This window comes from Propithecus coquereli, unplaced genomic scaffold (genome assembly GCF_000956105.1).
Source record: "Propithecus coquereli isolate 6110/MARCELLA unplaced genomic scaffold, Pcoq_1.0 Scaffold80, whole genome shotgun sequence".
NCBI classification, from domain to species: Eukaryota; Metazoa; Chordata; class Mammalia; order Primates; family Indriidae; genus Propithecus; species Propithecus coquereli.
Genome location: NW_012154174.1, coordinates 685,758 through 756,815, shown reverse-complemented (window position 1 = coordinate 756,815; position 71,058 = coordinate 685,758). Strand labels below are relative to the sequence as shown.

Sequence of the window (71,058 nt, the reverse complement as noted above, 5' to 3'; positions counted from 1 at the left end):
AGGCGGGTGGATTGCTCAAGGTCAGGAGTTCGAGACCAGCCTGAGCAAGAGCAAGACCCTGTCTCTAACTAAAAAATAGAAAGAAATGATCTGGACAACTAAAAATATATATATATAGAAAAAATTAGCCTGGCATGGTGGCACATGCCTGTAGTCCCAGCTACTTAAGAGGCTGAGGCAGAAGGATTGCTTGAGCCCAGGAGTTTGAGGTTCCTGTGAGCTAGGCTGACGCCACGGCACTCACTCTAGCCCGGGCAACAAAGCAAGACTCTGTCTCAAAAAAAAAACACAAACTATATATCATCTATAGATTTTGCAATTTAAAATTAACCTAAAATCTTATGCCTTCACTATTGTCATCTGTTCCTAACTGTAAATTATGAGTGTGGGCTTAAATTTCCACAAATATGGCTAATTAGGTAGAGCAGAGACTACTGACTACAATATTTGGTACATAAATGGGAAGCCTTCAATAAATCTTATAAATTGAATTATTCACCAGATATTTAGAAGCTCAAGCATACAAAAATAGGCACTATCCTTAATTCCTTACTCTCTTATTTCTTCAATAAATCCATGCCTTTACCTCCAAAACATATCCTGTATCTGCCTCCTTTTCTCCATCCTGCCTACTGCAGCCCTAGTCTCTTTACCCTGGCTTACATAGGGCTGCCTAGACCATGGCCCTTGTGTATTCTCTGACTTCATCAAATATCACTTTCATTCTAGTTCACTCCACATTATTCTTTTTATATTCCAAATATACCAAGCTCACTCCCACCTTAAGGATCCCCATGTGTTTGGCTCCTTGTAATTCAGGTCTGGTATGAGTCACTTCCTCAGAAAGACCTTCCCTTTCTAAAGTAGCTCCATCATCCTGCATTTTATTATCCTATTTTTTACTTACAGCATTTATATCACTACCTGATATTTTCTCAAGCAGTTATATGTTTACTTATTGTCTGTCATCCCTTACTATATAGAATGCTTATCTGTCTTGCTCATGGATATCTTGTTCATGGATGTACTTGTAAGGGTGTGAATTCATACGTGGGGAACTCACTAGGAGCTCATGGAGTGGGCTGAGAAAGATTTCTCACACAAAGATTAGGATGGAAAGTAGTAAAAAGGTTATTTTGCTTTCTCAAGAAGGAAAGAGAGAGAGAAAGAAAGAAAGAAGGAAAATGGCACAGCACTACAAGAAGGAAGGTGGAAAGTGCTGGCAGCTGAGGAAAAGCTGTTTGTGCTTTTAAAGGATAAAAATGTTTTTTTTTTCCTTTTGCTACAGACTAATAACAGGAGTGGCTAAAGCAGCTGTGTCTGATTTTTCCTTTTTTTTTTTTTTTTTTTCCTTTTCTCTGTGAGGCTGGCTTTATCAGAGTCCTTGGAATCTGGTTTTGGCAAGAGCTGGGAGGGAGCTCAAATCCCTGCTGTCTACTTAGGGGTCTTCAAGGCTGTGAAAATGAATTCTTAGAGATAACGAGAGTCCCAGGTGTTTAATCAAGCAAAACAAAGGGGAGAGTTGTGCTATCAATTTTCTCTTTAAAGGGGAGCTATGAGTTTATTTCTCTTACTTTCTGTGTGATAGTTTATCTTTCCCTGTTAGCTAGTTTATTAGCAAGGCCACCTTTCAGTACTCCCTACACCTAGAATAATACCTGGGATACAGTAGTGCTTTAGGAAAACTCTCAAACCATGCTTTCCTCTAAACTCCACAACAACCAACACAGAAGAAGACTTCTGTGACCACATGTGGGAGTTTTCCCCATACACCAAGCAGGGGACACAGCTGGGCGTCCTCTAATTCAATTCTGACAATCTACCTGGAGATAGGGTCCAGTCCCACAGGTTGAGGCTCAGTCACAAGACTGACCCCTTCCTCCCACTAGTCATGAGTCTGGACCTCCAGAACTTCTGACCAACTGGCTTAAAATTGGGGTTCCCATGACCCCCTCCCTCTTCGAGATTGATTAATTTGCTAGAGCAACTCACAAAACTCAGGGAAACACTTGGGTTTACCAGTTTATTATATAGGCTATTACAAAGGATGTAGATGAAGAGATGCATAGGGTCAGGTATGGGGAAAGGGGTGTGGAATGTCCATGCCCTTCCTGGGCACACCACCCCCCAGAAACCTCCACATGTTCAGCTATCTGGAAACTCTCCAAACCCAATCCTCTTGGAATTTTATGTAGGCTTCACAACATAGGCATGAATGACAACTGGGTAGAAACGTGATTGAACAAGAAGTGCATGATCTAAATCTAGCGAGGCCTGTCTATTCAGATTCTTCCTGGCCTCTCTGTGCAGTATTCCTTCCCCCAGGGTATGGGGCAAGACCCTCTCTGGAATGAGGGTGTTTTGACCCATAATCAGATTAGAGTCCTGCCTTTGGCAGGTGACAGGGACAGGGAAAAATCAGAAAGAGAGATTCTGTTTCCTGAGGCCTAAAGCACCCAACATTATAACAAGGACTATGAGAGTTATGAGCCACGAACCATGGATGAAAACCAATATATATATCATAACACCACAAGCAGGCACTCAATAAATATATGATCAATAAATGAATGAATGAATGAACATATTGATATATCTGAACAAGACATAGGATCCTAAGTCAATAAATGTCCACCTTTTATAGTAAACTCAGAGGACACTCATGTCATCAATCCATTGTGTTCTGTAACACAATGGATTCCTTAGACTTGACATATATTTCACCCTCTTCCATGTTAAAAGGGTGATGATAGAAGTAATGTCAACTGTTCATGTACTGGGTATGCACAGAAAAATTAGCAAGCACTCAGCTGTCCTTTCCAAGTCCTCTCACTCTGCCAGATGTGCCTTTTTTAACAGGCCCTCCTTGTACTCTGCCCTAGGTCTGTACTTTCCAACCTCCCTGATCCTGACAGCCAGACTAGTGATTTTTTCATTGATCTGAGCTCTATATGAATTATAGGCCTCTCCTCTTCGCTCCACAGAACTATAGAATTTTATTGCCGATATGAATCTTAGGAGAGAGAAAGAAATGTGTAGTAGTTAAGAACACAGGCTCTGAAGTCATACTGCCTGGATTTGAATCTTGGCTCTGTCATTTACTAGCTGGGTAGAAACTAAATACTACTAGCTAGAAATTAAATTCAGAAACTGCCCAAATGTTTTAAAAATAAGGATAGGCCAAGTGCAGTGGCTCACACTTGTAGTCCCAGCACTTTAGGAGGCCGAGGTGGGAGGATTGCTTGAAGCCAGGAGTTCAAAACCAGCCTGGGCAATATAGTGAGACTCTGTCTCTACAAAAAAAAATTTTAAACAAGAGTTCTCTGTTCTGGTTTTGAGGGCTGCCTGATCCACAAATCATTCTTTGGTCACTTAAACTCTGTTAATTTTTTTTTTAATTATTTTAATTAGCCAGGAATGGTGGTACTCAGGAGGCTGTGGCAGGAGGATCATTTGAACCCAGGAGTTCGAGGTTGCAGTGAGCTATGATCGTGTCATTGCACTCTAGCCTGGGCAACAGAGTGAGACCCTGCCTCTAAAAAAAATTAAATTAAATTAAAATAAGGATAAAACTATAGTTGTCCCTCAGTATCCATGGGGGCGGGGGTTGGTTTCAGGATCCTCCATAGTTACCAAAATCTATGGATGCTCAAGTCCCAAACATAAAATGGTAGAGTGTTTGCATATAACCTCCACACATCTTCCTGTACCCTTTTTTTTTAATCAAAAAATGTGGAACACTTCACAAATTTACATGTCCTCCTTATGCAGGAGGCATACTGATCTTCTCTGTGTCATTCCAATTTTAGTATATGTCCTGCTGAATCAAGCACCATTTACAGTTGACCCTTGAACAATTCAGAAGTTAGGAACATCCATACCTGCATAGTCAAAAATCCTAGTGTAGCTTTTGACTCCCCAAAAACTTATCTGCTAATAGCCTACTGTTGACTAAATGTCTTGCCAAGAATATACAGTCAATTAAAGACTTAAATCTAAGACCTGAAACTATGAAACTACTAAAAGAAAACATTGGAGAAACACTTTAGGACATAGTCTGGGCAAGGACTTTTTCAGTAATACTTCCAAAACAAAATTGGACAAATAGGATCGATCACATCAAGCTAAAAAGCTTATGCACAGCAAAGGAAACAATCAGCAAAGTGAAGAGACAACCCACAGAATGGGAGAAAATATTTGCAAACTACCTATCTGACAAGGGGTTAATAACTAGAATATATAAGGAGCTCCAACAACTCATTAGGGAAAAAAAATCAAATAATCTGATTTAAAAATGGGTAAAAGATCTGAATAGACATTTCTCAAAAGAAGACATACAAATACCAACAGGTGTATGAAAAAATGCTCATCATTAGTAGTCAAAGAAATGCAAATCAAAACTACAATGAGACATCTCACCCCAGTTAAAATAGCTTTCTATCAAAAAGGCAATAATGAATACTGGTTAGGGTGCAGAGAATGTTGATAGGAATGTTAAGTTAGAGCAGCCACTATAGAGAACAGTATGGAGGTTCCTCAAAAAACTAAAAGTAGAATTACCATGTGACACAGCAATCCTACTGCTGGGTAGATATCCAAAAGAGGGGAATTCAGTATATCAAAAAGATACGTGCACTCCTTGGCCGGGCGCGGTGGCTCACGCCTGTAATCCTAGCACTCTGGGAGGCCGAGGCGGGTGGATCGCTCAAGGTCAGGAGTTCGAGACCAGCCTGAGCAAGAGCAAGACCCCGTCTGTACTAAAAATAGAAAGAAATTATTTGGACAACTAAAAATCTATATAGAAAAAATTAGCCAGGCATGGTGGCACATGTCTGTAGTCCCAGCTACTCGGGAGGCTGAGGCAGTAGGATTGCTTGAGCCCAGGAGTTTGAGGTTGCTGTGAGCTAGGCTGACGCCACAGCATTCTACTCCAGGCAACAGAGTGAGACTCTGTCTCAAAAAAAAAAAAAAAAAAAAGATACGTGCACTCCCATGTTTAATTTTTGCAGCACTATTCACAATAGGCAAGATTTGGAATCAACCGAAGTGTCCATCAGTGGATGAATGGATAAAGAAATTGTGGTACATATGCACGATGGAATATTACATAGCCACAAAAAAGAATGAAATCCTGCCATTTACAACAACATGTATGGAACTAGAGAACATTAGGTTAAGTGAAATAAGCCAAGCACAGAAAGACAAATCTCAGATGTTCTCATTCATATGTGGGAGCTAAATATGAAAAACAATTGATCTCATGGAGACAGAGAGTAGAATGATGGTGACCAGAAGCTGGGAAGGACAGTGGGGAAGGGGAGATAAAGTGGAGATGGTTAACGGGTTCAAAAATATAGTTAGATAGAATGAACGATATTTAATAGCACAACAAAGTGACTATATTCAATAAGTTATGGTATATTATAAAATAATTAAAAGAGTGGAATTGGAATGTTCCTAACACAAAGAAATGTTAAATGCCTGAGGTGATGAATACCCCAATTACTCTGATTTGATTAATTCACATTGTATGCCTGTATCAAAACATTGTATGTACCCTATAAAGCTGTACAACCAGTATATACCCATAAAAATTAAAAATTTTAAGAAACAATGGTTGATTAACACATAGACTAGTATCTACATATATTTTATGCATTCATTACATACCTTTTTCTTAATTTTTTCGATCTTTCTAGGCTATGTGGTTTGTCTGAATTTTTTTTTTTTTTTTTTGAGACAGAATCTTGCTCTGTCGCCCGGGCTAGAGTGAGTGCCATGGCGTCAGCCTAGCTCACAGCAACCTCAAACTCCTGGGCTCAAGCAATCCTTCTGCCTCAGCCTCTTAACTAGCTGGGACTACAGGCATGTGCCACCATGCCCAGCTAATTTTTTCTACATATATTTTTAGTTGTACAGATAATTTCTTTCTATATTTAGTAGAGACGGGGGGTCTCACTCTTGTTCAGGCTGGTCTCGAACTCCTGACCTTGAGCAATCCTCCCGCCTCGGCCTCCCAGAGTGCTAGGATTACAGGCATGAGCCACCACACCCGGCTGTCTGTGAATTTTTCAAATTGTTGTAAAAAATTTTCCAATATATTTATTGAAAAAAATCTGCATATAAGTGAACCTACACCGTTGAAGCCCATGTTGCTTAAGGGTCAACTGTACTTAAAAATAATCTCTAAATTACTTATAATACCTAATACAATGTAAATGTTACATAAATAGTTATGCCGTAGTTTTTATTTGTAATGTTTTTATTGTTGTATTATTACTTTTTATTGTTTTTGTTTTTTCTGAATATTTTTGATGTGTGGTTGGTCGAGTCTGCGGAACCGGAAAATATAGAGGGCCAACTGTACACACTTCATATGGTTATTGTGAGGATAAATCTACATAGCACTTAACTTTTTGCCTGTCATGTGGTGAACATTTAGTAAATGTCAGCTGCTTCCATGATAAAGTTGAATGTAAACAAAATTTAATGTGGCTCAAACATCTATTCAGCCAACAGCACAGATAGATACTGTGCTGAGCACAGGGTTCCACTCTCAAGAAGCTCATGGTCTAAAGGGGAAGAAAGATAAGTATACAAGCAGTTCCAGTTTGGTGTGATAACTGCTAATTAGATATAAGGAGAACTAGAAGCTTAAAGAGGAGCCTCTGACCCATACTAGGGGCAGGGTAAGAGTGGGGCAGGGGTAGAGACAGGAGTACCTTTTGTGTGGCTCCTGCTCTCAGTCTTCAGCTGTCTTCATTTTTTCCCAAAAGGTTAGGACCTTCACAAATTGTCACCTTTTAGAGGCCCTGGCAATGTCTCTTCCTTGGCTGTTTCAGAGCTTACAAACCAGTCTTTAGACATAATTTAGCACCGAATTTCCCAAACAGCACTGGAAGATAACTCTATACTGCAATATGTTGATGGTTCTGTGAGTTTAAAAAAAAAAAAGTCTTCCACAGTCCAGGTAAGTTTGAAAAATGCCAGTTACACAGAATTTCTTCCTGCAGCACTATTCCTGCCAAGTTTTTGATATGCTAGTGTGTATTTTTAATCTCCCAGAAGAGGGATATAGTTCCCAAACTCGATTTACCCCAAAATATCTTTTAATAACTAACAGAGTTAATGTTCTTCTGAACAATTTGAGAGATCCAGGCAGCTGGCAACTGCAGATTTACTGTATTAGAGCATGATCCAATTCCTTCAGAGTAAAAATGCCAAACTTCATTGAGGCTATTTCTTTAGTTCGGTATGGCCCGTGCCAGAATGATAAGTCTCAGGTAATAAAGAAGCGTCCTTGGTGAACTCTGACCATTCAAAGAAAGAACGTTTCTCCATGAAATATTGTGTGCTTCCACTATAGGTTGTCTCTTCTATTTAGCACTTAAGACTGGTTCTGTTGCTCATTCGTACACATACTGGCCATAAAATTAGATATATTGCCTCTCAAGGGCTGTCTGATTGATTTAAGTAGCTTGCTGAAGATGGTAATGGAAAATTGAACACAGCTCCTTTCCCAATGGCTTCCTATGATGAAGAAGTTAAAAATTATTTGAACAGGAGCTCTAGAATGAGCTACAGCCTATATAATTCAGAGTATTCCTATTTCTGCCAGGAGAATAAAAGGTTTCCAGTACAATAAAGCTCCATTGTGAAGCACCTCAGGATATTATAGATTTGGTAAACTTGTGGGTCCAATTATGTCTCCCATTTCTTAATACTTTGAACTATATAATATAGGAAAATAATCACACAAATACACAGTCCATGGTCTTTACCCTTCATGCCCCAGCACAATTCAACTTAGGTTGAAAATTATAATTTATTAATAGTTGGTCTAATTCTTTATAGTCATTCCATATACACAGTTTACTTTATTGTCTGACAAAACAAGAAAATAAATAGTAAAATCTGTGATATATCTCCTACAGGATGCTCTCTGCAATCCCAGATGCTTTTTCTGCAATATCAGTCTCATCATCAAATCTTTTGTCTCTGAAGTGATATTGATGGCATGGATGACCTCTAAGAACCTTTGTGACTTTCAGGTTCTTTGAGTCTAACAATTTGACTGAGTAAAGGAGCCTCAGTCTTTTGGCATTTAGGACCCTACTAGGTTGTTGGGGGAGTCAGAAATTAACCAATGGAATAAAAAATTTCTAGCACACAACAAACTCATATTCTGAACAACCATCTCTGACAGGCAAGCTGCCACCCGCTCCTGAGCCCTAAGAATCTTGTAGCATTACCCTTCTGAGGACTGTGAGGCCATCACACATCTGGAACACTGATAGCAACTATCATTTCATAGTAGCTTCTATATGCCATGCACAACGCTAAGTGCTTTATGTACATTATCTCTCTTAATCCTTAAAACCTGAAAGGTAGGTGGTATTATTCCTGTTTTATGGATGAGGAAATATAAAATTAAGCAGGCTTTTCCCCTGGTTACCCCGTTTAAGCAGTGGTAGAGCCAGGATTCAAGCTCAGGTCTCTCTAATCCTAAAGTCTATTCTTTCCACACCATCACGTTGCCTCTCAGTATATTCCAGATTCCTGTTGGAGCCTGAAAATCTTTACTGAAGCACAATCCAGGAAGCAATGCAGGTTCACGATTTTGAACCACGTTTCTCAGTAGCTTAGGGAAGACAGACTCTAGGCTATTTCCTCCCAGTTGCCTTTGGCTAAGAGTTGACCATTCTGAGGGTGAAAATAAAGTCCTTTTGGTAAACTATGATGTTTTGGAGATAGCGCCCTTTTCTTGAATATGAAATATGACATTTTTCCCCTATAGTTGTCTGTTCTGTTCAGGAGCAGGTTCTACAGCTCAGATACACTGTGGCATCGGTAGTATGTACTTATAGTAACAGACTCTTAAAGTTATCTAATCCAGCTTCTTAGCCCACATGGGAACATCTTAGTAGACACATCTCTGTTCTTCACTTTTTGAATCATATTACATTTCAGTGAAGAAACCAATACACAAAAGCAGAACAGAAAAAACTAAGCTTTGTCCATTTCTCAACATGGAAATACAGAATACAGGTGTATCTTCTAATGACGAAGATGTTCTTCACCGCCTCCACTCATTGGTGTGTCAAAGCTTCACTGTACTTGTAGATACTATAATATCATCTAGCATTTATTGAGAATTAACTGTATGCAAAAAATTGTTCTAAGCATAAATTTTGGTTTTAAACTCAAACCTGAGGTTGAGTCCCTGCTACTCACTAGTTTTATGACCTTGAACAAATTCCTTAAGTTCTCAAAGCCTCAGTTTCCTGGTCTATAAAATGGTGATAATAGAATACTTGTTTCAGGATTATTGGGAATTAAAAGAGATGATACTATATTAATATATTAGATTGACATTACAGCTGTACCCAGCTGCGTGTTCTGGTTTTCAACTCCTAGGTGCTGAATTTCTTCTGCCTCCTTATCTTATTAAGGGGCTGATAGACTGGAAGCAACATATCCTAATATGGCAACATCATAAAAAGTTATTTTTTAAAAAAAAGATCACCTTTAAAAGGAGAAGGGGACAAGATGAGGCTTACTTTTATTCTCTGAGGAAGTAATATCTACTACTTTTTTTAGTCACTTTGAGATTTTTATTAGCTTAGAAGTTCTAAGTTTTTTGTAGTTCTCTAATGAGTACTGAAGCTTTTAGTTTCTCCTAAGTTTCATAATTCATCCAAAAATTCTTGGGGTCATTGCCTTCAGGAAACCTTTCTTATTTAAGTTCTCTGTTCCTAGGAATATCTAACCCCTATTGATATCCCTAGTATCCTCAGTATTCAAGGGGAATTTTCTACAAGCCTGTAAATTCTCAAAGACATGAACCATGTTTTCCATGTCTTTCTGTCCTACTCAGAGCCTAGAACAATTCTTTATATAAGCAGATGTTCAGTTAATGTTGAATAAGTCAGTAAACTAATTCTAAACCTGGCCAGATCCTGCAAGGGATGGTGAAATACTCTAATTAAAGAGCCTAGGGTAAAGGGGAGAATGCTAGGACTGTAGTCTCTTCCCATGTCATTAATTTCCTTTGATACCTTGAGCAGGTCAACTTCTCTGACCCTCTGATTGGAGTTATATTAAATATCTCTAAGGGTTCTTGCAGATTTAAAATTCTATGACTATAATTAAATCATCTTTTTACTGAATGTAGTAATGTTTTAAGGGACATGTTATAGCCTAAAGTTATATCTCAATCTATGGCCAGAGACTGTCATCCCAACCTGTCTATGTGAAATCTATGTAATTCCCAAAAGAAGGGTGGCAGTTTTAATTTATTTTCTTGTTAAGAAATTTAAAACTTAATTAGACCTTGGCTAGTACCTCTATAAGATCTAATTTTTGGAGTTTGGTATAGTTGTTGCAGAAGAGTAACAGTTCTGTAAAATGCACCTAAAAAATGAGTGAAGCTATATATAAAATATGATTTGAAGAACCCCAAAAGGGCATTCCCAATCATAAATACCTTCCTTATTGGCCAGCTCTGTTGGCTTTCTATTGCTGCATAACAAATAACTACAAATTTAGCCACTTAAAACAACACCTATATATTACCTCAGTTTCTGTAAGTCAGAGTCTGGGTACAGCATAGCTGGGTTCCCTGCTCAGGATCTTAACAAGGATGAAATCAAGCCATCAGTGGGAGATGGGGACCTGCATGTTCTTGCAGAGTTCAGGGTCCTCTTCCAAGTTCATTCAGGTCATTGGCAAATTCAGTTCCTTTCAGTTGTAAGACCAAGGTCCCCTTTTTCTTGGGGCTGTTGGCCAGACATTGCTCTCAGCAGGCCACAGCAGCTCCTTGCCACGTGGCCCTCTCACAATATGGCAGCTGTCTTCTTCAAAGCCAACGGGAGAATCTCTCCCTCAGTCTGCTAAGATAGACTCTTATATAACGTAGTCATGGGAGTGACTATCTCATCACCTTTTCAATATACAGTCACTTCATCACGGGAGTGATATTCTATCATATTCACAGGTTCTGCCCCTGCTTGATGAGAGGGGATTACATGGGGCATGTGGACCACAGGGTGGGAATATTGGGGGTACCACATCAGAATTCTGCCCACCACACCAGCCATTATTCCAGAAATCTTCACCTTTAGTATAATTCTTTGAGGGCTTCTGAAGATATTGACATTTTAACTGATTTAACCCATTATGTCATCTTAAAAAAAAAATGACAGTCACAAAATTTTAGGGCTGGAAGGCAGCTTAAAAATCATTTTGTTTAAACCTTTATTGTTTTTAACCTACATGAAGGAAAATGACTTGTTTAAATCACAGCTAGTATGACACAAAACTGAGAGCACAAATTCAGGTTCAGTGACTTCCCAGTGTTCTCTTTAGTACACTGGCACCTACTGCTGCTAGAAGGACCTAAAAAATTGCTTTTATGTGATGGCAGAAATAGAAGAAAATTCACAGCAAGAATGTAGGGGAGAGCATCCCCCAGACAGCCAAGACATAGCATGAAGGCAGGAGGCAGGAATGTCGCAAAGATGTATGAGGAAGAGATTATGAAGGGGAAAAGCTATTTTATAAATTCTTTTAAAATTTGTGGGAGGCAAACCCCTGCATTTCAGTTCATCATTGCATTTTGTAAAAACATTTATATGTGAAGAGGAGTGTTGGACAGGATTCCATTCATTTAAGACATTAATTTTTAAAGTAAAATTATTCATGATGTGGGCAAAGAAGCTCAAAATCTGAAATAAATGTTTGCTTTATGAGGCATTTTCTCTGCAGAGACCTGGTTTAGTTTCCCAAATTTAAAGTCACTTAGCAATTCTAAAGATTGGTTCTTTAGCTTAACTACATCCTTTGAATATATTATGATTTAGTAAAATTATATAAGCATCCCAAGGAGGAGGAGACCTGTGGGGATTCATGATTACACTGGGAGAGAGAGGAGGGTGAGGGTAGGATAAACTGCCAAAACATTCACCTAAATAGATAATTAAGGACAAAATCAGCCAACATTACATCCCACTGAGAAAAAGATCAGAAAATGACAGTGACAAGAATTACACCAATACTGGGAAAGTATAGAGATTAGTATTTATTAGAAGCACTGCTTCTTTGGAAGCTTCAAGGTTTACTACCTTTAAAAGCCTCTGAAGTCTAATAAGACACTTGTAAAGGTGAGTATTTAGTCTTTCATACAATTTCAACAAATTGAATTTAAATACATCAGTTGCTCTCACTTTAACCATCAGAGATTCAGGCTCTTTGAAGCTGACAACGTAGACTACCAAGGAAGTAATTTTATAAAGAGGAAAAAACAATGCTTTTCCAGATTGAAATTAGAATAAATGAGAAACTGGTTAGGTAAAGAAATTACGGTACATCCTATCAGTGGAATACTATGCAGATGTTAAAGGAAGCTGTTCATGTACTGATGGGGAATTATTTCTAAGATATGTTGTTAAATGAATAAAAACTAGTACACTACCAATTTTGTGGGGAAAGGGAAGAGGTAAAGAATAAGTATTTGATTTTATATCTATAAAATATTTCTGGAGAAACTGGCGATATTTGTTGCCTTTGGATGACTGGGTGACGGGATAAAGTTTGGAGGGAGATGTCAACCTTTTTGTACCATTTGAATTTTGAAACACGTGAATGTATTAATGAAAACTAGTTTTTAAAATAAAGTTAAGATACCAGCCTGAGCAAAAGTGAGACCCCGTCTCTACAAAAAGTAGAAAAATTAGCCAGGCATGGTGGCACGTGCCATAGTCCCAGCTGCTTGGGAGGCTAAGGCAGGATAGCTCAAGCCTAGAGTTTCAGGTCGCAGTGAACTATGATGCCAGTGCACTCTAGCCAGGGAGACAAAGCAACACCCTGTCTCTAAATAAATAAATAAAGTTAAGAGAATGGATGTTTAAAGAGTGGGAGAGGGAAAAGCAAGTTAATATGGTAAATCTCTCTCCAAATAAGACCTGGCCTTGTTCTAAAGGTTTTCTTTGCAAGGAGACTTGACTGGCCCTCTGTAAAATCTCTCCTGATGCACTCATCCCCCTCTGCACCTTCTGTTCTAACTCTCTGGTCAGGCTTTAGCACCCCTTCCTGCTTTCAGTAGTATTCAAGCTGACACCCCCACCTCACATCACCCACTACCATACGTGCACAAATCTGGGACAGTCTGTCTCTTTTCTCCTTTAGAATCCAGATCCAAAATGTACCTCTTACCAAATACACAGTATTCCATTATAACCCATATGTGTGTGTTATCTTTCTGATATTTTTCTATGTATTTCTCCATCTTAATGATAAGTGTAGTCTCTTCCACTATAGTGTGGTTGCCCCCTGGGTGCATCAGCTGAAATCATTGACTACATAATGGTGCTTGTAGAAATGCTTGCTTTTGTGGACAAGGTGTGATGAAGATTTTTAAGAAACCTAGATAAAATACTGGATAATGGCAATAAATCTTACTGCCAGATCAGTTCATACCAAAGTAAGCATGTAAGCCCATTGAAACAGTCATCTGGGATGATGCTCTGAGGCTCAGAAAACCTGACTACTGTCCAGGTTTTCTCTGTGGTATATACTGGAAATTAGGAGCCATCACCTCTGACAGGCAGGCTCAGCCTGCCTACGGCTGAAAAGCACCTGCAGAAAAGGAATTGTTATCATTTTCATTATGGGTATACTGCATTGCTCTTGGCTCCTTAAATTGCTAGTTCTCCTAAATGTTGTCCTTTCCCCTCCCCCAACCCTAGAATCAGGTTGAAATGTGTGTGTTGCATTAGCAGAAGTATCTTGGAAGAAGATACAAAAGACCAGACAAATGCTCTTTAAGCAAATATCCTTCCCCTTGTTCCACCCAAAATTATCTAGGGATGGACTCAAGAAAACAAGACATCGCATCACAAGCCTTTCCTGGGCTGAAGCAGAACTGTCTCCCCTCACTTAACCTTGGCAGTCGCAAGCCAACTTCCGATTTTCCCCACTGCAGGATTTTCTCCAGTAAGGCAGGAATAATCACATGACCACACGGCTAGAGACTGTCAGCCCAACTTGTCGTGTCACCTTTCCAAACACCTTTGCATTAGGAAGAGACAGGCAGCTCCTAACTGGGTCGTGCTACCCAAAGCTGTATCTATGCATCAGCGGCAGCTGTGGAGAAAACTCCCAGGCCACCTTTTTACATGTGCTTCTCATTGGATTACTGTTGAATACACTTTTTAAGTTGTCCCTAAAATTGTCAGTATGAGTTCCTAGGGAATGGTCAAAGTCTTCCACTGTATAGGGCAGTCGGGCCCATGGTCAAGCTATAATGATGGCTCCTCACAACTCTCCACTGTTCAGTTATTCATCCCCGAGTATTCCCCAATTTGGCTCTTCTTTTATCTGAACTCTTTCGAGTGGAGGAATTGATATTGTCTATGTAAGGAAGGGATCAAAGGAGATCCAGTATGTATAGGAAAGAGCACTGGGCTAAATTCTAGACCTGGCTCTGTTACCATCTAGCTTTGTGACCCTGGGCAAGTTATGTAAGTTCTCTAGATTTCGTACTTCCTCTGAGGTTTCTTCCAGTTCTAAGCTTCTCTGATTCTAAGCAGACATTTGGGCTCCTATCACTCCAGAACTCTTTTGTTCATTTTTCGTGGTGAATAGTTTTATGTAATGTAGCTTCTGATATTATATCACACCAACTCAGTGTGTTTTTGCTACTTTTGAAATGTCCAGTCATAGACAATGCCAGAGAGTAAATTGGACACCTGACGCAACTCAGATTCTGCCTAGACTTTTCAAAAAGCCAGATGGTACGAGATTTTTAAGTGCCAATTAAGCCTGCCTCGAATTCTCTGCCACCCCAATCTAATAGAAATCATCCAATCACATGTCAAGCAATTGTTCAGGCAGCTGGGCCAGATTTGTACAAAAGGAATACGTAGGCCTTGGAAACTAGGCCTTCTCTGTGGTGCCTTTGCGGTCCATGTAGACATCCTTCAGATCAGGAACTGGAATCCCAACCATCAATCAGTTAGCATCATCAAATAGGGGAGGCCAAAATTCCAGTACCAACAACGGGTCTGCTTAGAAAAGTCAAGATCTGAGGGGGGAAAATGTTCTGCTTGCTATCGTTTAATTATGACTTTGTGATTCAGAGATATTGGAAGCAAATATGAATGAGCCAACTCTCAGGACCAGCTGTCAAGTGCTTGGCTTATAATCTGCTGTCATCCCATCCCAAGTGCTCCCGGTTTGACAGCTCACCAGCTAGTTAAATGTTTGTTTCCTCCACTGCTCTGACTCATCCTTGGGCTGTGAAAGGGCATCACAGCTAGGCTATTTGCAGGCTGGTAACATCCCAGTGGTTTGAGTTATGATGACTTAGCAGCCCTGGTTTTCCTCCTATAGGACAAAGGACACCACAGCCCTCTCCTTGTGAGATGGAACATATAATCTAAAACTGTTCTGTGAAGAGATAGCATTTGTAATGAGGCATTCTTGCTGGTGGCCTCCAGAAGTCTGTATTCTGCAACCACTTAATACCACTTTAATGAGCTTCTCACTAGAAATTGTCAAGAGCTCTCACTGACATCCTTGAAAATTATTGAGTTAATGGTTTATTTAGAGGAAAGGGCAACATCTTCATGGGGAGAAGGCTGAGTACTTGGAATATCAAGACAGCTGGCAATAGGCACACTGCCCTGAGAGAATGAAGAACTGGGAGAGAGAAGAGGAAGATAGTTATCAGTTATATTAGTAGCAGTTAGAAGTATGAGATTAATGTAAAATGCAGAAAAAAGGAACGGTTAACAAAAAGTATTTGTGTTTATCTAATGCAGAACAGATTCTGGTCCCTTTCTCAGGACACATTTCTGTGGCAGTGAAGAGTAATTCAGTAGGCAACCGCAGTTTGGGAGCATCCAGTTTCTTCTGTTCTCATTCTGTTTTCCCTGAGCAATCTTCTGAGGTTAATTGAGTCTCCTTAGTAGATTTTCCTACTGAGAAGTAAAATGACCAGCTGTCATCATTTTAGTTCCCTTAACAGTTACTATTCTCATTGTAAACTGGCCTGATCTCTGTTCCTTTTCTGGGCAGTTTAGTTAGCAGAGTAAGTTTTTCCTGGGCCAAATCAAGTATTTAGACCTGCGAGGCTGTAGTTCTGAACCTTAGAACTCTACAGTCTGGTAGATTTCCCAGAAAACATCTCATGAATATCCACCACAATATCTTCTGCTTAAGTCTTTTAGTTCCAAGGAATGTTGATTCCTCTTTCACCCTCACTCAAATCCTGGGAGGAAAGGTGGTATGAGCAGTAACCCAAAGCTGCAGGAAGAGGAAACTGGCTCTTCCTGCCCTCCTGAGCAGCCTCGTCCCCCTCAAACCAGAGGCGTAGCCCCGCTTGTGGCCAATATACCTTTCCTCTACCCTTTGCCGCACAGAAATAGCTACACCCTCGGCTATTTATGTATACTTCCACCCCACCCTCACCCCAGATTCTAGAAAACACCAATAAACCCTTCTCTGTGCTACTAAGCCACTTCAGCAGTTATCTTATGGCATCCCTCATTTGAATATGCGAAAAATCTAAAGAGATCATGTGACTCCATCAGTGTCACAGCAGGTTGGTGGTGGAGCCAGGACTAGAGCCCAGGTCTTGTGACTCCAAGCACAGCTTTCCACTGCATTGCCTCGCCTCACTGCACTGCTCTGGTGTTTGTATCTGCTGACCTTGGGGGCACTGAGGTGAATAGATGGAGGCAACAGAGGTGAAGTGCAAGATCAAATGCAGAAAAAAATGACAAGGCAGGCTGCCAACAGGAACCGAAATTACAGGAATGAAATGAGCAAAGAAGGCACACTGACTCTACGTTCACATTGATTCATAAATGGAAATTAATCCCTTTCTTTCCTCCACATTTTACCTCATTTAAGAGTGTGTCTGTAAGCAATAACATGACTTATAGGTGTCACCTGACCAGGTTTGAGGATAAATGAGAGAGAAGGCAGTGGAAATTGCCTAGTCCTTCCCAGCTTGTCTTTCATGAGAACCCAATTCTCACATGATTGCTAGTGTTTAACGGTAAATGTCAGACAAAGAGGAAATGGGAAGAGAGAAGAGATTTTCTGCTGAGGCTAAAAAATATATATATTTTTTTAAAAAGCGATGCATACTGATCTAGTAAGACAGAGGCCACTGCTTATCCCAATGGGCACAGTTGGAAGAAAACAAAGTGGTGCAAAACCACTAGGGAGGAGGGACATAGCAGGGCCCAGGGCAAGGAGCTCACCGCGCCAGGGCAAGGAGCTCACCGCGCCGGTACTTAGCTGTCAGTCAGTAACTGAAGCGCGAAGCCTCCGTATACACACACCACAGACGAGCCTCCTGGTTCCCCACCTCCCATTCCTTTTGCTGCCTGGTTATTTCCTTGACTTTTTCCAGAGGGAGGGAAATGCCAAGGAGACCATAGTAATGCCAGGCAGTCTTTTTCTTTTTTTTTTAAGGAACGCTTCTGGTAATAATTTATTAGAAAAGTTGCCACTCTATGCTCAAGGCTACTATAATCACATCTTTAAATATTATGTGGATTTTCACTTTTTAAAAAAATTATGTTGTGGTAAAATATATATAACATAAAATATGCCATTTTAACCATTTTTAAATATACAAGTCAGTGGCATTAATTACATTCACAATTTTGTACAATCATCACCACTATCTATTTCCAAAAATTTTCCATCACCCCGTGCAGAAGATCTGTACTCATTAAACACTGCTGTCCATTCCTCTTGACCCTGATAACCTCTAATCTACTTTCCATCTTCATGAATTTAATATCAGGCATTCTTAATTAGCTATATAGACCTTCTAAAGTGTAGCAGCAGTAGAAAAGAACAACCTGAGGTAAAAAGGAAAGGGGATATGAATAAAAACTAAATTCTCATTTTCTTAAATATGACTTAAATCCTGTAATAAAAGTTGAAAACCTTTATTATGACTGAGCAGTTTTATCCCCCATTCAGAGAAAGCAAAATGAAATCCCTCTGCTGTGCTAACGTATTAATAGCATCTTTCTTTCTCTTTTCAGTGACCATGCAGCAGGTGGCCAGGACAGTGGCTAAAGTGGAGCTCTCAGACCATGTGTGTGACGTGGTGTTCGCGCTCTTTGACTGTGACGGTGAGTGGGGCCCTCTGGAGTCAGGAGGGAAAACTGAGCCTCACCTGCCCTTAGAGACACTGTTGATGACGGGGCCTTGCAACCAGCGTCAAACCTCGTCAGGCCACCCCTTTCCCAGCCCAGTAGCCCAGCCCTCATCATCACGATACTGAGAAATGTAACCCCTGGCCCTGGTTTGTGTTTTCCATTTCTTCTTGTCATCCCAATTTGTCTGTAGGCCTAAATTAATTTATGGCCATAAGGATCTTAAAAATGGAAACAAAAATATTAGACTCCACTTGCTGCTTAGCAGATAAGGAGTACTCGGGTATTTCAGTGTCTCTAGAAAGAAGACAGTACTGATCTCTCCACTCCCAGGGCCCATTTCAGGCACGTGCATTCTATCGGCACAGCTTTCCAGCGCCACACAGGGGTCTGTCGTGTCTATGGCTGCTCTGTGGTTTGGCCCATTGAAGAAACCTGGTTCTGCTCTGGCATTAGTTTTAGCTGTGGTAGCTGACGTGACGATAACAACAACAAAAACAACAACAACAGTGGAAGCTCACATTTTTTTTCAGTGCTTCCTATGAGCCAGAAAGTGAATCTGCTTAGTTAATCTTCTGATGTGAGTGTTGTTATTAACCACATTTTACAGATGAGGAAGCTGAGACTCAGGTTAAGTAAATTTCCCAGGAAGGAAATTTGTGTGTCACCCACAAAGGTGACAGTAGATGGCAAAACCAGGACTAGAACCAAAGCTGTGCTGCCCGCCTCTATACTATATTACCTCCGTCTTACAGCCAATATTTGTTGTTCATCTTCCTCCAGGAAGCCAGGCTAATGGCATTCAAGGGCCAGCTCAAACACTCCAGCCTGTGGAGCTTCCCTTTTGGTCCCCAGCATAATAAATCACTCTGGCTTTTTTATTCCTTAACTGGGTTCTGTTTTTCTATGTTAGTACATACTATACTCTGTCTCCATGTATCTGACTTAATTTCCCTATTAAATTGTGAGTTTTTTAAAGGTAGTTACAAGTCCTTTTCACCTTTGGACCCCTCAATAGGACCTTAGATAGTACTTTGCACATAACAGATGTTTATTAACTTGAATTATTTTAAGTTATTAAGTTGAACTTGAATTATTTAAATCTCCAGCCTGTACCTACAAACTGAGGTCCAACTCAAAGGGGGTCCCAGGGCTAGGTTAAGGAAATGGCCTCATTCTTAGGCAGGGATGGGTTATTCTCTAGAGCTGCCCTGTCCACAATGTGATACCACAAGTCACATGTGGCCATTCAAATTTAAATTAATTAAAAGTAAATAAAATGAAAACTCAGGTCCTTGCTCTCTCTAGCCACATTTCCAGTGCTCGGTAGTCTGGAAATGAGGAATTTTCCTGGTGAAATCAAAATCAAAATTTGGCTTTGGGTTCATCCACTACATTCCAGCCTGGATGACAGAGTGAGACTGTGTCTTAAAAAAATATATAAAAATAAATGTTTTTTGGAAAAAATTCAAACCACCTAGATAGAAGTGATTAGAGTGAAAACAGAAATATGGAGAAAGTCAGTATGTTTACAGCAGTGCTGTTCCTTTGAAACTCTCTGGGATGTGGGGAAATGTTTTGTATCTGTGCTATTCAGTACAGTAGCCACCAGCCACATGGTCATAGCTCACTGCAACCTCAGACTCCTGGGCTCAAGGCAATTCTCCCACCTCAGCCTTCCTACTTGTACTTCTTCAGCAACCATGCCACTTCCTGCCTGTGCTCTTGCTTATGCTACTTCTCCTCCTTGGAAAGCTTTCCCCATCTCACTCCCCTTTACTTGGCCAAGTCCTGCTCATCCTTTGAGATTCAACTCAGGAGTCACTTCCAGGCAGCCTGTGCTGATCTGTGTTTGCACTACCCCAGCCTGGGTTAGATATTCTTCCTCTGTGCCCCCACAGCATCCTCTGTTCACCCTGTTATAGCTCTTACCACACTGTTGAAATAATTTGTCCCTCCCACCTGGGAGTATTTCAAGGGACAAAGCACAAAGCTTGCTTATCTCTTATTCTAAACACCTGGCACAGGACCTGGCATATACTATATTGTCATTCAACTTTGTCACACTACACCGAACTGTCACTGAATTGCAGTTGGAAACATCATGGAAGGAGCAAACTAGTTAATTCTAAAACAAGAGAATTGAGTTTGGCTGTGAGAGTGTGCTGGGCTTTGAAACCCCACATTGTATGAACAATGGAATTTTCTCGGTGCCTTTGTTCCAAGTCTTCCACTTATCCCTGTTGTGTTTGCCTCTTCCTCTAGGCAATGGGGAGCTGAGCAATAAGGAATTTGTTTCCATCATGAAGCAACGGCTGATGAGAGGCCTGGAGAAGCCCAAAGACATGGGCTTCACCCGCCTCATGCAGGCCATGTGGAAATGTGCACAGGAAACTGCCTGGGACTTCGCTTTGCCCAAATAGTAACCCAAAACTGCAGGAGGGGGTCACCTCTTCACCCCAAGCACGCTGGACCCCCTTGAGCAAAGCCTCGGCGTGGCCCTCCATGCTGCTACTTCTGGAAGTAGTTTTCCCCTCCTCCTGGGAATGACCTCAGGATTCTACCAGTTTCCCCTCTTTCCCCTTCCCCTGTCCCAGTGTTCTGCCAGGCTCTGATTCTGCCCAGTGATTATCCCCACAGGTTCTCAACAGCTTGAACAAGTCTTAAAAGCTCAGACATTTGGCATCTTCAACAGCACTATGCATTCAAGCACCCTATGGATAAAGAATGGGGGAACCATCCACACACCTGCCAACCCTGGGAAACATCCAGTTCTCGAATCATTTTTGCTGTGGATTTATATTAACAAGAACATTGCTTGCCTTTCCTCCTGCCGGTATTTTTAAGCTACAAGTTGGAAAAATTTCTGGCAGGCAAAAGGAAATCTGTGATGAACGATAATGAAGATGACCCGGATGCTCTGAGCTGGTGAGAAGCCTGGGCCAGAGGAAGGATGCGTGTCAGTCACGGGGGCTGGCTCCGAGGCCTGCTCCAGGCTAGCCGCGTGCTCAGTAGGCCCAGAGCAAGGTTCATAATTTAACGTAGTTGCTTCATGGCTCTCTCCACACCCTTCTTTTCCTCTCAGGCTCCCTAAGATGGCTCCACCATGACTCTGTGCTTAATGAGCAACGGTGACCGAGTCCCTGTTCCCTGCCAGTGCCATTCCCCTCCGGGATGGGCCTCTGAAGCTGAGGCCTGGCTCAGATCCCATAAGCCCTCTGTGTCAAACACTTGTAAAATATCACTTTAATTATAGCAGTTTGCAATAAACACCCCAAAGTCTCCTGTCTTCCTTAATTTAGGATCATCTAGGGCCCTTTTCATTTTACTTCTCCACTGGGTTTGAGATCCTGCTAGCCGCAGACCGATTTTTTTCCTTCCAGAGTCTGGTTCTTTCTGATGAAACAGAACTGTAGGCGCAGAGAAAAAGAGGCATTTGGAGGTCAGTGGTGGCATTGTCCCAGCACACTTTGGTTAGCATTTCATTCTGGGCCAAGCCACACAGTCCTTGCTTATTCATGGCCCACAACAAGGAACTAAGACGGGGTGGTGGAGTATGTGAGGAATCAGCTGACGTTGTGGACTCGGTCTTAAGGACCATAGCACCAATGTTATACGACGGACCCATCTCTGCCATGAAGCAGTGTGGCTTGAGCAAGTCATTTCCCATCTGTTCCCTCATCTGTACAATGACAGACAGAGGTGAACTAAATGAGCTCTAAGGTTTCTTTCAGGTCCAAAAGCCTCTACTTAGTTCTCCTCCAGAATTGCTGCAGCTCCAGAACCTCCAGGTAGTGCTCCCTGGCATGGCCGAAGTTCAGTGGCTGGCTCCGAATGTTGGCAGGGAGTGCCTGTCAGCCAGAGAGGAGCAGAGGCCTGGCTCTGCACCTGCGGCTCCACAAGGAAGGCACCAACCCCAGCATTTCCTCCAGAGCACTTTAACAGCCTCACTTCTAACATCCGTGCTGGGATATCAGATTATCTATCTAAGGCGTTTGCCACTTTCCTACCTCATCTATCGTCCACCCTTTCCCCTCTTGGGGTATTCCTGGTATCCAAGTGTTAGGCTTTGCCTTGCTCATTGCCCCAGGCCTGAGGCTTAAGCAAAATGGGAGCTTTTCTTAAATTTGTCCCAGAATCCCAAAATCACTCTTTTCCCTGATCCTCCTTTCTCCAGCTTGAAACAGAAGTCCCATTCACATCCTTTGTGGGCCATTCATTCCCCTACAAGAAGAAACCTAGTGATTGGCCTGGGTTCACTGAAGCTGGAAGCCAGAACATGGTGGGAGAGGGTACGGATCACCTGCAACATCTTGAAACCCAGCATCAAGGCCACTGTCACAGAGAGATGAATTCCAGATGAACTCCATCAGCTCCTAGGAGTGCCTGAGGAAGGGACAGGGTGTCCAGGTGCTCTAGAAAACGTGACAGCCACACTTTGGCACAATAGGTTAAATGTGCAGGTGAGAGGTACAAGCTAAGTCACCCAGAAAAGGCCAGGGTCCCCCAAGGGAGAAGTCCTTGGGCTAGGTGGCACGTAAGTAGGCTGAACGAATCTTAGTAGGCAGCGTTTATGGGTGAGCTGGGGAGCATTTGGGAACACACAAGGCTGATTTATGCTTCATTTTTCGTTCAAATTGTTTCTTCTACCTAGATATTAATAGAATAACCCTCCCCTCCTCCTTCAAAACTCAATTCAAACTTTCCTTAGGAAGCCTCCTTGCTTCATCCCCTTCCAGATAAGATAATCGCCCTTCCTTTGTCCCCCAAGAACCACTTGCCCACCCTTCACCACACTACTCTAATTCCATGTCATGTTTGTGAGATTGTCACCCATACAGTATAGACCAAAATTGGTGACATTGAAGAAACAGTCCACCACCAAAAGCTAATTTAGAAATAACTCTTGGACAAAATCATACAAGCAATGCCTCAATATATTGCTCTTACACAACCACAGCCATTCTCTACTTTTGTTGTTCTCTACTTTAAAAAACAAAAACAACTCTTACTCCAGTTCTAGTTTGTAAGGCTTCAGGGAGAGAAAGAAACTGAAAGAGGATCCAGACTGCGAGGTTTCCCTGAACTTGGGCTCAGTATCATCCAAGAAGACAAGCAGGAAGAATATGGTGACTGTTACTAAGGAAAAGGGGGCTTAAGAATGTTCACGATCTTTAAATATTATTATTTTAATGGCTTTTAGTGCCCCACCTAGTCTTAGCTCTGGTTGGAGCATATACTCTAGAACTATATTAGACTCTAAGACCAAGAAGCGGTCCAGGCAATGATGGCTACCCGACAAGGAAGAAGAAACAGCAGTCTGGGAGGCAGGAGCCAGGTGCCATGGCTAGAGCATCCTCTGCAAGCCTTAGCACAGCTCAAGCGGGGGTCTGTGCCCCCGCAAGCTCAGAACAGGAAAGAAGAGGATGGGCATAGTCTGGATCAGCTTTTAGTCTTCAGGTGCCACCTGCTGGCAAGAAGGCTCAGTGCAGGGACTTGCTGGCCTGGAGCCAGGGAAGGGAGGCTGCATGAGTCCAACCTAGACCCAGCCCTATTCCAGAGACTAGGCCTTCCTAGGGTAAAGTTCCCGAGTAAAGTTCTAGAGAGTATATGGGACAGATTGGGAAGTGATTTGGGGACCCAAGAATTAAGATGGTGGTCATTCACAAAAATAGGTAAAAAATATATTTGGGCATACACACATAAATAATTCAAAAAAATCAGGATGGAAATTTGAAAATGCTTAGAACTGAGCATGATAATGAAAATCCTACACATTAAACCTGTGGGCCAGGCATGGTGGCTCACACTTGCAATCTCAGCACTTGGGAGGCCAAGGCAGGAGAATCCCTTGAGGCCAGGAGTTTTAGACCAGCCTGGGCAACAGAGCAAGACTCTGTCTCTACAAAAAAATTTAAAAAATTAGCCCAGTGTGGTGGTGCATACCTATAGTCCCAGCTACTCAGGATGCTGAGGCAAGAGGATCACTTGAGCCCAGGAGTTTAAATCTGCAGTGAGCTGTGATCGTGCCACTGCACTCCAGCTTGGGCGACAGAGGGAGACTCTGTCTCAAAAAAAAAAAGGAAAAAAAGAAAAAAACTTGTGGGACAAACTAAAGGGAAGCTTAAAAACTTCTTAACAAACTTCTTATTTACAGAAATAGGCTGACAATAAGCTAAGCATCTGCCTCAATAAGTTGGAAAAAGAACAGAATAAAATCCAAAGAAAAATGAAAATATGAAAATAAGGAACAAAAATAAATAGTATTAGGAATTTTTAAATGCATGTAACTACAGATACTGTAGCTGCTTAAAAAGTAATAATACTGTGAGCAACTTTATGCCAATAAATTTAAAATGGATTGTTTCCTAGGAAATATAATTTACCTAACAGAGAAGAAAAAAATCTGAATGAACTATAATAAATTGAATCAGCAGGTAAAAATCTACATACAACAAAAAGTACCAAACCCAGATGGCTTTATATGAGGGAGAAAAAAATAGTATCAGATTCTGTAGGACCCTATAATCCCCAATAAGGAGTTTGGACTTTTATCTTAATGATAATTAGGAGCCACTGAAGGGTTTTAAGCAGGAAAATAATGTAATGCTCTCTACATTTTAAAATGATGACTTCGCCTGCAATGCGATAGGTGGATTGGTGTGGGATCCAGGTTGGAGACTTATAATAATGCAGTTAAAAAATGCTGAAAGCCTGGATTAGGGGAGTTCCCGCAGAGCTGGAAGGAAGGATTTAGGAGATGTTTAGGTCAGGCAATGATTTGGCCTGAGTGGTAGGGGTGGGGGCATATAAATCGGAGGATTGTGAGGGAGAACGAGTAATTTAGGATGAAACCCAGATTTCTGTTTGGGTAACTGGGCTCTTGGTTGGTGCTCTTCAGTGGGACTGGGAAACTGAGAGGAGAAGCCGGGAAGATGATGAGGCCATTTTTTGCCATGTTGAGGTGCCTGAGAGACATCCTGTGGAATTATATAGGAGATTGATAGAAGGGTCTAGACCCAGAAAAAGGGTCTAGGGTGGAGATATGGTTTGGGAATCTCCTAAACACCTGGATTCTCCCAATTTCAAGGCCAACTAACTATGAACACATGAAATCTCCAGATCATTTTCCCAAGTGTAAAATACTGATACCAGCTCCATCTCTTCCCCAAGGGAAAATGAAAATAGAAATCATCAAAGTGAAAGGACTTTGAATCAAAAAGCTTATACTTGGCCAGACGTGGTGGCTCATGCCCGTAATCCTAGCACTTTGGGAGGCAGAGGCAGGAGGATCACTTGAGGTCAGGAGTTGGAGACCAGCCTGAGCAGGAGCAAGACCCCATCTCTACGAAAAATAGAAAAAATTAGCCGGGCATGGTGGTGCACATCTGTAGTCGTAGCTACTTGGGAGGCTGAGGCAGGCGGATCACTTGAGGCTAGGAATTCAAGACCAGTCTGAGCAACACAGTGAGATTCTGTCTCTACAAAAGATAGAAAAAATTAGCTGGGCATGATGGCACGCACCTGTAGTCCCAGCTACTCGGGAGGCTGAGGGAGGAGGATCGCTTGAGCCCAGGAGTTTGAGACCAGCATGAGTAACATAGCAAGACCTCGTCTCTACAAAAAAAAAAAGAAATTTTTTTAATTAGCCAGCCATGGTTGCATGTGTGCCTGTAGTCCGAGCTACTCAGGAGGCTGAGAAAGGAGCATCACTTGAGCCCAGGAGTTTGGGGCTGCAGTCAGCTGTGATCGAGCCACTGCACTCCAGCCTGGGCACCAGAGCAAGACCCTATCCCCACCCCCACAAAAAAGTCTATCTCTCTTATGAGACTGTTAGTTCCCTGATGTCAGGTTCTGTCCTTATTCATGGTACATCTCTGAATCTCTAAAGCTCTGCACAGTGCCTGGCTTTCATTATAGACATATAACTACCAAATTAATTTTCTCTCTTCATAGAGGAGATAGGGTTTAAGCTGAGCCCTAAAGAATGAGTTAGACTTGGACAGATGAAAAAGATGATTAAGGAGGACAGGAAGGCAGACAGAAAGGGGCGAGGTGAGATGTATCTTAGTAGAGATGGGGAAAGTACAATGGGAGATAAAAGCATGTTAAGGTCAGATTTTGAATTCTTGGTATCCTCAGAGGAAAGAAATCTGGAGGCTGGCTGTCACCTAATACAACGGCGGTTTCAGGTCTAGGAGCAAAACGAGGAGATGCTGAAATTTGTTGAGAGATTCATTTTTCCAGTGACATCTGGATATCTGTGAAGGAGGCACAAATACCAGACTTGTCTCTCTTTTTAAGCCTCATCCTCCCACAGATACCAAGATTCCAGCTAGTCAGGATAGATGTTTCTATATTTCCCTTAGATCAAAATCATGACATGTTGATTTCAAGAACCATCAAGGGGAAAGTGTAATTTCAGGTCATACCTGGCGTACCGGTTCCATTGTTGCACAAAATCTGTAGCCAAAGACCATAATGTTTAACATGAATTGAGCAGGGATGTGGCTTGTCTTCCCAGCCTTTGGACTGAGAAGCACATAGAAAGTCAAATTAGCCTCAGGACCAAAAAACAGGACACACTTTGAATGAGATGTATGAGAAAGGCAGGGAGTGGTAACACAGAGGCTGGTTAGAACAGCCTTCAGGCTCAGTTCATAATCCCTCCTGAAACAACTAAGCTTTCTGAATAGACACCGTTGAGGGACTCAGCTCAGCAGCAGGGGGAGGGAAGAATGTGGAGCTGAGGCAGGAGGGCTCCTACCACAAGCACGCTGAGCCCCTCTCCAGACCCTTACTGACCCAGACCCGCAACTAAGGCAAGGTACTGGCTACGATGGGAAATTTACATACGATGTTAACGTTTTATTTGCATTTCAGGAAAAGAGGGGCGGGCTCACCAGCCAGTGGTTGGGCAATCACAGTCCAGTTACTTAACAAAAGGAAATTACGCACTTTCGTTTCCACTTCACTGCCCTCTTCACAGAGTAAAGTACAGTCATCCGCCGTGTAACAATGTTTCGGTCAACAACCGATGACATATATGGCAGTGGTACCATAAGATTATAATGGAGCTGAGAAATTCCTACCACCCAGTGATATCACAGCCATCATAACGTCATCACAGCGCAATGTGTTACCTTTTCTATGTTTAGATATGTTTGGTTACACAAATAGAGCAGCCACAATGATGATTCAAGCAGGCGCCTAAGTCCTCGAGCGTGGGAGGAAGGCCCCCAGAATTAGGAGAACAGGAAGGAGGATACTGGCAGAGATCAACCCCAGAAAGGCCTGGAGTCCAGCGAGAAGGGAGGCTGGAGCGGCTCATTCCTCCCTCCCTCCCCACATCTCTGGCGGTCACTGGGCTCCCGAGCTGCTGGAGCTCTTCTACCCCCACAAGCCCAAAAGCTGCCGCCGCCAGTGAACTGGGAGCTTTGTGAGGACGAAGCACCAGGCAGCCGACGTCCTCAGGGTCACTTCCCATCACCTCAGACTGGAGCTGACACAGCAGCTGCCATGTTGCTTCTCCACCCACCGTGCACCTTTGTCCTCCCCAGGGGGCCTCAGCCCCTCAGTTTTTGTCTCACTCATTCCCATAGAAACATTTCCCAACTCCAGCCAAGACTGCGGGAGCCACAGGGGGCCAGTGGGTCCTGGGGGACCTGCGTGACCCCAGAGTCTGGACATTCTGGGTGGGCTGCCTCCTGGAGAGAGGGCCAGAGACGACCACAGTGCCAGCTTTCTTCCACTCAGACTCTTTTCCTCCCCTCCCCCCGCCCCACCCACGGCTGCTGAGACGATTGAGCCGGGGCTCGCAGGAACTGCTTCTCTCTGTTGGTGCAACCACCACACCGGGCCTTCCGCAGAGAATGGGGCTCAAACCTTCCTAGACTCTTTCTCCCCTTCCCCTCCCCAACCTGTGGCTACCAAGAGAGACAACAGAGCCACCACAGACTTCCACAGAGAATGTGGCTCAGACCTTTCCTCTAGGGGTCCTGCAGCAAACTGAGGGGTGCTCAGTCTGTGAGCTCCCTGCCCACCAGCCCTCTCTGGTGCTGCTTGCCTGCGACTGCATCAGCGTGGGGCATGCCCAGAGGCAGAGGGACATTGAACTTGTTTGAGCACCCCGTGGGCAACTGGGGACCAGCGTGCTTCTCCCTGGCATGGTCAGGGATAGGCTCAGAGGCCAGATCGCAAACCTCCAGGTCACATTGCTTGGGGTCAAGGAGGAGAGATTTGTGATTGGGTGAGGCCACTACAGCCCCTCCCTGGCAGCTTTGCCCAGAAGCTGGGAGCAGACCTTTGATCCCTGCTGAAACAGATACGTTACCAGCTTTGGTGGAGCCTCAGGGCAAAGTTCACCCAATGCAGCCCCACTTAGCCATACTCCCCCGTCTGCCTCTGCTGTGACAGAGAATAAGGACTCACCTGAAGTTCCAGGGCCCCACCCATCACCTGGGGCAATCAAGTGCTTCTCTGGGAGACTACAGCCAGTCACAGGACCCAAAAACAACATTGCAGCTTGTTCCTTCCAGCAAGCACTGGAAGGGAGACCCATTTGCATGCCCTTTACAGCATTTACTGACTCAATCATACAAGGTGTAGTTGAGTCTCACTCACAAGCACCACCCACTGTCTCAGAGATTAAACTGGGCATGTCATTATCTAATCAAAAGAAAATCCAAAACTAAGAAGCAAAAGATGAGAAGGAATCAGCGAAAGATCTCTGGATACATGAAAAATCAGAGCAAAAGGACACCCCTAGAAGAAAACAATATATGCATACCAATAGAAATGAACCAAAATGAGAATATTGAAATGACTGATAAAGAATTTTGAATATGGATTGTAAGAAAGGTCAATAAAGTACAAGAGAAAATAGAAACCCAACACAAAGAAACTACAAAAACAATACAGGAAGTGAATAAAAAATTCACTAAAGAAATTGATTACTTAAAAAAAAATCAAGCAGAGCTTCTGGAAATGAAAAATTCATTTGAGGAAATACAAAACACAATGGAATGCCTTAAGAGTAGGCTAGATCAGGCAGAAGAAAGAATCTCAACGATAGAAGGCAACACTTTTGAATTAAAGTCGGTCAAAGAGAAAGAACAGAAAAATAAGAGGAATGAACAAAGCCTGCAAAGAAATATGGGATTAAGTAAAGAGCCTAACATAAGAATTATAAGGGCCGGGCGCGGTGGCTCACGCCTGTAATCCCAGCTCTCTGGGAGGCCGAGACGGGTGGATTGTTTGAGCTCAGGAGTTCGAAACCAGCCTGAGCAAGAGCGAGACCCCGTCTCTACTAAAAATAGAAAGAAATTAATTGGACAACTAAAAATATATAGAAAATATTAGCCGGGCATGGTGGCGCATGCCTGTAGTCCCAGCTACTCGGGAGGCTGAGGCAGGAGGATCGCTTGAGCCCAGGAGTTTGAGGTTGCTGTGAGCTAGGATGACGCCATGGCACTCTAGCCCCAAGCAACACAGTGAGACTTTGTCTCAAAAAAAAAAAAAAAAAAAGAATTATAAGCATCCCTGAGGGTGAAGAAGAAAATACACAAGGGCTGGAAAACCTATTAGAGGGAATGCTTGAGGAACATTTCCCAGGTCTTTCTAGAAATCTGGACAACCAGGTACTAGAAGAACAACAAACTCCTGGGAGATTCATTGGCAAGAGGCAATCACAACAACATATAGTCATCAGATTGGCCAAAGTTAACACAAAAGAGTAACTCCTATGAACCATAAGGTGAAAACAGCAGGTAACTTACAAAGGAAAACCCATCAGACTAACTGCAGACTTCTAAACTGAGACCTTACAAGCCAGAAGGGACTGGGACCCCATTCTTAGTCTTCTCAAACAGAATAATGACCAGCCTAGAACTTTATATTCCTGCCAAACTAAGTTTCTTATATGAGGGAGAAATAAAGACTTTCTCAGACAAGCAAACACTGAGGGATCTGTCAAGACCAGACCTGCCCTGCAGGAAGTACTCAGATCTGCATTATATACTGATCAGCACGATAGAAACCCACCAGTGTAAAACCATCCAAAAGCTAGAGTTCAAAGCCCAGATACCACAATGGCTCAAGAGGTAAAACAAAGGAATAAAGTTCTACACAAGAGGATGAACAAAAATCCATTCCACTTATCAATTCTTTCAATAAATGTGAATGGCTCAAACTCCACACTGAAGAGACATAGCCTGGCTGAATGGATAAAAAAATACAAGCCAAGTATCTGCTGTCTCCAGGAAATGCATCTAACCCACAAGGACTCATTCGGACTCAAGGTGAAGGGATGGAAAACAATATTCCATGCAAATGGAAACCAAAAGAAAGCTGAAGTGGCCATTCTCATATGAGATAACATAGATTTCAAATCAACAAAAGTAAAAAAAGACAAAGATAGTCATTATATAATGGTAAAGGGAACAATTCAACAAGAAGACATAACAATCCTAAATATGTATGCGCCTAACACGGGTGCACCCAGATTCATAAAGCAAATCCTACTTGATCTAAACAGCAGCATTATAATAGGTAGGGTCTTCAACACCCCACTGATAGAATGTAACAGATCCTCCAAAACAGAAAATAAACAAAGAAACAAAGGACTTAAACAGGACTCTAGAACAATGGGCCTAACAGACATTTACAGAAAATTCTACCTCAAAACTACTGAATGTATGTTCTTCTCATCAGCTCATGGAACATTCTCTAAGATTGATCAGATCCTGGTCCATAAAACATGTCTCAACAAATTTTTAAAAAATAAAAATTATACCATGTATCTTCTCAGACCACAGTGGAATAAAATTAAAAATCAATTTCAACAGAAACACTCAACTTTATACAAAGTCATGGAAATTAAACAACTTACTGCTGAATGATTATTGGGTCAAGGAGGAAATTAAGATGGAAATCAAAAGATTCTTTGAACTAAATGACAAAGGGGACACAAGTTACCAAAATCTGTGAGATTCTGCAAAAGCAGTCCTAAGAGGAAAATTAATAGCCTTCAGTGCCTATTCCAAAAGACAGAAAGATCACAAATCAACATCTAATGAATCATCTCAAGGAACTGGAAAAGGAAGAGCAAGCCAATCCCAAACCCTGCAAAAGAAAAGAAATAACTAAGGTCAGAGCAGAACTAAATGAAATCAATTCTAAAAGAACTATACAAAAGATTAATAAAACAAAAAGTTGGTTGGTTCTTTGAAAAGAGAAACACAATCAACAGGCCTCTTGCTAGATTAACCAGAGACAGAAAAGACCCTAATAAGCTCAATCAGAAATGAAAAAGGAGATATTACAACTGATACCATGGAAATACAAAATATCATCTCTGAATACTATAAAAATCTCTACACACATATACTTGAAAAAACATTGAGGAAATTGACAAATTCCTGGAAACACAGACTCCCTAGGCTCAATTAGGTAGACATAGAACTCCTGAACAGACCAATATGAAGTAACGAAATTGAAGCAGCAGTAAAAAGTCTTCCAACAAAAAAAAGTCCCAAACCAGACAGTTTCACAGCTAAATTTTACCAGACCTACAAAAAACAACTGGTATCTATACTGCAGAAATTATTTCATAACATCGAGAAGGAAGGAATCCTCTCCAACTCATTCTACGAAGCAATATCACCTGATGCCAAAGCCAGGAAAGGACACAACAACAACAAAAAAAAAACCTACAGACCAATATCCCTTATGAATAGAGATTAAAAAATTCTCAATAAAATCCTAGCAAACAGAATTCAGCTGCACATCAAAAAAATAATCCACCACAACCAGGTGGGCTTTAACCCAGAGGTACAAGGATGGTTCAACATAAACAAATTTATAAATGTGATTTGCCACATAAATAGAAGCAAAAACAAAGACCATATGATCCTCTCAACAGACACAGAAAAAGCATTTGACAAAATTCAGCACCATTTTATAAGAACTCTTAACAAAATAGGCATACATGGAACATACCTCAAAATTATAAAAGCCACACATGACAAACCCACAGCCAACATCATACTGAACAGGGAAAAATTGAGAGCATTCCTGCTTAGAACTGGAACCAGACAAGGTTGCCCACTGTCACCACTTCTATTCAACATAGTACTGGAAGTCCTAGCCAGAGCAATAAGGCAAGAGAAGGAAATCAAGCATCATATCCAAATGGGAAAAGAAGAGGTCAAACTATTGTTCTTTGCTGATGATATTATCCTATATCTAAAAAAACCCCAAAGATTCTGCCAAGAGACTCCTGGAATTGATAAATAAATTCAGCAAAGTCTCAGGTTACAAAATCAATATACACAAATCAGCAGCATTCCTATACGCCAACAACAGTCAAGCTGAGAATCAAATCCAAGACTCAAAACCTTTCACAATAACAACACAGAAAATAAAATACCTAGGAATATATTTAACCAAGGAGGTGAAAGCCCTCTACAGGGAGAACTACAAAACACTGAGGAAGGAAACTGCAGAGGATGTAAACAAATGGAAAAAGATATCATGCTCATGGATTGGCAGAATCATTATTGTTAAAATGTCTATACCACCCAAAGTGATTTACAGATTCAAGGCAATCCCCATTAAAATACCAATGTCAGGCCGGGCACGGTGGCTCACGCCTGTAATCCTAGCACTCTGGGAGGCCGAGGCGGGCGGATTGTTTGAGCTCAGGAGTTCGAGATCAGCCTGAGCAAGAGCGAGACCCCGTCTCTACTAAAAAAATAAAAAGAAATTAATTGGACAACTAAAAATATATAGAAAAAATTAGCCAGGCATGGTGGCGCATGCCTGTAGTCCCAGCTACTCGGGAGGCTGAGGCAGGAGGATCACTTGAGCCCAGGAGTTTGAGGTTGCTGTGAGCTAGGCTGACGCCACGGCGCTCACTCTAGCCAGGGCAACAGAGTGAGACTCTGTCTCAAAAAAAATAAAATAAAATAAAATAAAAATAAATAAGATAAAATACCAATGTCATTTTACATAGATCTAGAAAAAATAATTCTATGCTTCATTGGGAACCAGAAAAGAGCCCGAATAGACAAGGCATCCTTAAGCAAAAAGAACAAATTGGGAGGCATCACTTTACCAGACTCCCAGCTATACTACAAAGCTATACAGTAACCAAAACAGCATGGTACTGGCATAAGTACAGAGACATAGACCAATGGACCAGAACAGAGAACCCAGATATAAAACCATCCTTATATTGCCATCTGATCTTTGACAAAGCAGACAAAAACATACCCTGGGGGAAAGAATCCCTATTCAACAAATGTTTTTGGGAAAATTGGATGGCCACATGTAGAAGACTGAAAAAGGATCTGTACCTCTCACCACTCACAAAAATTAATTCACAATGGATAACACAATTAAATCTAAGGCATGAAACTACAAGAATTCTAGAAGAAAATGTTGGAAAAACTCTTATAAGACATTGTCCTAGGCAAAGAATTTATGAAGAAGACCCCAAAGCAATCACAGCAACGACAAAAATCAAATTTTTTGTTCAAGACCTGATCAAATTAAAAAGCTTCTGCACAGCCAAGGAAACAATCAATAGAGTGAACAGACAACCCACAGAATGGGAGGAAATATTTGCATTATATACATCTGATAAAGAGCTGCTTCACTTGGTTTTTGAGATAACTCATTTTCTTACCTCTGAAGTGGTAAGAAGAGGTAAGAAGGAAGAATGTGAATGCTTCTTTCCATTCTCCTTTTCTGGATTCTCCTCCTCTTCTACACCTCTAAAGATTGGAATTTTGTAAGGCTCAGTAATTAGACTTCTACTCTTCTCTGTCCACAGTCACTTCCTTGGTGCATCTGGTCTCATAGCTTTAAACACTATTTATATATACCAATACTTTCAAAAACTATAAATATATATATATATATATATATTTTTTTTTTTTTTTTGGCCAGGCATGGTGGCTCATGCCCATAATCCTAGCATTCTGGGAGGATGAGGCAGAAGGATCCCTTGATGTCAGGAATTTGAGACCAGCCTGAGCAAGAGTAAGATCCCATCTCTACTAAAAATAGAAAAAAATTAGCCAGGCGTGGTGGCGTATGCCTGTAGTCCCAGCTACTCCGGAGGCTGAGGCAGGAGGATTGCTTGAGCCCAGGAAGTTAAGTTGCTGTGAGCTAGGCTGACACTACGGCACTCTAGCCCAGGTGAGAGAGCGAGACTCTGTCTCAAAACAAACAAACAAAATATATCCAGAATTTGACTACTTCTCAGCACCTCCATCATCACACTTATTTATTATTATTCTTACCATTAATTCTCACCTGTATTATAGTAGTTGCTACCTAACTCTCATCTGGAGTATTGTAGTAGCCTCTTGCCAAATCCAGTAACATAAGGACTGAGAAATGACAATGGATTCGGCGATGCGGAGGTCATTGGTAACCTTCACAAGACCGCTTTCTCTAGAGTGGTATCCCTGAAAGAACTGAATCCTGATAGAAATGGATTCCATTCAGTAGTGGAATCCTTTATGCTCATAGTGTATTCTCCCTCTTTTATTTTTTTCCCCTCCTCTACGCTGAAGGAATAGTCTCCTTCTTGTTCCTGTAATTCACCATGAAATTCCCATTTCAGAGCCTTTGCGTTTGCTGTTCCTTCTGCCTGACCCCCTTCCTTCAGATAGCCAGATTTATAATACCTATGTCTCCTTAATTCAAGTACCTGTTAAAATGACAGCTTCCAAACCACAATGAGACACCACCTTATCCTGTCAGAATGGCATTAAAAGGTCAAAAAAATAATAGATGTTGGCATGGATGTGGTGAAAAGGGAATGCTTATGCACCATTGGTGGCAATGTAAACTAGTACAACCTCTATGAAGTACAGTACAAAAATTCCTCAGAAAACTAAAAGTAGACCTACCATTTGATCCAGCTTACTGGGTATCTACCCAAAGGAAAAGAATTCATTTTATAAAAAAGACACCTGCACCCAAATATTTATTGCAGCACAATTCACAACTGCGAGGCTATGGAATCAACCTAAGTGCCCATCAACTGAAGAGTGGATAAAGAAAATGTGGTGTATACGTATACCATAGAGTACTATTCAGCCATAAAAAGGAATGAAATAATGTCTTTTGCAGAATTTGGATGGAACTGGAGACCATTATCCTAAGTGAAGTGTCTCAAGAATGTAAAAAAAAATACCACGGGTTCTCACTTACAAGTGGGAGCTAAAGGAAGGATATATATGCTCATAAAGCAGGTGTAACAGACATTGAAAATTAAGAAGGGGGTGGCTGGGAGGGTCGTGAGGGTAAAAACCTACCTATAAAGTACCATATACACTATTCTGGTGACGGGTACATTGAAAGTCCTGACCTCAGCGTTACACAATTCATCTGTTTAAGAAAAAAACACTTGTACCCCCTAATATTGAAATTTTTTAAAAATAGCTTCTGAGAGTTTCTTTTATCAAGCTATTTAAAATAGCGGCTCCCACTCTCTAATCCCTATATTTTTCATTATTTTTCTTCATAGCGTTTATCACTATCTGAATGTATCTATTCAATGTCTCCCCAACCCTCACACACTAGAATGTAAGCTCCATGAGAGCAGAGGCTTTGTTATGTTCACCACTGTATCCCCATCATATACCTGTGCCAAATAGGAGGTATTCGATATGTATTCAATGAATAAATGACCTCCATCTCAAACGTATAGACTTACTAGCAAGAACGTATAAGTATACTCAACACTTAAGACTTCCAGAACACGAGGCAAATATTGGAATGCTCCATTATTGACACCAGAGCCAGAAGTCCGTCTCTTAGATGACATACGGTAGCGCTTCCGCCCTCGCTCGAATCTCGCTCCTCTTGGAAAAGGAGGGACGGAGAGTTTGTGTCATCATTCTGCGCCGGCCTGCCCCGCGACGCGCCGGCGGCGCAGCCCTTCGCTCGCCCGGCCTCCCCCTCCCTGGTTCCGCGCTCTGGTTCCGCCATGGAATCCAACAAGGATGAAGCCGAGCGCTGTATTAGCATCGCCCTCAAGGCCATCCAGAGCAACCAGCCAGACCGGGCGCTCCGCTTCCTGGAGAAGGCACAGCGGCTGTACCCGACACCGCGAGTTCGCGGTGAGTGTGAGGTGCCGGAGAGACGGGGACATTAGGACTGGTGGGGGGAATACGGGAACGGACCGATGGGAGCAGTTGGAGGAGGGGGAGGGGTGGCGAGGCGCGGCTACGCCTGCGCACTGAGATGCGCGGTGGCTGCTGGGAGGTGTAGTCTTTGCCTCCCACGCCTCTGCGGGATGCTGGACACCTTAAGACTGCGGAGGCCGGGACTTCAAACTTCGTGGTGCTTGTGGAACCCTGTGGGATTTGAGGTTTCCGAGAATGAGACGAACTGGCAGACGGGACGAAGGGAACTTACCTGGAAGCAAAATTGAACTACTTTTCCCAAGGGGCCGTTCGGTGGCCTAGGACCAGTTACCGGCCTGGGAAATATTATAGTTCAGGAAAATAAACATAACTCCTCTGCGGGACAGAATGGGTCCTAGAGTGGGAAAGACTTCCGACCTCCGTGCGCCCTGGAAAGGCTCCCCCACCCCTCCATATCTCTACTCCTCCCACGTCTCCAGACGAGGGTCAAGGACCGCCCTCCCAAAATGAGAGCCTGCCTTTTTACCCAGTCCGCTCCACCACCTTGCACGGTCTGTCCTGAGACCGGCTCCTCACTCCGTGCTACAGCCTTTTCACCCGCTGATGAGATTCGGAACGGATGGTCTTGTTGGAGATGCCGGTGTCAGCCACCCTCAAACCACCTAAGCCCCAGGAGCCCATCAGTGGCTGGTCGCAGGGACTGCTAAGGCTGATAAGCACCAGGCCGCTGAGCGGCCCTGCACTGAAGGCTCCCAAACCAGGGAGGGAATAGTGAGGTTGTCTTTACTAATTATCACCGCGCTTTACCCGGGAAGCCTTTTTTTTTTCTTTAACCTAAGTTTTCAGAGAAGTACTCTCTTTTTTTTTTTTTTTTTTTGAGACAGAGTCTCACTCTGTTGCCCTGGCTAGAGTGAGTGCCGTGGCGTCAGCCTAGCTCACAGCAACCTCAAACTCCTGGGCTCAAGTGATCCTCCTGCCTCAGCCTCCCGAGTAGCTGGGACTACAGGCATGCGCCACCATGCCCGGATAATTTTTTCTGTATATTTCTAGTTGTCCAATTAATTTCTTTCTAATTTTTAGTAGAGACGGGGTCTCACTCTTGCTCAGGCTGGTTTCGAACTCCTGAGCTCAAACGATCCGCCCGCCTCGGCCTCCCAGAGAGCTAGGATTACAGGCGTGAGCCACCGCACCCTGCCAGAAGTACTCTCTTAATACAAGCTGGAGGGGAGAAGGACACAAGATTTGTGCCTGTGACATGTAACAGGCACTCAGAAGCCGGGGGTCTTGGCCTGACTGCTACCATATGACCTTTCTGAGCCTGGGTTTCCTTATCTGGAAGATTAGAGGGTTGGTGCAGATAATGTAAATAACAGGAATACCCATAGGCCTTTTCGGTTTAGAAAAGCTCATTCACCTGCACATTCTCACTTGAGCCTGCCCTGTGAGAGGCAGAGCAAAGATTACTATCTTTGTTCTATAGATGAGGAAACATCTCAGAGGTGAGGGACTTGCCCACGACTACACAGCTAGAAGACAGAAAGTCCTGTAACTCTATAAATGTTTATTAAAGGAAAGAAACGAAATTAAACAGTGGCAGCCAGCCTCCTAACCTTCCTACCCACATGAAATTGAGAAAGGGGAACACTGGTGGAAGAGGTAGCCTGGAATGCCTGAACTTTCCTCCCTCCTGACTTTGCAGGTTGATCTTTGGCCTGTGTGCCTGCTCTTGGAGAGGGTTTCAGTCTGTATTTGCCAGGACTCCTGAGGTAACCTGCTCAAGGAGCTTCCCTGTAAAATAAGTCACATTCTGTATAAGTGGGGAGCATGATGGGGTGTGGGCCCTCCAGCTTTCAAAATTCTGTCTGGCTCTGATGTTGCTGGGGGCTCAGGAACAGCCAGCCAAGAAAGGATGGGAGCAACAGGGCCTGTGGGATGTTCCTGTCGGCAGGAACGGCTCCTGTGCCAGTTCAGGAGCGTGGATGGGTGTCCTCCCTGGGGCTCAGGCACTGGAATATGCTCCAGCAGAAGAGTCACCTACTGCATATTTGTCATATTCATGCTCTTCTGGAAGCCTGCGTATGCCTCATGCATCTATCTATACTTTACCTTGTGCCATCTGCAGCCCTAAACTGAGCTGACAAGGACCTGGGGTTAGTTTAGGCTAGGGACAGGGAAATATCTTGGTTAAAAAATACTAGGTGGTTGTCTACACTGGCTGCCTTGGATTTGCACTAATTTCAGATGCTCATTCAATGCAACAAACTTTTGTTGAAGATCTTTTTTGTTTTATTTTGTTTGAAAGTCCTCTGATGCTAAGTGGTATAGCAGGATTGCTAAAATGTGAACCCTCACCTCAAAGAGCTTACAATATAGTGAAGGAGGCAAACTTACAGAAAAAAATATTAAAAGGCAGAAGATAACAGTGATTAGACAAAATTAAGCCCAGTGTTAGATTGAGGACTTGAGGATGGGCATGAAACCCAGCCCCCATCCTCCATGGGTTCACAGCCTGTGAGAGTGGAGGATAATTTCCTGAACATTAAATTATAAGTAGTCTTAGCTGGGTGCAGTGACTTGTACCTGTAGTCCCAGCTACCTGGGAGGCTGAGGCAGGAGTTCAAGAAGTTCAAGTTCAGCCTGGGCAACATAGCAAGACCCTGTCTCTTAAAAATATATATATATATATGTGTGTGTGTGTGTGTGTGTGTGTGTGTGTGTGTGTGTGTGTATATATATATAAGCAGTATAGTGAGTGCTGTAGCAAGGGTGTAAAAATAACGTTATCTCACGGTGAGAGAAGGCTTTGGGGAGTAAGACGTAAGACAGGAAGTAGCATTTGAACTGGGCTTTGGAGCAGTGTGAGGCTTGGGGAAAGGCATACTGGGAAAAGACGTGGAGGCCGGAAGTTGTGAAAGGTCTGGGGGAGGAGATTGAGTGTAGCAAGATTTAGAGGCAGTGGAGGCGGTTATTTGTATACAGAGAGGATTAAGAATGGAAAGTACGATGGGGCTAGATTATAGAAATCCTTCTCTGCCAGGCCACAATATTTTCAATTTATTCTGTAGTTAGTGAGGAGACCATTGAAGTTTTGATGGCAGGAATAAGGTAAGGGTACTGTTCTTGAAAGAGAACAGCATGAAGGGTCAGTGAGAGGGAAGAGAGACTCAAGACAGGAAACCAGTTGGGAGACAATTGCCTCAAGTAGGTTAGAAGTTATGAGGGCCTGAGATGAGGCGATAAGGATAGGCCACTGGAGAGGAGGCACCAAGCCTTGTGTGAGGGCGGGGTGCTGAGGAATCAGAATCAAAGCCTGTGTGACCGGGAAAAAACCAGGCTGAGGAACTGGGGTGGGACAGAGTGGGAGATGCCAATGGGACATTCGCAAGGAGCCACAACTTGGAGCTGAGGAGAGAGCTCCAGGTTCCGAGGGAAAGTCTGGTGTCATCAGTTTGATGGAGCTCATTGGAGTTGTATGTGGCTGAGGCCACTGTGGGAAAGGGTGAAACATGTGGTTGCTGGAGGCACAACCGTGGGCCACACCTGCCCTGAGCCAATGGACAAAGGCAGAGGAGCAGAGAGAGATGGAGCAACAGGAAGAGGCAGCCCCAGGAGAGGGCAGCGGCCAGGTAGCCGTGGAGGGTGTCAGCAGGTGGTGAGCAGTGCTGTCAGATGCTGCAGGGGCCACGTGGGAAAAGGACAAGTTGAGAGACGAAAGCGGAAGGATGAACAGCATGGGTGGAGGATGGTCTTGAAGAAGCAGAAGGACAGATGGAGGGAGGGTCGGAGGGAGGGGTGGAGGGGAGGGAGGGTCAGAGCAACCTTAAAAGGTCGAGGGACCTCACACTATTGGCCTTCCCAGCAAAAAGGACGTGAGAGGACTTGAAACTCCTGCTGCAGGAGGTGGGACAGGGAGCACTGAGGGCCGGACAGGTAAAGTAGCTGGGCCCTAAGCTGGGAGGTCACAGAGTAGGGGTGGTGGAACGCCAGTCAGTCCCTTTCTGGGAGTTTCTGTCCAGCACCTGGCAGCCTGATAGCCACTGGCTTTGGCTGAGGCTTTGCAATAATGGTGGAAGGTAACAGGTTTTCCAGGGAGCTCATGAGAACATCTGCAGGCCCCTGTTTCCCTGGCTTACAAAGAGAGGGTTGGCCTGGATAGTCTCTACGGGTTCTTGTTGCTCAGGCTGCTGAGATTCTATGAAACGGCTGGCTCTGGGGTCCAGGCTGAGTCAGGAAGGCAAGCTGGGAAGGCCAGCCCACAAGAGAAGGGAGGATTAGTTACCGAGGGATTTTGGCATTCAGGGCCCAGGCATGAGAGATGTTCTAGTACTGGTGAGGTCTGGGATGGGGCCGTTCGTTCAAGTCAGGCAACTTTCATGGGCCCCACTGTGCACTCAACCCCTTCCATTCACTTTATGTCACCGAATCTTTTTTTCTTTTCTCCTCGAATCAGGCAGCCCCTGAACCAGAAGAGATTCAGGGAGACTCCTTCACTGAATGAGCCCTCAGAGCACCACTGTGAGAGCAGGGATCATGTCTTCACTCAGAATTAGATAACCTGACAGGACCAAAGGCAAAGGCTCCAGAACTGTCCGTCTCCAAACCCACTCAGGCTGTTTCCCCACTCCGGCCTCTGTTCCTGGACTCACTTTGTGCACTATGGGTACATAGAGCCTGGAGACTCAACTACTTACCTAATAACAAAAGTAACGGTCACAGATAACACTTAGTACTTGCTAGGTGCCATGCTAAGTTCTTTGCATGCATTCACTTATTTACTCTTTAAACTTTTACAAGGGAGTTACAATTTTGCATAGAGAAGCTACGTTACCTTGTCCCAGATGCCCCTGCTAGCAAGTGGCAGAGCCAGGTTTGAACCAGTCAGGGAGCCTGACTCTCTAGTCTGGGTCTAGGGAGGGGCTCTGACCTTGGTGGCTCTGACCACAGAAACCCTCTGACCTCTGCCTCACCTGCCACCTCTCCACCCCAGCTCTGTTCCCTTCCACCCATTCCCCTTCTTTTTACAGGTCTGCCGGCTGTACTGGGAAGGGGCAGAGCCAGGGTGACATTAGCTGTTTTATCTCCTTTTGTGACATCGCTTGTCAGGCACTGTGCCATGAGGGATGTAACAGTGAGTTAGGATCAGGCAGTCACATCCCATAGGCCTGGCAGAGGGGCTGTCCAGGCTGCAGGAGAGAACTACCTGCCAGCAACCAGAAATCTAGTATCTAGCTCAAGCAGGAGCCTGCAGTGTGGCCCGAAGCACATCCCTTCCCCTTTGGGCTTGCTTTCTGCGGTGTAGGGGTGTAGGGAAATCCGAGTGGCTGACTCCATGTACTTGCCTTGAAAAGCTTCCACAAGCTTCCCTGAGAAGTTCTGGAGAGAGCCCATCCCATCTCCTGGCTGGTGTTCCTGCTTATCTGTGGCAGTTGAATAACTGGTTATTTTGCCCTTAGGACATGTCAGGCTCAGCTTGGACCACTGGAGCTTCCAGAGAAACCAAAATAAACAACTTCCTTAAAAGCCCTAGGAAACCAGCAAACCAGCTCTTCCCTCCGTCCCCTCTTAACCAGCATCTCTTCATTCTTCCTTGCCATTCCCTGGGTCCCTGGCGTGGACCTGGTGTCTGGAATGGCCTGAAACCTCATGGTTACAGCTGGGCCCAGAGCCTGCTGAGCGCCGAGACTTTGACCTTCCTGAGCCATTAGAGCACCCCCACCACCCAGCCCTCCCTCTCCCCCTCTCCCTACTGCCATGGGTTCCCTCAGCTCCCTGGCCAGCATGCTCCTGTGGCCACCAGCTCATCAGCCTAGGTTGTGATATTAGCAGCTACTCATTTTTTTTTTTGTGAGAGATGGTCTCACTCTGCTGCCCAGGTTGAAGTGCAGTGAGTGTCCCAATCATAGCTCACTCATCGCGGTCTGGAACTCCTGGGCTCAAGCGATTCTCCCACCTCAGCCTCCCAAAGTGCTAGGATTATGGGGTGAGCCACTGTGCCCAGCCTCATTCTGCGCTTTTGCTCTATGGCAGTCTCTGAGCCAGGTGCTTACACACATTATCTCATTTCATCCTCATACCACCATCAGCCAGGGTCAAACTGCTGGGGAGCAGCAGAGCTGAGATTTGAATATGGGTCTTTCTAAATTTAATGTCTCTTCTATACGTGGAGTGACTTTGCTGGCAGGACCCCACCCCCTAACACTGTCACACCATGTGTGGTCCAGGATAACAGCATAGTTAAGAGCGTGGACCCTAGAGCTGGCCATCCTGGGGTTCAAACAGCTCTGCCACTTAACCAGCTGTGCAGCCGTGGGCAGCAGTCTGCCATGGCACCTTCTTCCTGTAATGGGGATAGGTAACCAGACCTACCTTCTAAGGCTGTTGTGCTGATAAATGAGCTCATGTGTGCTGGTGCATGCCTGACACATAGCGAGCACTCAGTATTAGAAACGATCATTACTATTGCTCCTCTCCGAGCCCCCTCTCGGGGTTTGCTACAGAAGACCCTCCTCCTCCCTCACGTGAGGCAAGCTCAGCTGCCAGCTACTGTGTTTAGATTTCCCAACTGCAGACTCAGCGAGGTCAGGCAAGTTTTCTGCAGGGAAGCAGCAGTGGCCCAGGGCACGGTGATCCACTGGAGCCCCAGCGCTCTGTTCCCAGCAAGCCCTGCCCCATGGCCCTTGGGTGAGACCGAGGTGTGTTGCAGTAAAGGGGTGTCTGACACCTGGCACAGTGCCTTGAGGTCAGCAGGCACCTGGATTGTTTGAGGGGACCTGGGGCCAGTTCAGGCTGTGCTGCCGTCCTTCCTTAGCACAGAGGTGTCCTTGGTCTCTGCAGGGGTCCAGATGCCTGTTTTCCCAGGAACCTGCAAAGGCTTCAGGATTTTACTGCCCAGGGCGCCGTGTCCCAGGCATGACTGGGGTGTCTGAGAAATAGTTTTGTGCCTGGAATAAGTGGATACCGGGGTCTTCTGCCAGAAATTTGGACCCTTTGTCATGGAGTCAGCGGGAATGAATGCCTTGCATTTGAATAGCTGTGACCCTGTCGGAGGGTGACAGCTAATGCCCTGTAAAACATCTGACATGGCCAGCCATTTGAAAAAATGTAAAAAATAGCAAGTAGTGAGAATAGCAGATACTTTCCCGAGTCTCACGCCATCCCTGGCCGTCTTGGGCAAACTCATTTCCCCTGTTCCTCTTCACAGCTAAGCAAAGGCCTCCAGGAAACCTCCGACCAATCCCATCTGAATCAGTGGGGTCCTGCTAAGTGGGGTCCCCATCTCAGAGTACTTTGCCCATCTCAGCTGTCAGCATGTTGAGTCTGTTGAACTCACTACTTTGGGATTTTAAAAATGTGAAGGGTTAATTGTTTTTTTGCTGAGTTTAAAAATAACCTATATACCCTGTGTAACACTATTGTATGCTTAAAAATGGTTAACATGGTAAATTTTATGAGTTTTTTAACACAATAAAAAAAACTCTATCTTATCCTGAACTAAAAGGACATATCAATTATGTTAAAACAGCCCCAAATTTTTTAACTAGAAAGCAAAGTTTTAAAATTAATATTACCTTACTATCAATGTATTATTAGTTTTATACTAATAATGATTTAATGTCAAAACTTTTTTTAAGAGACAGAGTCTTGCTCTGTCACCCAAGCTGGAGTGCAGTGGCGCCATCATAGCTCAGTGCAGCCTCCAACTCCTGGGCCCAAGTGATCCTCCTACCTCAGCCTCCTAAGGTGCTGGGATTATAGGTGTGAGCCACCATGCCTTGACAGTTTTAAAACATTTTTAAAACCAATGATAAAAATAAAAAACAAGGCCTGGCGCGATGGCTCACGCCTGTAATCCTAGCACTCTGGGAGGCCGAGGCGGGCAGATTGTTTGAGCTCAGGAGTTCAAAACCAGCCTGAGCAAGAGTGAGACCCCATCTCTACTAAAAATAGAAAGAAATTAATCGGACAACTAAAAATATATAGAAAAAAATTATCCGGGCATGGTGGCGCATGCCTGTAGTCCCAGCTACTAGGGAGGCTGAGGCAGGAGGATCGCTTGAGCCCAGGAGTTTGAGGTTGCTGTGAGCTAGGCTGATGCCACGGCACTCTAGCCTGGGCAAAAGAGTGAGACTCTGTCTCAAAAAAATAAAAAATAAAAAACAACAGGTGATAAAGCAATGGACTGAATATTTTGGGTATTCAGAGTGTGGTGCAATGCAAAGAGAGAAGTATATAGATTTGAATGAGTTCAGTAGGGGAAAAAATGGATTCATGAAATAAAAAAAGCTTGGTAAAACTAAACAAATACATTGAAAGAAATAACAAAGTAGTATTTAATGAACTCTAAATCAAATACTATAGGGTTTATTAATAAAACCCAGTGTGCTTTTTGAAAAGACTATTAGAGTATCAAAATTCTGCCAAAATTTATTAAGAAAAGAGATGTGTATATAAATGTACTATCTCCCTCACTTCCTGGGAAAGCTGTCTTGACCCCTTATTCCCTCTGAAAAATAAGGGAATTACTACAGATTTGTCCATGAATTATGTGGATTTATTGTTAATTTTTATTAATAAAATTAATATTGTTTGTATTAAAAAAAAAATTACCTATACCCTGCCTTGTCCTGAGGACTGTGGCTCCCAAGAGAGCAGGTGACTGTCCCACGAGTGCCCACGGGCCCACGTCAGGGAAGGAGCGAGTGACTTGCTGGGAGGGGACGCTGGAGGGATGCAGAGGCCCCCTGGCCAAGGCACGCAGCCTTGCTGGAGCAGGAGCCTTGAACAGTTTCCTTGCCTTGCACAGCCCTGATCGAGTCCCTCAACCAGAAACCACAGACTGCCGGTGACCAACCCCGACCCACAGACGCAACCCATGCCACCCACAGGAAGGCAGGTGGGACCGATGCCCCCTCGGCCAACGGTGAAGCTGGAGGAGGAGAGAGCACCAAAGGCTACACTGCAGAACAAGTGGCAGCTGTGAAAAGGTAGAAGGCTGGGCCGGGTGGGCAGGGGCCGGAGTCCGGGATGTCGGGGAAGTCTAGAGAAGGCTTCCTGCAGTGTGTCCTCTATGGCACATCTGCCCGTGCTCTGGATGGGGCCCTGGGAGGAGGGTCTTGGGAAATAGAAGATGTCCCCCAGGACCTTATTATTTCCCACAAGGCCTGGGAATACAGCGTGGGAACCAGGGCTCCGCTACCCCTTTGGCCAAGACAGCCCACAGCAGGGGCTGGAAATGCTGACTCCGCTGGCTTCCTCTGCCACCGGCCAGGCGGGCCGCAGGCCTCTCTATACATCTCTGTTTATCAGACGGAGATGGACACTGGTCTCCGCCTCCAGATTCTCCCCCAACCCACACCCCGCCCTCAACAAAGACCCTTTCAGACCAGAGGCTGTGTGGGGCAGAGTGGAGACAGAGGGCAGAATTATCTCTCTGAGGCTGTGGGCAGGCCCTGCACAGAGCAGCTCACTGCCAAGCCTTCTCAGGACAAGACATTCCCATCTCTCATTTCTACCAAGGCATCCCACCCTCACTAGCCTCAGGAATCCCCCCAGGGTCATGCTCACATCTCCGGGCAAGCTTCAGGACTGAGAGTCGGCCTCCGTGTGACTGGGCATGACTGTAGTTTGCCATAAAGCATAGGCCAGATTTGCACTTCTCTGGCCAGGCAGGGCTTTGACCAGACAAGCCTGTCAGTTGTAGGCAATAGAAACAGATTTATGAGAGGTTGGAAAGGCCTAGAAAAGGCCAAGAACCAGGGGGTCACCAGGGACCCAGAGAATAAGAATTGATGGAAGAGAACCAGGGTCTCTTCAGGGGCTTGTGGTTGGGGGGAACAGACACCTGCCATTTCTGGCCTTTATGTTACCCACACAAGACTGAGACTGCCAGGGGAAAGTACAGTTGGCTGAGCTTGGGACTCACCTGCCCTTGCGTGATAGATATTGACAGTTTTGGTTTTCTTTTTTTAAGAGACAAGGTCTCGCTCTGTCACCCAGGCTAGAGTGCAGTGATGCAGTCATAGCTCACTGTAACCTGGAACTCCTGGGCTCAAGCGATCCTCCTGCCTTAGCTCCCAAGTAGCTGGGACTACAGGCATGCACCACCACACCCGGCTAATTTTTTTATTTTTTGTAGAGATGGGATCTCGATATGTTGCCCAGGCTGGTTTCCAACTCCCCAGCTCAAGTGATCCTCCTGCTTTGGCTTCCCAGAGAGCTGGGATTGCAGGCACGTTCCAGCACACCGGCCTGGCAGTCCTTCTGAGGCTGCCTCCAGTGAGGGAACTGTTAGCAGAAGGGAGACGGACACTGGCCTGGCCAAAAGCAGCAGCTGCCCCCTCTTAAATCCTAATGTATCCTTGGTGTTTCCAGTGGGCCATGCCCAGCTGCCCATCACAGTTGGAGCTCACAGTGGCTCCCTTGTCCCAGAGATCAGATAGCTGACCCGGAGGAGTTTTCCACCATGTCCTGCTAGTCCCCCTGCAGCCTGCTCAGAGCTGTGGGCCCCACACTGCCTGTTCGTGGCCCACCACACCACCATGCTCGTCTCCCTCTGCAGGGTCAAGCAATGTAAAGATTATTACGAGATCCTGGGGGTGAGCAGAGGGGCCTCCGATGAGGACCTGAAGAAGGCCTACCGCAAACTGGCCCTCAAATTCCACCCAGACAAGAACCATGCTCCTGGCGCCACTGAAGCTTTCAAAGGTAAGCCGGCCCTGGTTTCCTGGCATTTTGGTATTTTTATCTCCTGTCCTTGGGAGGGAATGAGGGGTCGAGACAGCTTTCCCAGGAAGTGAGGGGCAGAAGGAAGTGGTCTTGGGCCCAAGTGCCACAGGCTCAGAGACTGCTTCCTGGGAAGGTCCTAGTGGCCACCCCTTGCCATGGAGAGCCTGTCAGAGCTCAGACAGCACCACTCCTGCCTCCCCTTCCTCCTTGTTCCCTGGGGTTGCAGTGGGGGTGCTAAGGCGAGAAAGTTCTAGGGGCTTCTCCAAGGTCACACGGTGATAGAGTGACTCACTTGTGTACACTTCCCCATCTTGGCATCTTGTAGCTTCCCATCAGGGTAACAGTTTCCCTACTGAGGAGCGGGGTGTCCTCAGGTCAGGGGCCTCTGGCCTTGGTGGCCTCCTCAGTACCAGCACCTATGGCTGTGTCCTTCCCACACATGCACCTGCAGTGGGGGACACGGCAGTCTGTCTGGGCTCCGGGCCCTTTCGTTCTGGGATGGGTACTTCCTTTCTGGCTGAAATCATAAGGTGCCCTTCATTCATTTATATTGTCACTGAACCTATCAGGCATACAGGCATACACGCATACTCGCCTTGTGCCAGCACTGTGTTGCCGGGTACTGCACCTCTCATCCCCTAGACATCTCTCCTCTCATTCCCACTCTGTCCACCTCCTTGGGAGATGGCGTGGTAACTAGCCCTACCTGACCTGGCCAGGCCTTGCAGCACTGGGGCTGTGACCATAGCCAGGGGAGAGCCTGTGGCAGAGCAGACCCCATCCCTGGTGTGGTCTCCCAGGGGCCTGCCTTAGAAGGAGCAGGGAGGCCAGGGAGCCGTGGTTCATGTTTCTCCAGCCGTGGCTTCTGCCTGCAACCTGCCCCGACAAGTCCTGAGATGCCAGTTTGGGGCTTTGTCGGAGGAGGAGGGGGAGGGGATTCTTCCCTCCTTGTGCCCAGGGCTTGCAGGCTGTGCAGCAGATGCAGCTTTCACCCTCTGCTCAGAGAGTGGGCAGCTTAAGGAGAAGGAGCCAGAGACTGAGGAGGCCTGGAGCTGGGGTCCTTTGGAGCACAAGCTTCCTGCCCAGGGGAGCTCTGGTGGGGAGGCCTCAGGCCCAGGTAGGAAACAGCAGCTGGGGCCTGGACCCCAGGGAGGGGAGGACACACCCCAGCCACATCACCAGCAGTGGCGGAGTCTGGACCAGAACCCTGGGACTGGCCTTTCCCTGCAGTCCCTGCTGTTTTCCAGTTTACGGTGAGGACACCATGTGTTCATTTGGCTTCTGTGTCACACTATGCCTTCAAGATTATATAACCTCCAGGAGGGACACCCAATGCCATCGGCCACCTCAGGAGAGAGCAATGAGGGAAGGGGGTTTTGGTGGTTTTCTTAAAGTCAGAGAGAAAACTTGAAGCAAGAACCAGCTGGGCTTGAGTCCTGGCTCTGTAACATCAGAGCTACATAAGCGTAGGCAAGTCACGTACCCTCTGGGAGCCTCCGTTGTCTCATTGGTAAATGGAGCTAGGGTTGCTGCTATGAGTAAAGGAGTTAATGCCCGGAAGAGCCTGGCACGGAGAAAAAGCTCAACGTCGTCATGACTAGATGGACGAGTAGAGGGGGGGGTCTGAGTGCGAACCCTCCTCCCCACGCTGGCCGGGCAGCCAAGCTTCCGCCAGCCCCAAGGACCCCCGCTTCCTAAAGCACCACCTCAGTACCTGAAAAATGTGAGCACTTGGCCCACACCCCGCATCCTCAGGCTCGACCCTTCTGCCTCCTTTGCAGCCATTGGCACAGCATATGCGGTACTTAGCAACCCAGAGAAAAGGAAGCAGTATGACCAATTCGGTGACGATAAGAGCCAGGCAGCCCGGCACGGCCATGGGCATGGAGACTTCCACCGTGGCTTTGAGGCTGACATCTCGCCTGAAGACCTCTTCAACATGTTCTTTGGCGGTGGCTTCCCTTCTAGTAAGTCCTCCGCCCTCCCCACAGCCAGGTCTCCCTGGGGGTGATGGTGGGGGCTGCATGGCAGCCTCTCCCTTTCCCAGCAGCCCCCGCTCCTGACTCACTCCCTCTGACCCCCAGGTAATGTCCATGTCTACAGCAACGGCCGCATGCGCTATACCTACCAGCAAAGGCAGGACCGCAGGGAGAACCAGGGTGACGTGAGTGAGGAAGAGCAGGGGGAGGGCACTAAGCCCACCCCTGGGTGCGGGGCCTGGAGGAGGGAGTTACATCCCACGCTGTTCGTTCTGGGACGGGCAATGTTCTCAGAGCTCAGCCAAGGAGCCATCTTGGCCTCCCCTTGCCATTCTGCTGAGTGACACCAGAGGGAGCCACACTCCACGTTGCCTGCATAGTTGGGGGTTTGCTGGCCTCCGTTGGGAAGGAATGTCATGCAGAAGCTTCTCCACCTGCAGACGGGTTCAGGTGTGAATGGCTTCTGGGCAGGCCATTCATTCCCAAAGCCAAAGTGACCTTTTCCAAGCAACAGAAAATTAAACTTCATGAGAGAATTTGTAAAGGGTGACAACATGGGTGCCGATTCTTCTTGCTTTTTGGCACTTTTTAAAAAATGCATACAAAAGCTATAACTAGACAATGCTTCAATTATATATGCCACACATTGTATATGCCACAGATCAAAGAACAGCTAGCTGGCTAAAATTAAAATATTGTGGACGATTGCAGAGCATTTTATTAAATTCTGGCAGGCAGAGGGGGGTTTATGTTTGCTCCAACAATGTTTATTCATTTTTTTAACTTTTATTTTGTATTTAACATACAGAAGAGTTTTTAAAATCAAAAATTATCACATAGTGAATAAATCTATTTTTAATTGGTAATTTTTAAATTGGTAATAATATTTGTATGGTTCAAAATTCAAAAAATGATGTGTTTAGTGCAAGCCTCCTTCCAGCTCTGGCTGCCACCTCCTGGAGGCAGCCTCTTTTGCTGATTTTTTGGTTTTCTTCCATAAGTAAATGCAGGTACCTTGCCCCCTCCTGCATTTAACGCCAGTTGCTGCCTTGTTTTTGTCCAGGGAAGCTGGCAGTGGAGAAGCATCTGTATTTGGGGGGCATGTGGGAGGGGATGGCAGAGCATAGTGTCATGGCCACCCAGGCTCCATTGTACTGTGGAGCTGGTGGCAATTGTGGCGAATGCCACACCCCACCCAGATCCGGCTAGGTGACCGTTGGCTCTTCCCTCCAGGGCGGGCTAGGGGTGTTTGTGCAGCTGATGCCCATCCTCATCCTGATCCTCGTGTCAGCTCTCAGCCAGCTGATGGTCTCCAGTCCCCCCTACAGTCTGAGCCCGAGGCCGTGAGTACCTGCAGCTGGGCAGGATGGGCAGTGGGCAGACAGGGGCGTGGGAATCTCACGTTGCTTCAGGGGCCTTTCTTCCCATCCTGATCTAGCAGGTTCTCCATCATAGTGCAGAAAGCTGGCTTAGAACTAAAAATATACTTTCTCTGTCAAGTTGAAGTTCTTAAGCTTTTTAGGACCGTGATCCGCTAAGAGAATGCAGTGAAAGCTACAGACCTTTTCCCTGGAACAGTGCATGCGCACATGGCTTTGCATATGATCTCAGGGGCTTTGTGACTCCCTCTCCACCCCATCTTACCTGCTGACCCCAAATGAGCCTCTGCTTTTCAATTCTGGTTGGGGTCCGTGAGACCATGGAAAGCACAGGGCCTCTAGAGTCAGAGCAAGGGCGGCTTTGAATCCCAAGTTCTCCACTAAGAAGCTGTGTGACCCTGCAAGTTACATAACCTTGGATTCCTCATCTATAAAATGGGAATAATAACATCTACCTGCTTGTGAAAATTAATGAGTAATACATATAAAATGTCTGGCTCATTAGAAATACTCAAACAATATTTGTTGAATGAATACTTGGTTGTGATTGCCAGTAGTGAACTGGGGCAAGTTATGTGACCCTTTAAGGCTCCCCTCATTTATTAATATTTCCAGCACCTGGCACAGTATCGGATCCATAGTGGGTGCTCAGCTGCTATGGGTGGAAGCCCTCTGTGCCCACCAAGCAGCCTGCCTCCGCCTGGGAGCGCAGCAGGATCCTTCTCAGCCAGCAGGGGGCAGAGTTGGTCCACTGGCCCTGCAGCAGCCAGGCGCTCTGGCGAGATGCCAGCCATTTGTCCTGCAGCTGGAAAGATGAGAGGCAGCAGCAGGGTAAGGCAGGGGCTGTCCCCGTCCCCCGGAGCATTGACTCCCGTCTGGGTGCTGAGGCTCTACCCAAGCCTGCAGAGCCTGTGATTGGAGCTGGAAGGGTACAATTCCTTGGAATCCTTCCTGTCATTCTGTTCATAAGCCTCTTAACTCTAGACTGGCAGCTCCTTGATAGGCAGACAGGCCTTCAGCAATGATTGGCTTAGGGGACTAGTGGGGAAATGGAGACACAGAAGGTAGAGCCCAGACTCCCTCTGGGGTCCCTCACTTCCCAAGGCCAGGGCCTCTCCTCAGAAAGGTACTTCTCCCCAAGGCCCCAGGTCAACGACGTGGTAAGCAGAGAGCCTAAAGGAGAGGCTTGCCATGGTCTAGGCCACTTGTGTAGGAGGGACACTGCCTTTTCTTTAGACCCTCATTTTGGGTAGCGTGCGAGCTCCTGCCCTAGATTGTAAGGGAACCAACTACCCCTGTGGCCTGTATGGCACCTCCTGCCATGGGACCCCATCATCCCTACAGCTGCCCTGGGCCTGGGGGCTAATGCCCACTTTGTGCCTCGTATATTTCACCCAGGTCCGTGGGCCACGTCCACAGGCGAGTCACTGACCACCTGAGCGTCGTCTACTATGTGGCAGACACCTTCTCTGAGGAGTACACGGGCTCCAGCCTCAAAACGGTGGAACGGAACGTGGAAGATGATTACATCGCCAACCTCCGAAACAACTGCTGGAAGGAAAAGCAGCAGAGTGAGTGTGTGTGTGTGTTTTAGGGGGGTGGCCAGGGACAAAGCTTGAGAGCAGGGAAAGGAGAAAACCCTACTCACCTAGTGCTTTGAGGGCCTGGCACCTGACAGTGCCCTGTGCCAGCCACCTCCCAGCCAAGTGCTGGGCTCCACTCCTGTGTTTCCCTGGGGCTGGCAGCCAGAGGCCACCTGGTGATTTCCTCCAGGTTCCCGTAAATGACTGCAATCAGCCTGTTTGGCTGCCCGAGGTAAGGATGTAGAGGTGGATTGGAGCAGATCTCTGCCCGCTGATTGTGCATCTGGATCCATCTGTGGGCCCCTGGGGAGGTGTGACAGGTGTGACAGGGTGACAGGTTCTCACCTTGGCCACACTCTAGAGAAGGGGTCCTCTGCCATCCCTCTCCTACACTGGGACCATAGTCTTGGCTCCCCCAGCATCTTCCCTAGTGGTAGGCCAGCTCTGCCGGAGCTCCTGGGCCCAGACAGCCTTCCTCCTCCCTGACAGGCCCAGGCAGGCTTCCTAGCAGGCTTCAGGAGGTACTGGGTATGCCCTAATCCTGTCCCATTGCTTTGCAGAGGAAGGCTTGCTGTACCGGGCCCGCTACTTTGGCGACACAGATATGTACCACAAAGCACAGAAGATGGGCACCCCAAGCTGTAGCCGACTGTCAGAGGTGCAGGCCTCCCTGCATGGATAGTCCTGGGCCTGCCACGCCACCAAGGTCCAAGTATGAGCCAGGGCTGCCTCCACCCTGCAACTCTGGCAGCTTTGGCCCTGGTCATGAGGCAGAGGAGGGAGGGAAGGAGAAAGGGCAGAAACCTGGTGTTGTGGCAAAGACTATTGTCCCCAGCCTGACTTCCACCCTCCAGAGATGGGCCAGCTCTGGGACCTACTTGGAAACCGAGGTCTGTTTGAGCCCTCTAGTGACACTCTCCACCACTCCTCCACTCTGCTCCCTGGCTCTGGGGCTGTGGAGTATCCAAGAGCCAGGCAGAGCAGGAGGCCAGGGCGATTGCTGACGGCCACTCCTGGATCCTTGGTCCACTCCAGCCTTCAAGTCACCACAGCCCTTTCCCAAGTACAGCAGACTGTTGTCTGTGCCCTGGTATTTAGGCCACCAAATCTTAAATACTACTAAGCTTAAGATAGCGCCCCCACACACTGCCTGCCCTATACCTGGAAGAACCATGTGGGAGCAGGGGGCGCCAAGAGCCTTCCTCTTCCTCTGTGCTTCCAGGCAGGAGGAAACCGAACAAGATAAGTGGGCAGCCCGACAGTGGGCGGGAGCTGACAGGCTTGGAGGCAAGAGAGGCCTGTGGGCCCTGACTACTCCCCACTCCGAGACACTGAGACACTGCTGCACCTGGCAGCCTGGAAGCCACAGGCATCCGGCCCTGCCCAGGCATCTCGCCTGTGGTCTGAGGAAGGGAACAGAAGGTCATGAGTTCAGGGTCAGATGCAGCCACTCAGCATAGAAGGGTGGGGAAAAATGAGAGTTGCTGGTCGCAGGCTCGCCACCTCCTTCAGCCCTGCATGTGGGGGGAGTGGGCTCTGTTCCCAGCATTCGCCAGAGGGGGCAGCTTGGACCAAGCCCAGAGGAGCGTGGGCAGAGCCGGTGAAGGTTCTCTGTGCCTGTGTCCTGTTGGCCTGGATCCAGTTGCAGGCTCTGCTTTGAGACTGCAGGAGGGGCTTGGCGGGGGTCGAGCGAGCAGCCCGGCACCGCAGCCAGGAGGTCTGCTTGCACGTGGGGGCTGAGCTAGAGGCGCCGGTGCCGCGTGACTGCTGCGCTAACTGTTGCCACTCTCCTCCCCAGACTATGAAATCCCTGGAGAATTTTTGGTGACAAGCACTGAGCCAAGGTGATGGACTGTATATTTAAGGAAAGACATACAAAGAAAAAAAATTAAAATGGAATTGGAGGCCGAACGCCACACAACTGCCCTCTCTCTCACCCAGTAAATGCAGAAAGCTCTTAGGACAGACAGAAAACCTGCCACGGGGCTGCTTCCCTCCCTCCCAGGGCTGGCAGAGGCTCCGCATCGGCTCTCTCCCAGGATACAGAAACCATGGCAACGAAAGTAGAATGTAAAACTTGCAGCAAATGTCTGTGGGAAGGGTTGGGGGAGGGGGTTGCCCAACTGCCTTTCCTCCCCATCCCAGGAGCCACCACCAGTCACCTCTCAGGGGAAGCCAGAGGCGTTGGCCAAGGACAGAGAGGAAGAGGAAAGAACTCTCCACGGAATGTACTTTATAGATGCGTGTATACGTATATATATATCTATTTATATGTAAATAGGCATATATAAAGATATATATAGAGAGAGAGTCTACTTTTTGAACTATGCAGGGATTGGTTAAGTTGTTTAGTTTTCTTCCGTGTTGTAGAAAATGAGGCGTATTTGGGGAAGGCAACCTGGTCCTTCAAAAGCTAGACATTAGCTGTAGCTGACAGCGTAAGGACAGTCAGGTCGTGTGCTTTTAACATCCGCCCTGCGCCCCAGCCTGTGTGCGAAGGCAGCATTAATCATGATGGTCTGAATCCGAGAAGGCCTCCAGGTGTCAGGTTGAGCTGGAGAGGAGCAGGCTGTGGAGGGAGAAAGCTACCCCTAGGGGCAGGTGCCAGGTCAGCATTGAGTGGCAGCAGAGGCCCCCCACACACACACACACACACAGGACCTGCTGGAGCGAGACCGCCCACCTCGGGCTGCCCCTCTCCTTCAGCCAGCTCAGGTGGGCTCTCTGTCCTGGTACCCAGGAGCCCTCCGGCCTCCTGCCCACAGAATGGCAGGGCTTGGAGAAGGGGCCAGGTCCTACCTAACCACTTCCCCCTGCCAAGTCCCTAAGTGGGTTTTGCCTTATGGGTGCCACAGGGCACAGCTCCATCATTGCCACTGGGTTTCCCTAAGTTGTGCGTCAAGGACTCCAGAAGGCTCTTGCTCCGAGAGTCAGCCAGTGGTGCCCAGGACCTCAGGGCAGCGGCCCAGCCCCTGAAGAAAAGTCAGTGCCTATGGGCGCCTCTGTCTTCACCCTCCACGGATGTGACTCCACCAGGCCTCCTCTCGCACTTTGGACAAAGGATACATCGGAACCAGAATAGTTTTCTTACCCTCACCTTCCAATGAGGATTTTTCACAAAACAACAGTTGCTGCCAGGGCAAGGAGGGAGGTTTTGTTTATTCCCACAGTTTATACTGGGCCTTTTGGAATTACCATTTTTCCTGAGGCGGTGGGTGTGTCATTGAGCCTGCTGTCTTCCAAAGCCTTACTCTTCCCGAGCTGCCAGCCGGGAGGTGATAACTATCCTCCCAGAATTTCTCTTTGCTCTTTTTTTAAAAATCCCCCAACAAATAGGATTCTTGCTGGGAAAGGAAGTTTGGTAAGGAGATGTCAAATCTGGTTTTTAAACAATGTCCCACCCTGCAATGAAGCGGCCACTCCAGCCCAGAGAGATCATAAGAACTGGACGTGGGCCAGAGTGCCCACTGCGGTGGCCCTGGTGCTCTGCCCCCACCATCCCAACTGTCTGGTCTTGGTAGATGTCCCTAGATGGGCTGAGCCATGTGCAATAAGAACATAGATCCTAAAGGATCCCCCGAGAAGCTGTATTTCTTGAATTAGAATTCTGAAATTGTACATCTATAAATACATGTTTATTATGTGATTGACCGTGGCGGGTCTGCGTTGAGCAGGGAGGCTGCGGGGGGCGGGGGGGAGTGCACAAGCACCTGTTGCTACTGACGCTGTCCAGCCCATGCCACAAGGAGTTCTTGGTGACAAGCCTGAATCTCCCCCTCACCCCTATCCAGCTGACAGCCACTTAGGTCACAAGTGCTGTTCCAGGACTGACTCCAGGCAAAGGGGAAGGGCCTCTGGTGGCTATGGGTGTGCAGGACCTGAGCAGGCCAGGACCCGGGTCCCTGACGCCAGTCCTGGGTGGACGCCTGGGCCGTGACTGCCACCTCTGCTTCCCCACGTCACTCCACCCGATTCCTCCGTGGCCTGCTCTGCACCTGAGCGAGACACTCCCGGTGCCCTCTCCCAGCCCGGAGCTCTCCAGCCCGCTCTGGATCCAGAGCCTGGGAAGAATTCCCCGAGTTGTTTCCGAGTTTGTTTCCGTCTGCACAGTCCTCCGAGCCATCCCCGCACTGCCCCCACAGCCCGCCCTCCCCAGGAGGTCGGAAAAGTTGAAAATGTGGCAGCCGATCAGGCTCCGGGTGACTGGAGTGGCAGATCTGCCCAGGCCTCCCGGAGACAGGGCCCCGCAGCCCTGACTGGCGGCCCGAGGCCCCTCCCGCTGCTGCGCCAGCCAAAGACAGGCGGGCTGCCCGGTGGTGCCACCGCAGCCCGGGAGCTCATTGGCTGCCCCCGCCCAGGGTCACCACAGCCTGCCCTGTCTACGAGCTGCCACTTGTTAGCTGCAGTTGGCAGAGGCGTTGCTGGGTGCCCCCCTCAATTCACCCACCTCATCCCTCTGCCCTCACTGCACAGCTTGGTGGCAGCAAGCCAGAAGGGGTGGGACACACTGAGGCCAAAAAGAGGCTTTGACAAGTACCACCCCCACCCCCACTGTCTAGTGGCGAAATGAGCCACCAGTCCGTCCAAGCTCCCGTGTGGGCCAGCTTATCTCCTTGTCCCAGGCTGATCCCGCGTCTGCTCCAGGGGGCAAGGAGCACACACCCTGGCCTGACTATAACCTCATCCCCACCCCAGGTCGCCCAGACAAAGTCACCTGGCCATCTAGAGCAGGCACGGCGCAGTGCCAAGACTCGGGCAGACAGACTGTTGACACAGTGCTGGTTCAGAAGCAACTCAGAATCCCTACCAGATGTCACACCATGTGACATAAGCAAGTTGGCCCATTTCCCAGAGCAGGAAACAGGCTTGGGGGAGGAAAGGTGACAGCCAAGGGTCTTCAAGAAGCTGTTCTTGTCTTTGGGGCCTGTGTACAAAGTGACTGTTTTGCAAACACTTGCTGAACCCAGATCACTGTACTCAGGAGATCAAACCCACTCATGCCAAGTAAGTGGGCAGGAGACCTCCTGAGTCCAGGGGGTGGAAAGGCCACACCAAGGACAGTGGCACGTGGTCTGAGGGGCTTGGGCCAGGGATGAGCTGCCCATTCGAGTTGGTGTCTCTCCTGACAGCGACAGAGGTGTCCACCCTGCTGTACAGGACAACATCCCGGAGGCTGCAGCATCCCAGGAGGCAGGTAGCAGACTGGTTGTTGAGTGTCCTCAGTGCGGACCCCACAGCCCAGCTGCCTGGGGTGGATCCTGACTTGGCCATTTACTGGCTGGGTGACCTTTTTGGGGTTTTTTTTGGTTTTGTTTTTGTTCTGAGACAGGGTCTCACTCTGTCACCCTGGGTAGAGTGTAGTGGTGTCATCATAGCTCACCGCAACCTCAAACTCCTGGGCTCAAGCGATCCTCCTGTCTCAACCTCTGAGTACCTGGGACTACAGGTGCACACCACGACGCCTGGCAAATTTTTCTATTTTTGGTAGAGATGGGGTCTCGGGGTCTTACTCTTACTCAGGCTGGTCTAACGCTTCTGACCTTAAGCGATCCTCCCACCTTGGCCGCCCAGAGTGCTAGGATTACAGGCGCGAGCCACCGCGCCTGGCCTATTACCTGCGACGTTTTATCTGCATAACCAGACAACCTTTACTCACCACACACTTCCTCCCCTCACCGTTCTGTGTTGCCACCCGTCCCCTAAGCCCTAAGTCCCTCTTCTTTTCTTAGCTCAGGATGCCACCCCTCTTGGAGTCTCATATCTCATGGGGCTCCTCTGTCTACGTATGTAATTATTATAAATGTAGTTTTTCTCCTGTTCAGTTTATATGTCAATTTAATTCCTAGCCCAGGCAAAGAACCCATAAGGGTAGAGGGAGCCATTTTTTGCTCTCCTATACCACTTTACTCTCCCTCTGCCTCAAGTGTCCTTATCTGCAAAATGGGAGTAACAGAAATACCTACCTCTTTGGGTGGTTGTGAGGAATAAAAGAGTTATCACACATAAAACTTAAAACAGTGTCTGGTACACAGTAAGCTCCACTCAAGAGTTTGCTATTTGTCCTCAGTGGACAAAGATTAACTGAGCACTGACTGGGTGTCAAGTCCCACTCCTGGGAAACCGCGAAGGTGGCTGAGATGTCGACTGCCCATGAGGAACTCCGGGAAGGCAGGATAAGAGGAACGGAGCCCGGCGGGCAGAAGGTCGGTAGAAACCCTGGGAGTGTGGCAGGTGCGAGGGCCCTGCCTGGGGACGTGGTAAAGGAGCTGGCCTTTGCCAGGGAGGTGGGCGTGCTCCAGGCAGAGGGAACAGTGTGAGCAGAGGCTTGGAGGTGGGATGGGAGGGGACGCATTCAGGGAACAATGCCTAGGCCAGGTCCCCAGTCTATAACTGTCATCATGCCAGTCACACCCAGGCCCTTGGGCAGCAAAAGAACTTTCCCAGGAATGAATGAAAGACCCTGAGCTTCTCCACTCCAGGCTGTACCCTGTCCACTCAGTTACTCATTCAGCTGCCCTTAGGAAAGCCACAGCTCTATAAGGCCAAGGGGGCCATATGGGTGGTGGGGGGGTGGAGCAGAAAGAGCTGTCACACCCCCCAGACCCTCATAAAGGGATGTTTCCCTGGGGACACGGCCCGGACCTGCTGTCTCTGCCACAGCCGGTTGGGCAGAAAATAAAGGTCATGGCCCAGGCAGGACAGGGGAAGACACACTCTAAGACCCCAGGGGCTTTGCTCAGGCAGGGGAGGGTGTGCCTCACTGCCACACCTTGCCCACCCCCACCCTCCCCTCCCCTCCACCAAGTGGGTCTAAACAAAGTCCCTAGGGAGGGCAGCCGCTCAGACCGCAGCTAGATTTTCCCTGGGGAGCACAGGGTGCAGTTCCCAGGGGAGCTGGTGCTGGTAGGGGCAAGAGGTCAGGCCAGGGCCTTCAGGGCCTCTGGCTGGCAGCATCCCCCACCTTACCTGGATTGTTCTCATTTTCTGTTGGACACAAATGAGGAGGCCCAAGGGACATACCTGAGCAGCACGGGAGGATGCTGGCCGTCTCTGCGCAGGTGCGGAAGGTGGGGGCCAGAGGGAAGAAGCGAGGGCTCAGCCAGGCCAGGCCTCATCCCCTCATGCTGACAGTCCCCTAAAACGCTCCCCTGACCGTGTCACTCCTGGTGAGGTCCTTTTCCTGGCTCTGACTCCACTGCCTACTGGAGCCTCCTCCACCTTCCCTGCCACGCTGGCCTGCCCCCCGCCATCCTCCACTGCACTGATGCCCCGGACACCCCAGCGCACAGCTAACTCCTCTCACCTTCCAGGCCCCTCCTCAGGGAGGTCTGGCCTGGCCCTGGAGGGCCCTCTCACATTGCAATTCTGGTGACAATTGTGTAGTGCAAGGACGAAGGTTTCCCCTCTGGAGAGGCAGGGGAGTGTCAGTCTTGTTCAGGCTGCAGCCTCAGGGCCTGGGCCTGGGCCTGGACACTGTGGGGCCTCCATGGAGGAGCTGAAGAAAGGAAGGGGCCCCCTCCGCACCGAGTCATTTGTCTGGATGGCCGGTTGTGGCTGTCCCTCCGCAGCTTTCTCAGGCTCACCACCTCCTCTGCCCAGGGTCACCCTGTGGGCTGCTTTGCAGCCATAAACCTGCACAATGGACCAGACGCTTCTCCCAGACCTTAGAGGGCGCAGGCCTGGGGTCATCAGGCCAAGGTGAGCCCGGCTGCTCGTTCACTGATCTCTCGTGGGACGAGCACTGATTGGGGCCTTTCTCCCTTTCCCCACCTCCTGGGGGAGGCAGAGTCCTGCTGAAAACACCCATGTCTCCTGCCCCTGAGTGAGGATAGGTGCACCAGGGGCCAATATGAGAATCACAAACGGTGGTCGGGGGACCACTGACTCCTGTCCGCAGAGGTCACCTCCCCGAGGGGTGGAAGAGGATGCTCTCTCCAGTGCTCAGGCCTCTGCCAGATGACGCCACCCACTCCTGGAGTCAGACCCAGTTCTGTCCCTGGCTGCTCCGGTGCTGCCCTTGCCACAAGCCTCAGGCCTCTGGCAGGCTTTGCCACCTGCTGGCTGCCATCTCATGGCCCTGCGTGCTGAAGATGGCATCATGGACGCCGAATTTTGCTTTCGGCCATATGTCAAACAGCCCTGCTACCACCACTGCAAGTGCCATACAGGCAGCAGTTGTGTCAGTGGTTTCAGGCAGCAAATCACAGGCCTTGCAAGGCCACAGCTGGTGCTCAGGGCTTCCTCTCTGTGGATGTCTGCAGACCTCAGTCTCCCTCTGGTCTCTTCTTGGTGCTGAAGCTCTGAGCACAAAGTCCAGAGATCAGGGTTCCAGCCTCAGCTATACGAGGACACGCTATGTAAGGAAGCATTTCTCATTTGTGTTATTACTTACAAAATCTTATATAATTATTATCATCATCCCACGGACCTCACAAGTTCAGTCACTAAGGATGTCAGCCTCTGTCAGCCTCTGAGTTTATAGGTGTTGAGGCTGCCCACGTCTGCTAGTCTGACCCAGGCGGGCTTTGTACAAACAGGCCAACCCAGGGGCTGGGCTCCCTCCCGGACCCAGCCTCACCCCAGGACCCCAAGCCCAGGGCTCTGCTTTCAGGACCACGTGCTCACTGCCAGCCTGGAGTTCACGCGGTGGGGTGGGATTTGAGCCCAGAGGATCAAGTTGCGTGACCTACATCTGCCCATATTATTAGCTCTGGAGCCAGGGCGGCCCGGGCTGTAACACAATTCAAGGAACTGTTGACTTGGCTCCCGTTTCCAGCCCAGCAGCTGGGAGGGACACATGGAGGGGGCATCAGGCCTCTGGCTCCTCCCAGCCCCCCACCCCGTTGTGGTGACAGCCAGAGAAGACTGCAGGACGATTGCACGTCCCCCCTGGATGCTGCTGATGTCAGTGCAGGCATCAGGGCTACCCTGGTCAGCTGCCTGTCCCTGGCCTCCTCCCGTACCTGTTTGTGCAGTGCCAGCTTCCAAGGACCAGGCCTCCCCGCCCCCCCTCCTTCCTCTCTCTGCCCGCCCTGCCCAGGGCCGGCCCCTTGCTAACTGGTGCCAGGAGGTGCCTTGGCGTGGGCGACCCTGCCTTCTCAGCTAGGAAAATATGCCCCAGGCCCCTGCAGGAGGAAAGTTCCCCTTTTCTGCCTCCCTCATCAACTCCTGCCTCCTCTTTCGGCCACTGGTGCCTGCAGGTGCAGCAACCTGGGGACAAGCCAGGACGAGCCACCCTGGGTGTGGGCCAGGTGCCCCCACTGTGACTCCAGGAAAAGACCAGGGCTCCTGGCTGAGCACCCAGCTCTGCATCCACGGGGGGATCTTGAGCCGGTCTCCTAAGGTCCCTGAGCCCCCTTCCTCATCTGCCAAGTGGACATCTCATCCCTGTCCTACAGGCTGACGGGGGACATCAGACAAGATCTGTGGAAGTCCTTTGCAAGCCTAGGAGTGCCCCACAGGTTAGCTTGCATAGAAGCTTTTGGCCCTGTACTTCCCCAGGAAGAGACAAGGGGCCTGTGTCCCCACTGACCTCTGCATTACAAGGACTGAGACAGACCTCAGTGTCAGCAGGAACTGGTAGTAAGAGAATCTGGAGATTTCAACACTGGATAGACGGTGCCAATGAGTGCTGGGCTTGGGGTCTAATTACTGGGCTGCCTGGAGAGGAAAACAAGGACAACATCCTTGTCCTCGAGGCACAACTAATAGTGACAGCAGGCGCTGTGAAGAGGGGTTCTCAAACCGGTGTCCCTGGAGCCCTTGGGCCCCAAAGGGTGCAGGAGTGAGAGGTGAGAAGGTTCTTTTTTATTTATTTATTTATTTATTTAATTATTTATTTTGCTCCTTGATCTTGGTGAGAGAGCTGTTTCAATCACCCACTGTGATTTCTTTTATTTAGTGCAATTAGAACTTTCATTGAAGAAGCGGTTTCACTACCAAAATAAATATTTAAAGGCCAGAGACCTAATCCAACCCCACAGTTTTACCAATGAGGAAACCGAGGCTCAGAAAAGAGAAGTGATTTGCTAAGGTCACCCAGCTCAGTGGCATCGGAGCTGCTGCCTGGGCCACGGACCCCTGGGCTGTGGAAAAAGAGCCAACACCCCGCGGATGAGGGGGACAGAGGCCCAGTGGGATGCCCCTTTCAAGACCTGGGCCTCAGTCACAGCTCCCCTGCCCTGACCCCAGAGGACAGGCCTCGGGGCCAGGAGCCATGTCGTCCCAAAGGAGGCAGCAGCAGGCCCTGATCTGGACAGACAGGAGGGCAAAGGCGTCCTCTGTCCACTTCCCTGACCAGCCGAGCACGCTGCATGCAGGTTGTCAGCCCGGCAGGGCCTCTCCAGCCAAGCAGCGAGCCCCACCCCGGCCTGCCCGCTGCCCAGGCGTTCTCTCAGATTCCTCATTCTAGTGTCTGAGGCAGGCAGACAGGTCCCTCTCTTCCCATTTTACAACTGGGCACACTGCGGCACCAACAGTAAGTGGGCCTGGGGCCAACCTTGCCTGATGTAAACCCTGTGCTCTTGGCATAATTTCTTGCCATTTCCGGGTGGCTCCCCCCAGCCCCAGCCTCTGTGCTCCCTTCCACCCAGCCCTGCACTTGGCAGGCTCCTCCACCCCTCCCTGGCTTTAGCAAAGGCAGCTGCCCCGACCAAGCTGGCTCCAGGGGTCTCCCAGCCAGCCCGGAGCTCTGGGCCTTTTCCACGCCAGCCCCAGACCTCCTCCTGTGGAGGTGGATGCAGCCATGCCCTTGGTCCTCCAGCCCTGACTAGGTGAGACCAGGCCAGGGAGCCAAAGCAAGCCCCCCGCACGCCTGCCCTCGCTCTAGGGCACAGCACCAACCATCCTGACTGGCACAGGACTCTCCTGGTTAGCACCGAAAGTCCCAGGTCCCCAGAAACTCCTCAGACCTGGGCAAACAGAGACAGTCACCCCACCGGACACACACATTCCCAGGGTCAGGACACCTTCCCTTCCCCTACTGCAGAGTCTTTTCTCTTTCCACAACCCTGGTCTCTGATCAAGCCACAGGGTGGGGCCCCAGGCGGCGGGTATGGCCCCCTCAGACCGGGCTGGGGCTTGCCACAGACCCACAGAATGGTCAGAGACCCGCAGTCTGCTGAGGCAGCCAGCAGAGGCTCCACAGCCCGTTGAAGGCCCAGTCCTACCCCAGGCTCTGTGACACGACAGCAGTGGAGCCCAGGAAAGGCCTGGTGGGGTCCTGGACCTCCGGCCTGGCCGAACCTCATCCTCAGGCTGGGGGGCAGGCCACTTTGAGGTGATTCCACATAGCCTCAGGAGCCTGTCCGGGGCTCACTGAGGCTGTCTCTACCTGCCTGGGTTCGGGGTTCAAGGTGAGTCATTTCCTCCCTCAGCTGGGATGAGGCTGGGAGGAGCAGGGTGGGGAGGGGACAGCATCTAAAAATAGCAGGGCCCAGACTCCTGGAAGCTGCCTAAAGAGCTTCTCCCTGGGCAAGGGAGGAGCCAGCTTCTCATGGAACTGGCGCCACCCAGACCCCCGCATCAGGCTGGGGAGGAGGACAGCCCTGAGACCTCCCACCCGCTCCCCTTCCCAGGCTCAGCATGGCGAAGGTGTGAAAGAGGCATCTTGAAGGCTGAGACACAAGGAGCAGCGTTGGAGCGGGGACAGGAGCTTGAAGAGAGGAGGCCTGGAGCAGACAGGGCCCGGGAAGGGGCGGGAGGGGTATGATTCGGGGCACTCAGCCCTCGCCAGGGCGGGCACAGTGGCAGGGACTGGGTCACCAGACTGATTCCCCTCCCACGTCATCTCCACTGTACCACTGTCATTCCCCACCCCACCCACACAGAGACACACAGCCCTCACCTCAGCCCGGCTGGCTGCCTGAGTCACTTCCCTCCCAACAGGACTCACCTCCCTACTAAGTGCCACTCAATTTCCCTGGCCAGCAGGACAGACTGAGGACCCACTGTGTGCTTCAGCCACACCCTGGAAGACAACGAAGCAATCCTCGCGACTGTCCCTGGCCTTAGGGACTTGACATCTTAAGAGACCCACTCAGGAAAGGGCAGTGGGACACCAGGGCAGAAACGAGAAGCAGGCAGGGCCTGTGTGGTGGGACGATCTGAAGTCAGGCAGACCTGGGTTCAAATCCTGGCACTGTCCGTTTCTGGCCATGTGACCTGAAACCAATTAGCTGACCTCTCCTGCCTCAGTTTACTCATCTATATTATGGATGTCATGTAAGGCCTTCATCACATGTTAAACACGATAATGTATATAAAGTCCCCAAGCAAACAGAGCTCTCTCCATCAAAGCTCCTGGTATGAAGCTAGAAAATTTGGGGAGAAAAAAAAGAACCCTGAATATTTCAGTACACATTTCTATCCCAGGGACCTAAGGTAATATTCTACTACAGGGACAGAGTGATGGGCAATAAAGGAGAAGCAGTGGCCACTACACAAACACGTTACATTTACCTCACCTCTTATCCTCACGACAGCCTGATAAAGTCGGCATTACTATCCCCATTTTACATGTGGGAAAATGGAGGTGCAAAGACATTAACTAACGTGCCCAACATCATGCAGCTAGCAGATGGTAAGGAAACCAGACTTGGAAATCTGAGTGTAAATTCCGTGTGCATTATGGGATGTAGGCAGGGGTCTGTTATGTCTGGGGTTGGTTGAGGGCGCACTGATCTGAGTCTTTTGGGATGAGTCCCTTGGACGCCTTGCCTGGGGTGACTATGGAATGTGCCAAGCCTTTGACTGGGGCCAGCTTCCTTCTGTCCTATCCTACGTTCCTCACTTGGAGCCCCCAGCAGCCTGAGGACCCCACCTAGAAACACAGAATGCACTACACTCGCTCTCGGAGTTACCACCTTTACTCTTCTCGCTACAGCCAGGAGGGAGATACAGGACCCCATTTGCCAGAAAAGGCAGACAGATCAGAGGGGTCAGGAACCTGCTTGTGGTCACAGAGCTGGGGGAAGCAGAGCCTGGACTGAGCCCTGGCTTCTCAGACTCCTAAGTGAGGTTCTGGTCCTAGCGCTGGGCTGTCTGATGGGGGTGGGGACTCCTCTGCTCAACCCTGATGCTTTCCCTGAACCATCCCTGTCTGCACGTACCGGGTTACATGCAAAATGCAAACCTTGCATCAGCCAGACAGGCCCTGGCTCTAGTATGAGCTTCTTTCTGCTTCTCTGGGCTTTCCTCACCGTTATCTGACTCATCCTCCACCAGTCCCAGGAGACTGGACAGAGACCACATCTCTTATCTCCATTGTACAGATGGAGAGACTGAGGCAGGAAGTGACTTATCCCAGTGAGTCAGGGGCCAGTGCTGGTTGCAGCCTAGGATGGGCAGGCCACAGATACAGCTGGTCTGGCTGGGGAATGTCCCTGGGCTGCCACACATTCAGTTAAGCAGTTTTTAATGCCTCACAATAGGCACAGATATCAAGAGATGTCAAATGAATAAATGAATGTCGCAGGCCCTGAGTGAAGAGATGAGGGGTGATATTGCAGGAAGCATGAATATGATGTAGGGAAGAAAAAATGCCAGAAACCCAGTCTTGCCCCAGTTGCAGACTCCCTGAGCCCAGCTGGCCTTGGAGCTCACAGTTCCCTCTTCTATGACAATGACCACGGCTATCACTTACTGGGTGAGTCCTAGCGACCACGGGGGCGTTTAACACTTTATAGCCACTATCTAATTTCCTCCTAACAACACCCCAAGATACTATCATCATCCTCATTTAACAGATGAGTTTTCTGAGGCTCAGAGAGGTTAAGCAACCTCCCCAAGGATACACAACTCAGCCCTGTTCCAACAGGCACGGGACAACAAATCCAAGGGCCGACTTGGAACTGCTCCCCAAACAAGCGGGGCAGACGGGCCTCCGCGCGTGCGGCACCCACGCAGGGCGGCCCAGGTGTGTCTGCGGGTTGGCAGCAGGTCCTCGCGTCTATCAGTGCAGTGCGGGGGTGGCGCGACTGGAGCGGAACAGAACGTCCATGGCCCGGGGGATAATGGGCCTTGGCGCCGGGGCTGCAGGGGGCTTTGGACGCGCGGGCCAGGCCTGCGCAGGCGCCGGGGGCCCCCCGCCCCGAGGGCCCTCCCCAAACCCAGCCACGCGGCGCGGGGGCGCTGGCGGAGGGGGTTCGCTGCTGTGGGCGGGCCCCGCCGCCAGAGCCCGCGGACGGCCGGGGCGGCACGTCGTCGGCGATTGCCCCATCAGACCGCATCCGCTGTCGCAGACCTGCACGCGGCTCACGCAGCGCGCTGGCGGGCGGGGCCGCGGCTTGTCCCCACCCCCGGGGTTGTCCCCGTCCCCGGCCCCGGCCCCCCGCCCGGCTCTCTGCTCCTCCCACTTCCCCCGCCGAGACTCTGGCCAGATTGGGGTCCCCTGCGGCCCATTAACCCGGCGGCGGCCGGAGCCTCGTCCCAGACACCTTTGATGGCTGCCCCTTGCTCCGTCTGGTCTGAGCGGACAAATGAGGGAAATTGAGTAAGCCAGCTCAGCAAGACAGGAAACTCCTGGCCGCTTTGTTACTCACGAGTTTTCAGCAACTTGCTGGGGCGGGAGGGGACTCCTGGGGGAATTTCTGCAGTTTAAGGAGATTGGGGGCACCAGGGTTGGGAGCACCCTCCGGGCAGGCCCCTTACTAGGCCCCTCTACCTCCCAGGCCAAGCACAGTGGTTGGCACTGGCAGGTGCTCCACAGATTCTTGTTAAAATGCATTTTCTCACCCTCCTCCTGCTTTGAATGGCTGCCAGAAAGAACCCCAGTTGAAAGGAGGCGGGTTTAGGTCCAGAGCTGAAGGCTGACATTGGGGGCCTTGAGCTCCTGCCTTTGGCATGGGTTTGCTGTTTCACTTGAGCAAATCTGTTGGCCTCTCTGGGCTGCGTTTCTGTGGGACATCAGTAATAAGGTAGTCTGGTTGGCCCTAAGGCCCAGACACGGGGCAGGTTTGGAACTCCTAGCAAGCAGGGTAAAGAATCTTCCATGTGAAGCAGAGATTTCGTCTTGAACATTAATGTTCTGGGTTTTTCCAGGCTGGAGCCTCAGAGCTGCTGTTGTTAAGCCGAGTGACGTTGAGTAGCTAGCTCCCTGTTGCTTACAGAACCAAGTCCAAATTTCTTAGGTTGGCATTTGAGGCTTTCTCACGCTTACTGTGCCCTGCCTGTCGAGCCTCACGCCCAACTACACCCCTACACTGTCGTTAGAAGGAGTCTGACTTCCCCAAACACACCACACAATGTTCATATTTCTGTGCCCTTGCTCATGCTGTCCCTTTTGTCCAGAATGCTTTTCCCTACGCTCCTTGAATGGCTCGGCTCCTTCTCGTACTGATCCACATAAATGTTATTGAAGTGGAGATCCTGTTACCCCTCTCAGAGCTTCCTGTTCTTTCCCTCCTTAGCTCTTACTGCATCTTGGAATTAGAAGTTTGTCTCCCCACTGAACTGAGAGGTTGATGAGTGAGAGATTGTGTCTGTTTTCCCCATCTCCATATAACCCAGCACTAGGGTGCCTGGCACATCCTGAGAGCTCAATAAATATTTATGGAAAGGAAGAAAGGATGGATGATGGATTAGCAAAAACGGTGAAAACTACTAGGGGACTGTGTCTGAAATGATGGTACAGCCATGCAGTGGAAGACTATGCAGCCATTAGATTGATATATACCCACTTGGGGGCCGGGCGCGGTGGCTCACGCCTGTAATCCTAGCTCTCTGCAGGAGTTCGAGATCAGCCTGAGCAAGAGCGAGACCCCGTCTCTACTAAAATTAGAAAGAAATTAATCGGACAACTAAAAATATATAGAAAAAATTAGCCGGGCATGGTGGCACATGCCTGTAGTCCCAGCTACTCGGGAGGCTGAGGCAGGAGGATCGCTTGAGCCCAGGAGTTTGAGGTTGCTGTGAGCTAGGCTGACGCCACGGCACTCTAGCCCAGGCAACACAGTGAGACTCTGTCTCAACAAAAAAAAAAAGATTGATATATACCCACTTGGAAAAGTGCTCCTGATATTTTTAGAAGTGAAGAGAAAAAGTTACAGTCTGATACATTAACATGGTCCCTTTCTAATTTAAAAAAAAAAAAAAAGGCAGGGGATGCATGTGTGTAGATAAAGACATAGATATGTCTGTAAACTAAGAAAAAGTCAAGACAGTATAACCAACCTAATTACCCACGAGGAGCAGGATACAGACATTTTCCTGGTTGATCTTGTATATAAAACCTTGCTTAAAGATTGTCTCCTCTGGAAGTCTTCTCTGATTCTGCCCATCTGCTAGAGGAGCTGCTGCTGAGCTTGCAGCTGGGAGCTCTGAAGAAGGCCTGATGCTCCTGCCTGGACCACGAGTGTGGGCAGGCAGTGGGACAGGCGGCAGTGGCTCCTCTGGTGCTTGCGTTAGTCCATGTGGTGCAGGTGAAAGCAGAGCTGGTGAGGACAATGATGATGGCAGGACTGATACTGGGCAGCAGCGGGCAGCCTATCTCCACCTACCAGGTGACATCGTTGCAGATGGCCTTGGGCTATCAGCAGAGCTTAAGTGTGACAGGAAGCCTGGCCTGGTGCAAGGCTGGGCCCAGCTGGCTCACTTCCGGGATCAGGACACAGCCTCAGCTATGGGAAGCACACGGGGCAGGGTGTCTAGGAGTCGAGAAGGATTGGGTGCAACTCGGTGTGAGCAAAAGGCCTCTTGCCCACTTGCCCACTGTCTGTCCTACAGCAGCTCCCATGAGACCCAGAATAACACAGTTCAGACCAACTAGGCCAGCGGACAGGAAGGAAAAGCGGCAAAGGGCTCAGGGTCAGATGTCTGAGCTCTGTTCCCATGGGTGCCATTCCTTATGCTTGTCGGGAAGCAGAGGAGAGTGCAAACCTTTGCCCTCACTTTGAGTAACTCATCTCACCCTGATCTGTCTTCCCCACCTGTCTCGGAACCTGCTTTCCCCTCTGGAAAATCCTGGGATGGTGCAGGGACAGACCCCCCATTCTAGAGTCACCTGGTTTCCAGTGGTTTCAGGTCCACTCCTGCCAGCTGTGTGACTCTGGACAACTGGCTTTGCCCCTCTGTGCCTCAGTTGCCGCAGTAACTTAGTTAATGCATGGAAAGTGTTTAGAAGAGGTCCTAAAACATGGTAACTGTATCTACTGTCTGTAGTGTTAGCTACTGTCTATATATGTGGCTAGGATAATAACAGTACCTACCTCAGCAAGCTGTTTCGAGGATTAAATTGGATAGTGCATGTAAAGTGCTTGGCTGTGTTAAGTGCTTACTTGTTTTTCTAAAGATAATAAAGTGCGAGTACAGATCTTGGTCCCTGAAATGCTGGAATTAGCATGGTGGCTTCTGGTGGCTTCATGGGAATGGAGTGCTGCCCTTCCGTGGCCCAGGCAGCTACGTTGCTTTGATGGTATCACAGAATTCTGTGTTGCTGAGCTGCCTGGTTAGTCAGCACCCTGCTCCCTCCAACTCATTTAAACCAGCTTCTTCTGGACTGGCTTTCCCAACACACTATCCTGGCACTGTCACAGGCCCAGAGCACTGGGCAAAGTGTCAAGCCTACTGCAAAATAAGTTGGAACTTTATCTGACCCCTGGCTCCCATCCCAAGCAGAAACACATTGGCTGGAATTTGCAGCCAAGCTGGAGCAAACCTGGGGGGTGGAGGAGGAAGGCGGCCTCGGATCACCGACCACACACTCCTGCCATGCCCTCCATCCTTGTTGGCTCCCCCTTTCATTCGTACGGTTTTACTAGTTAATGCTGTTCTACTTATGAAGCATTTTAAAAACCTAACGCTTAATCCTGAGCCCTGGATTTGCAGAGAACGGAAGAGGACCATTCCCCCAAAACTCAGGGAGTACACCGCAGAGATTTCCTCTTTCTTCCCTCAGTGCTGATTTGGAGCAGGCTTTCTGGAGGCCAGGACAATCCTCTACAAGGTGGTGGCGTCTGGAACTCCCCAGAAAGAGCCTGTGACAATGGCAGCAGCAACAGCCACACCAGATTGGAACTTGGCCAGCTTTGGAGGGGTAGTTCTTAGTCTGGAAGTCTCCACCCCAGACTAAATCTAAGGTCAAGGTGAACCTCTCTTCCCTTCCTGCTTCGTTTGGCAACTCAGGCAGGGAGGTCCCAGGCCAGTCTTAACAGGTCTTCCTGCAGGGACTCCTCCAAAGGCCATTGTCTTGGAATAAAAGGAATTTAAAAGGCACACCACACCAAGCACACACTTGAGCATTGGAAAGAGCTTGCCAATGAAAGGAAATGAAGGAAAAGAGACTTCACAAGATGTGTTTTTCCCCCTCGATGATCTGATAGTGAGTAAAGGTAGCCACAATTTTTTTTATTATGGTTGCTATAAGTTGAATTCTGTACCCCCAAAACACATATGCAGAGGTCCTAAACCCCAGGACCTCAGAATGTGACTGTATTTGGAACAGGATCATTGCAGTTGTAATTAATTAAGTTAAGATGAAGTCAATAGGGTGGACCCTAATGCAGTATGACTGGTGTCCTTATATAAAGGGGACATTTGGACACACAGAAAGACACACATAGGAAGAACGCCACTTGAAACTAAAGGAAGAGATCAGGGTCATGCTTCTAGAAGCCAAGTAATGCCAAAGATTGCCCGCAAACCACCAGAGCTAGGTTAAAGGTATGGAACAGATTCTCCCTCACAGCCCTTGCAAGGAACCAGTCCTATGGACACCTTAATCTTGGACTTCTAGCCTCCAGAACTGAGACTGTAAATTTCTGTTGTTTAAGCCACTCAGTTACAATAATGTTTTAGGACAGCCCTAGTACATTAATACAATGATAAAATACATACATAACATAAAATGTACTATCTTTACCATTTTTAAAGTGTACAGTTCCGTGACATTAAGTGCATTCACATTGTTGTGCCACCATTTTCTTTTCTTTTTCCTTAGATCAAACCCCAAGAACATGGGAAGATTGGAAGACCTGGTTCCAGATCTGTTTCTGCTTAGCTAAGTGAGCTATTTCATCATGTGTGCAATGAGACGGGGCAGATGACTTCCT

The 71,058-nt window shown here is 47.7% G+C and overlaps 2 protein-coding genes across 4 annotated transcripts in view; both read left to right on the top strand.

Moving 5' to 3' along the window:
• MICU1 (mitochondrial calcium uptake 1) overlaps positions 1-21,413 on the top strand; it is a 274,726-nt gene extending 253,313 nt beyond the window's left edge. Inside the window, exons 11-12 of the mRNA XM_012663301.1 lie at positions 18,069-18,158; positions 20,448-21,413. Coding sequence (XP_012518755.1) covers positions 18,069-18,158; positions 20,448-20,605 — 248 coding nt within the window. The 3' untranslated portion in view covers positions 20,606-21,413. The remainder of the gene's footprint in view (positions 1-18,068; positions 18,159-20,447) is intronic.
• Positions 21,414-35,929: 14,516 nt separating this feature from the next.
• Positions 35,930-55,661, top strand: DNAJB12 (DnaJ (Hsp40) homolog, subfamily B, member 12). Of its 3 annotated transcripts, none has more exons than XM_012663309.1 (9): positions 35,930-36,319; positions 45,150-45,330; positions 46,905-47,050; positions 48,853-49,038; positions 49,156-49,235; positions 50,284-50,393; positions 51,828-52,000; positions 52,573-52,670; positions 53,811-55,661. In XM_012663309.1, exons 1-9 carry the CDS (start codon positions 36,187-36,189, stop codon positions 53,838-53,840), a joined length of 1,137 nt encoding a protein of 378 aa, XP_012518763.1. In that variant the 5' UTR covers positions 35,930-36,186; the 3' UTR covers positions 53,841-55,661. The 3 variants fall into 3 exon arrangements, with proteins under 3 accessions (XP_012518763.1, XP_012518766.1, XP_012518764.1); XM_012663312.1 differs by having other exon boundaries at positions 52,573-52,718; XM_012663310.1 differs by having other exon boundaries at positions 52,573-52,724.
• Positions 55,662-71,058: the final 15,397 nt, after the last annotated feature.

Bases quoted from the DNA above. Each gene is read 5' to 3' on its own strand.
- DNAJB12 (XM_012663309.1), top strand. From the start codon at position 36,187: ATGGAATCCAACAAGGATGAAGCCGAGCGCTGTATTAGCATCGCCCTC. The intron at 36,320-45,149 runs GTGAGTGTGAGG...TGCCTTGCACAG, and splicing joins CCCGACACCGCGAGTTCGCG to CCCTGATCGAGTCCCTCAAC. The intron at 52,671-53,810 runs GTGCAGGCCTCC...TCTCCTCCCCAG, and splicing joins GCTGTAGCCGACTGTCAGAG to ACTATGAAATCCCTGGAGAA.